Source organism: Ixodes scapularis, unplaced genomic scaffold (genome assembly GCF_016920785.2).
Source record: "Ixodes scapularis isolate PalLabHiFi unplaced genomic scaffold, ASM1692078v2 PGA_scaffold3__209_contigs__length_174095766, whole genome shotgun sequence".
Classification (NCBI taxonomy): domain Eukaryota; kingdom Metazoa; phylum Arthropoda; class Arachnida; order Ixodida; family Ixodidae; genus Ixodes; species Ixodes scapularis.
The window spans coordinates 160,304,748-160,376,836 of NW_024609868.1; positions in this window are offsets into that span (position 1 = coordinate 160,304,748).

A 72,089-nucleotide genomic window follows, 5' to 3' on the forward strand; every position below is an offset into this window, starting at 1 on the left:
CAAACTCCAGTTTCCTCAGTCGAATAAACATTTCTGACGCATTGCCATTACGAATAGTATCTAAGTTAATCAAAGTGTACAGTTTATTTTTTGGGTTTAAAACATGTTACGATTGTATAAATTATATAATATTCCTCCCAAATATCATGAAAAATTTTGTGGAGTTAAAAATGTGTATTAGATCTGTATAAGGCTATATTTCGGAGGCACCTTCATCAAAGTTTTTAGAAGCGGCGAAGTTAAAAGGAGAACAATTTAAAAAGACAACAGAACACAAGATTTGGCATATGTTTACAGTTAACCAGAAGATTCAAACATGTGCTGGATACATTTGGTTTTTTCTCAAAATTATTCTTTGGGTTCTTGAGACCAATATCCTAAATATTGGGAATTCGTCCTTGATCAGACGTTTATGATCGCGTCTAGTATTCTGTCACAGACATCAATAATCTAGCATAAAAATTACTTATATATAAAGATAATCTCAATTTATTTAAAAAATTCACAATAATTTGGCAATTATTAATGTTATGTGATTATAACAACGTGTTCCTTATTGAAAAGAGTGGGAGCACTTCTGTGAGTACCCAATTTAGGAGAGGATGATTTTTCTTGCGACCTGAGTATTCATATGTCAAAAGTAATAGTAAATCCTGTAATAAATGTTTACATTAAATTCATTATCCAAATCGCCCTTCACAAAAACAGCAAAATAAAAACATCTCATTTCTTACATGCTCTGTGAGGAACTTCTGAAACTATACAAAACAAATGAAATTTGTGAAGTTGAGTTTAGTAATAGAAAAAATGATTTCATAATGTCTTTTTTAAAAAAAAAAATTAAAAAAAAAAAACGTTCTACCTTTCCACTCTTGTGAAGAAGGAATACCAGCGGAGCTGTACTCGATACACTGTGTGCTTCTTCTTCGTCGTCATCTGTTTTTTTGCGGTGTTTTCTACGATGAATTCCCACCAACGCGCAAAACTATCCATTCTTCTATTATAGCTGGAAAGGTTGCCGTCATCTACGAGCGACAGCGGAAACCATACTGTTTGTGTGCTTGGCGCCGTCGCATATAGATGGCGGTAGCTGTCCAGGCAGGTTTGTGTCGACATACACGGACACGATCCTGGGGAACCTAGCCCTTAACAGCTCCGCCGTAAACAAAAAAAAAATTCGGGAGAAGAGCGTATTGAAATATCTAGCTTGATATCACATTCCTCGAAGATACCTGAAGCCTAAGATTTTTATATAGCACCGGCTTGTAGTTGGTGGCTTTACATTTTATATTTCGTCGCCCGTTGAGAACTTGGTTGAGATTGAGAGCTTGAGACAGGCAAGGCGTGGTTTCCCAAATTTGAAATGATAAACGAATTCCTAAAAACAGTTAAATCGTGTCCGCTATAAGACAAGTTATCTCAAAGATGTCTCATTTTAGAGGATTTACCATAGAAGCAGCTTATATTCGAGGGCCCTAATGTTTGTATTTTGTAACCAGTTAAGAACTCAGCCGACTCAGAGAGTTCCCGGATGAGGCGCGGATGTCCGAATGTTAAATAATGGCCGAATGCCTGTAAATAGCCGAACCATGTCCATTGCAAGGCAAGTTTACTCAAAGATGACTAATTTTAGGGGATTTGCCATAGCAGCGTCTTATAGTCTAGGGTAATACATTTCGTATTTCATTAGCAGTTAAACTCCCGGTCGCCCTTAAAGTTCCTGAGTGAGGCGCGGGTTTCACAATTTCAATAGATTAATAAATGCGTCAAAAAGGCCAAACCGCCCCACATTGGCACCGATTTTCTCAAAAAGAACTGATTTTAATGTATTGCCAATGTACCAGGACATGATCGAATGCTATATAACTAACGCTCCGTCTTTAGTTGATAAGCGTCGTGTCCTCGAAAAGTTCCCTGGCGAGGCGCGTGTGGCCAAATTTCAAAATATCATCTAATGCGTAAAAACGGCCAAACCATTTCTGCTTTGGCACCTGTTTTCTTAAAAAGGACTTAGTTTTGAAGTATTTTTATAATACCAGGATGGTGTTTGAAGGCTTTAAATTTTATATTCCAACTTTAGTTGGGGACTCGGTTGTCCTTATAAAGTGTCCTGGCGAGGTGCGGTTGACAAAGTTTCAAAAGATGAACTAATGCGTAGAAACGGCCAAACGATCTTGACTTTGAGACGGGCTTTCACAAAAATGGCTAATTTTGATGTATTTGCCATAGTACTAGGATGTGCTCGAGGGCCGTAGATTTTATATTCCGCGTTTAGTTTGGAACTGGGTTGTTCTCAAAAAGTTAACAGACGAAGCGCGGGTGCCCAAATTTCATAAGATGAACGAAACCATAAAAACAGCCATACCATCCCGACTTTAAAATAACGCTGCTCGGTATGCGTTGATTTTTAATGATTTGGCCTGATGGACCTGGATGATGAAATTGTCATCCGCGTTTTTGCACCTAAAGCCTTACGCCTATTGCAAGAGTGCTAACTTTAGCACAGCACCGCGCTTCCCATGTGCTGTGATTCTTTCTTAAAATTGAAGTATTTAGTTGTTTTGGATGCCGCTCAGCAAGTTCCTGATTTGAACAATAGGTGTGTTTTACTGACTAAGATTATTCCACAAAATTATGGTAAATATTCAACTTATCGAGAGGATTATCTTTTTATATATTGTCCCCCTGGCGGTATAACTTACGTGATTCTATCAGTGTAGCCTTAACAAAGTTTAAAAATGATGTCAGAAGCCTACATTATTCATCGTTTATGCACCGTAAATGTAATAAATCTAATTTCGTGGTACGTTCGCACGTAAAGCAAATGCCGCAAAGTGATAGTTTCTATATTTCGTCTTAACTTTAAAGTGTACTCCACTGGTTTTTTGAGCTACCTCAACTAACTATATTTTCTGACTCCCCGGCTTTTGCCCTTTCTGGTATGGAATCCAGTATCGCGAAATTCTAAATAGTTATTGTGAAATCGGCAAGTGAAAATAAAACAAAAAAACAACGTTCAAATATACCCGCACTTTTCAGTGCCGTGACGTCAGTGGTAGGCAGGGCTGCCAGTCGAGAAACCAGTCTAAAAAATAGAGTATGCCAATCATTTGCTCCGTGCTGGAGCGCGGGTACTAATGCGAGCTTCCAAAGCTTTCATCTGACACCATGAAGCTGCTTGGAATCACTTGGGAAAAAATTCTACCGTCGAAAGAATGAACGCCTGCCTTCCAATGACGTCACTTTTTCGTTTTTGTAAGTAGAGACTTTCAATTTGAAAAACATGGTGAGGACCAAAACTGTAAATTAAATAACATCGCGAAAAAAAAACATGTTCACCTGATATTAGGGATACTATTTTAGCGATATTTGTTGTTGAGTTTAGCAAAATTTTTAAGCAAGTCGGACACAACGAAAAACCTGTTGAAAAACCCCTTAAGTGAAGTCGGAGCCGACGCTACGAGTTAATAGGTCTGATCAAGCACCGTCAAAATTGCAAGACACTAGGTTTTTTCTGTTTGTGACTTCTTCAGTGATGATCAAAGACGTACAGAAATGCGACAAGAATTACGACTTGAAATTTGAGCGTGTTGGTGCTTTTTAAACATTTAGAAAGTGGAGACACATAACGGACGACACACACAGGACATTCTTTCAACTTCAACAACATTTAATATTCGCCTTCAAGCCCAAAGCCCACCCGCTCCTTGGGAGTGCGGGAAAGGGAAATCTTGGGGGAAGGAGAGGAGGTGGAGGAAGTGAGGAAGTTGCCAAACGAGGAAGGGAGAGGAGGGAAGGGGTCTCGAAGACTGGATGTGCGGGATAACGGAATGAAAGGAAAGCCCGCTTTTGCCGGTGACCTTGTCGCCTCGTCTAGTCTGTCAGCGATCGGCTTGCATTGTGGGCTTCAGAAAGATCATCTCCTTTTAAGTACAAAACGAGCGTGTTGGTAACGGTAATTAGACATGAGGAAGATACATAGAAAGGGGGACGGACAACGAGTCCCCCTTTCTATGTATCTTCCTCATGTCTAATAATCTCCTTTCTTGAGAGCGAAATGGAAGGGCTGCTTATGGTATTCCGGTTTGTCGCCATCTGATAGGCCTCAATTATTTCTCTCCCGACTCGCTCGCTGTGGCCTCCCATGGCTGTCGTGCCGGCAAAATCAGGAGCGCAGCCGGGACATTTTCTCCCGTGTATGACTATCGGGTGCTGAGAATCCGAGGCAGCTCTTTCGGCGTCCATTTGACGTTCTCAAAGTCGGTCGTTGAGGCATCGCCCCATTTGCCCGATGTACCTGGCCCCGCAGGACAGGGGGATCGCGTGCACTTTCTCTGTCATGCAGGCGGTGAACTTGCTTGCGTGCTTTTTGGTGCAGCTGAGTTGTAGGGGTCCCTCTCTGTTGACGGCCCTACACATGTCGCCGAGTCTCGATTTGCACGTGAAGAGCACTTTTGTGTCATATTTTGAGGCGATAGCTTTTAGGCGGTGAGATGTGTGGATGTTGGGAATGCAGGCTGGTCTTCTGGTGGCGGGTGTGGTCTCGGCGGTTGGCTTGGTCCGGGGGTTTGTAGCCAATTTTTGGGAGGTAGCCAAAATCAAATCTACAGGGTAGCCTGCCCTCCGAAGCCGAGCGCACTGTTGGCTTAGGCTGGCCTCCCGTTGGTGTGCGCAGGACTTTGTGCACGCCGCGGAAAGCAGACACCTGACTATGCCGGATTTTACGTTTTTTGAGTGTGCGCTTGAGAATGGAAGTACCGGTTTGCTTGTACGTTGTTGGAAAGGCCAGCACACTCCTTTTTCGGAAGGTTGGAGGCGAACCTCCAGGAATTGCAGTTTTCCTTCCGTAGGGTTTCCCTCTTGAATGTTAGGTTTCCAGGCGAAGCGCTGAATGGTTCGACGATAGCTTCCGGCTTTGCGTGGTTATGGTAAATGATTAGATAATCATCGACATACCTGAACACTTCGCAGTCCAGGGATTTGGTTTGCAGAGGTCGCTGGATGCCTCGGCCCACCACGGAGAGATAGACCTCGCTGAGACTCGGGGCCAGACACGCAGAGAACTGCCCCACCCTTGTCATGCCGACCCATCTATCTATCTCTCCGTGGTGGAGGGGAGTAGCAGTTGTGCCCCTCCATTAGTCTCTCGCACTAGTACCGTTGGGACTAACTGTTATACCGTGTCAATTGCACCTCGAGGACCAACTGTTAATCCCTTGCACTTGGACTCCTGGGACCAACTGTTACACCGTTTCAATTGAACCCCGAGGACGAACTGTTAGGCCCTTGCACTTGGACCCCAGGGACTAACTGTTACACCGTTTCAAATAAACCCCGAGGACCAACTGTTATGCCCTTGCACTTGGACCCCTGGATTTAAACGTTGCGCCCTTGGATTTAGACCCATGGGACTAAAGGTTTATCCTTTGCATTTCGTCCCGAGCCACAAATCTCCGAAACGAAATTGTGCAGTTCAGGTTAAATGTAGCTTTATTGCCTCGTAGATACATATCGCATTCAAGGATGATTGAAGTCGAAGTTCCTGAGCGGTAGACTCCACGATAAGGCCAAATTCCGAAGAGTGCACTTGCGTCGACGATGGCTTGAACTCTGGGACGGCTGTCCAAACCGGTCGTGGTCCAAGCACCGTTTATTGGGGCACCTGCAACTTCTTGCCTGTTTGCGAGGAATTTGGATTATTAGCAACAGGGGCAGCGTGAAATACCCGATCGCTCTCCAAAAGTATGAGATATAACACACACATATTAAAATAACAAACAGGCTACAAAAGTGCTACAATGTTTCACATCTAACATGCGATCTGCTGACAGCAGACCAGCGCGATATTATATTTTTAGTAGACCGCTCGCTGCGAATTACAGACCCAGCGTGTGCGTGCTCAAATTATGCTTCAAAGTGATGGAACGAGCTCCCACCATCAACGCGAACGACTGTACAATCGAATAAATGTCTACATTAAGGCCGGTTCTCACACGCAGCGAAGCGCTGAAGTAGCGCTGCTCGCGTGTCGTGAGCTGCTTTTCGTCTGCCATGAGAAACAGTTTTTAACGGTGCGATACAAAGCTGGTGAAAGCTCCCGTCAGCACGCGCTTAGCGCTAGGTCAGCGCTATGGTTGTAGCTCTCTGCTGCATGTGTGAACTGGCCTTTATGGTAAAGCGATCCTGCCAGAGTCAGCAAAACACAAAAAAATACGCCATCGGTAGAACTGGCGTTTTGCTCGATACGATTGAATATCAGGTCTCTGTGCTGCGTAACAATATAAGCAACCATGGTGCCAAAAAGAATAGAGCATGGCGCGTGCTTTGGAAGCTAGAGAACGCGCTCAAAATAAAACACTTTCTGAAGCCGCAGTTAATGAATATACCATAAACATAAGTACTTTGACATACCTTAATCGAGTCCCCTTGTCTTGTGACTTCAGAACAGATCAACTGCAGTGTTGCAGCACCGCGAATCCAAACCGGATCCCGCAATGATCGGAGACGACCAGCTTCTAAGTCTTGACGAAGGATATACTAAAAACAGGTTCTTTTCAAAGACCCCTTCCCATTTTCCCGACGGACCCTCTCTGCCCCATCTGCCGTACCCCCCGCATGAGCGAGGAATGCGGGGTAGGGGGTTGGTGGGAGGGGAAAGGGAAAGGGAAATCTCTTTTCTCCGAAAATCTCTTTTCCCCCTTTCACTACACACGACACACGGACACACCAATGCCCGAAGGACAGAAGAAGGTCGAAGGTCGCCATTTTCAACACGCCGGTCAAGTGACGTACAAGCAAACACGTTTTCTTTTTTTTTTTCTCTCTCTCTCTTTTTTTCTTTTCAGATTTATCGGGGGCCTTTTTTTTTAGTTCGCATTTGTTTTGTAATAGCAGGTTCTTGCCATGGATGACGTTCGGGCTAAGGTGCCTTCATGTGCGCTTCGCAAAGCACACATGAAGGCTCCCTAGTCCGGGCGCAGTTCGTTCTTCGTTGTTCATCTGGAATGTTATCTGAAACATCGACGACGATGGCATGAAGGCGTCTGGATACTGCCCTGAATGTGCTTTTTGACTGGAACGTGCTGTGCATCAAGTGTGTCGTTGGGGATTTTGAGTTCGACATTGGACTACCAAGAAAGGTTGGTTACGGGAGACGCCGAGACGAGGCTCGACCTGTTCTCAGTAACTCAGTTTTAGCAATTGAAGTGACCATTTATTCTGACTGCGAGACTCTGGTGTTGAAAGCGCATATTCTACAAACTCTTAAGTTTCATTTAAGAAAAAAAAGTGTTAGTATTTGTATTAATGCAAAAAAAAAGGTGTTGGGTTTGGATTAATGCTCTTTTTTGCGCGAAGGCAAATTACGTGAATGGAACTTGTGAAATGTCAGCAGATCATTCTTGACGAGATAGTTGGGTGAAGTAGAGTCAACACATTCGTTAACTCGCATTTGCACAACGTGCGAAGCTCTACCATGTAATGACTGCACGTTCGTGGCACATTTTAACAAATTCGCCAGTTTCGTCCGAGTTTTGTCAACACTTTCAGCCGTGCTGGGCAGAGTCTCGCCGATCCCAAAGACAAGCGAAATATAATCCGTCCTCCTTGCGAACATTCCGTTTGCCTTTGGAGACTAAATCACGCAGATGCACCCTGTCTGAGGGGTACTAATCGCTGCTTTTGCTCGCGCACGCCTATCGGTTAGTCCCAGTCGAGCGCAGTTAGTCCCCAGCGTTTGCGCACGGTTTATAGCTTGAACCAGATGGTCCATACGGGGAGCAACTGGAAGTTCAGAGGACCAAACGCTGCCGTTATTCCCTTGAGGCCAACTTTTTTTCTTAGAGTGTAGGCCGGTGCCGAAGCGACGGTTCGCCAATACCTGCCGGATATCAGGGTCGCTAAACTCGTCAAGCACAACTTTGTGCCCGAATGTTGCGGAACGCGCTAATTGGACTCTCGTGACGCTGACTTCGCGCCGAGCGAGGTGTCAATCATTCAAACGCTCATTTCCTTGAGAGAGGCAGAATGTAGCAAAGTTCATCGAGGCGCGCGTGCGGCGCGTGAGGGGCGCGAGGAGCCCGCTGATTCAACGGCTTCGCCGATGACGCAGCGCCCCTTTGTCCCTACATCCCTACGCCAAGCTAAAATTAATGCTTTGCAGTTTGTCCCTAGGCGAACTGCTGACGCTCAAAATCCCTCCGAAGTTTGTGTAAAAAAGAGACCTCGTTTGTTGAAGTTGTCGCTGACGTCAAAGTGACGTTTCCGAACTTTGCGAGCGCCATGATTTGAGCTCGAGATCTTCGCTTCGGATCGAGGCGAAGTTAAATTTTGTCAACATGGCGGTGCCGTACGCTGCGGCCGAGCTTATATTACGCCACCGTCGGCGTCGCTACTGAGACCACCGGGGACGCCTTTCAACTCCCCGATGACGACTTTCGGCGACAGTACCGGCTATCGAAAGCCGTTGTGCGTTGACCCTGCGAGGAGCTTCGTTCGGCGCCCGGACTTCGAGGCGGCGGACAATCGCGTCTACCATGACCGTGGAACAGCAAGTTCTCTGCGCGCTCCGGTTCTTCGGAACCGGTAGCATTCAAGGCATGGTGGCGACTGACGAGCACCTGCCAGTCTCCCAGATGACTGTGAGCCGGGCTGTCAAAGGTTTTGCGGCTGCCATCGTTTTATTTATTTTTTTCTGTAATATCCGAAAAGGTACGAATAAGCTGGTATACAATTCAGAATGTTGGGAACCAAACAAGAACCGGGGTAATTCTCGGGTAAGGTCGAGTCTCCCGGCAGCCGGCAGAATTATTTCCCCGAAATTCTACTGGCAGTCGTCACTCATTGGCGGCCAAATCATTTCATCGAACGACGTGTCATCGACAGATCGTTTCATCGGCACGCGATTTAATCACATGAAAGCGATTTTCTTCCGTTAGTGGTATATACACATTAAACATTTTCACACCTTTATACATGTAAGTGGGGTGTCCCATAACTAACACCCTAATAAGTGTAGCGATGGACCTTATAAAAGAAATGTAATCCTCGCACCTTTAAAAATGTGTGATTTTTTTAACACGTTTCTTAAAACGTGTGATAATGCACTACACCTTTTTATAAAGATATGAAACTACAATACCCATGGGAAATCTGATGCGTGTATCGGGCACATCATACGCCAAATTAACCAGATAAATAACATGCTTAGGCGCGTTACGAGACGCAGTCGAGGCCTCAAGGAGCATGAGCTCCGCAAGACCATCGAGGCGCTCGTCTACACACGAGTCATGTATCACCTCACATAAGTTACACTAACTCAGACCCAAACAAAGAAGCTAGAAATCGCACTCTGGAAATGCACGCGACTGGCTCTAGGAGTCCCTCGATTTGCGCCTGCACATCTAATCACAGACACTGGCCTTTTTAACTCACTAGATGGTCGCATCACTATACACGAACATGCACAGCACCAGCGATTAATAACATCACAACAGGGGCGCCAGATCTGCGCCCATCAACAATACGACACATCCAAACTTCCGCCCCTCCCACTTCCTACCTCACCCTGGGACTCGCTACCACGCATAATTGTTCTTCCCATTCCATAGAACATGTCTCCTGGCAACCACCAATTCCGCCGCGAAGCTCATGTCCGCCGGGTACTCTCACGCACCCCTTCAGACACAGACGTGTACTACACTGACGCGAGCCATACACCTACTAGGAGCTGAACGGCAGTGCTCAGACCCCGATCATCTTCATCCCGTAAACACGAAGCAGTCCCCTCCTCGACGGCAGCAGAAATACTCGCCATCGCCGAAGCCATCACAGAACATACCCACTCAACCGATACAATTCTTATCCGCACAAACAACCAGGGAGCGTGTCGCTGCTTTCGAGACAATGACTTACCTTCCCACATACACTCCATACTACAACGACACCTTCACGCACACCCGTACCTACATATCAATATAGAATGAGTACCGGGTCATCAGGGCCTGGGAGAAAATCTACGAGCGCACACGCTCTCCCGAGCGAATTCTAATCCGGGACCTCCCACCCTCTATCCCGAAACCTATGACCCCAAAAAACACCGGAAACAAATGCACAAGGAACGTACAACTTTGCTGCTTGAACACAGACAACACACCACCACTTTACGCACTCCCTCATTCCTATTTAGCCGGTCTTACTCTACCCTTATTAGACGTGCACAAAGACCCTCATGACACCACACTACACTCACTTCATCCAATGATGTCCTGGCCGACCAGTCTGACCTGATTGTACCGGTTATCCATCCATCATACACTACTTCTGGGACTGCCCAAACGCCCACACATCGCGTAATCTACTTCTTTCACCCCTCCCTTCCCACCACCTCCCTCAGAGCTGGACAGAGTGGGCCAACCCGCCCAAGACACTCGAGGCTACAATATGGCTCCTCCTCGTCCGACATGTCAGAACCATGCTTATTGATGAATGGTGAAAAACGGGAGCTTCGGACTCGGAGCGAAAATAAAAGTTTTCTCTGTCTCTTTCTCTTTCCTCACTTCGGACAAGTTCCCTATAGCACAGGCTGTGATTACAATCAAAATTAACTGTGGAGCTAGTGCCTACATATTGTATAAAAATTCAAAAGCGCAAACACCAAGGAAAAGAAGAGGGGACAGGGCAGAGCGCTTACTCCAACTGGAAGTTTAATGCATTCCCCGAGAAAGACATAAAAGAATAATTAGGCATGTGAAGGTAAAAAGAAGAAGAAAACTTATTGTTATAGTTTATAGATGCATTAAAAGATTTAAACTAAATGTGACTTCACCCCTTTACGCTAGCGAAAAAAAGAATGTAACAAAAAAACAGAAGTATAAACAAAATCAGCAGGGCCAAGATAAAGTAAGAAAACATTACAGCGACCCGCTTTAAGAAAAAAGGTTGAGGTATCTCATCTCTTTCTCAGACAGCGCCATTGATGGCGTGCTTTTGCAAGCTCCCCCGAGAGACAATATGGTTTTCGCTTTATAGAGTTCTCTGGAACATTTTTTTGATGGTAATGCTTGAGGATCTTAGTCTGTTGGAATATGGGTGTGCAGTGGCACTCCCGGACATGTATGGCGAGATGTCCCGATGGTGATGATTTCAAAGAAAGGTGACGCTCTCGAAGTCTCACGTTCACACAGCGTCCAGATTGTCCGACGTAGACTTTCCCACATGTCAATGGAATTTCGTACACTACGTTTATGTTGCAGATGATGTACTTTTACGTATGCTTGACGGTGCATTTGTTCTTATTTTCGTTTTGCGAATTAATCTTAGGAAACAATTTTTTTAGTTTGTTTGGAGCTGATACTGGTACTTCATACTTTGAGGCTATCCGTTTGAAGTTTGGGATATGTTGTGGAAGTAAGGTATCACTGCCGGCCGCGTTTTCTTCTCGTGATTTCGTTTTCCTCTTCCCTTGGGAGTTGTCAGACAGTCTGCTACATCAAACAATAATGAATTGGTGTATCCAAAATCGTGCGGCCTTCGCACTTGTGCTTCGAAACTACACTTAGCCGTGTGCACACAGCCCAGACAACACCCGACATCCTCAGGACGTCCTCGAAAGGTACAAACGTCCTTACGGTTTTCAAGACGTCCTCAGGACATCCTGAGAACGTCAGTCGCTGGATCATCCTAGAAACGTCCTTCCGAGGACTTATTGAGGACAAAGGATACAGAGTTAGAGGTAATATATAAGTCCTCAATTTGATTGCGTTTTTAAAAAAATAAATGAATGAAATGGCGGTAGTATACACAGTTCACGTTCACTCCTCAATTAAAGTTCACATACAAATTATTACATGTAGCTGTGTGTGTTTAGAACATGTTTTAACTATAGTTTTGATAAAACAATTCTTTAATGAAACCAGGACGCACTAGAATTATTATTAGTTTTGTATTTGCGCAGCATTTCGGAATTCAGTTCCATTGGCAACATTTAGTCTAGGTGGCGCAAGCTACCGCCCACTACAAGGTGTACCGTTATGGCAATTATCCACCCGTCCAAGAGACTCAAGCAAGCTAAGCCAAGCCAGGACAGAAACAGAAATAGCGTCGAGGTTGATGATGGCTTGATAATGTGGATGTCTGGGCTAGTTGGTAATTCATGCTTGGATGCAACAGCGCGGATACGGTGACACTCACAGGCACAGAAGAAGGAAACAGACTCGCACAGCTGATTAACAACTCAGTGATATATATCTTCTTCCTCAAATAGTCATCTTCTCCTCCTTCGCCGTCAATGAGAACATTTTAAATTTTTAAACACCAGAAACCAAATAGCCAATAAACATAAATAAATAAATTAATTAATGACAACTAGAACGAAATAAAACTTAGGAAATTAAAAGAAATAACTTTGTTTAGTTTAATTTTTTAATTATAATTTATTTTCTAAAAATATATTTGTTAACTTAATTTTTTTATTTCTTTAGTTGTTATTTATTTATTTATGATTTATTTATTAATGTTTATTGGCTATTTGGTTTCTTGTGTTGAAAAATTTAAAATGTTCTCATTAACGGCGAAAGAGAAGATGATAACGATTTCAGGAAGAAGAAATATATCACTGAGTTGTTAGTCAGCGCTGCGAGTCTGTATATCCACGCTGTTCTATCCAAGTTGATGATGCCAGCAATGCAAGGCAGCGCAAAGGTTAGTGTATTTTTGAATGTAGTCCTTCTTTTAAATGGCGGAATTCAATGAGCGGCAATTTCGGCGGGAAAGTGGCAATTTCGGCGGTAAACGAATGCTTCGAGCTTTCCAACTGTGCGAAAGTAGACTCGGTAGGAAGGGTATCTTCCTCGCACGAACATTAATTGTGATGTTTTTCTAGACCATCTTAGCTTTCTGCTGTGACTGTCATCACAAATCAATGTTTGAGGACCAGTGAAATCAAATGTTGAGTGCGCAAACAAAGCTAACGTGGAGTCCATCGTCAAAGTATGGCTGCGCCTCGCTGGAGAGAAACTGAAAAAGCTACAGTCAAAGGTCGGGCGTGTTCGACATGATGGTAAGTTTCTCACATTACCTGTTTTATTATAATTGCTTATGGAATTGATTTTCTTTTTGGACTATTCGGACTAGTGCCGGCCAAGATGCGAAGACAGACCGCACGTCAGGTGCAGACATTGAAAAAAGTCGTGTATAACATTTGCTCTCCAATAAAGTATTTCTTGAACAGTTACCTTTGTTTGCAATAATGAATGGCATAATCATGCTCATAGTTACAGGCTAAGAACATAGCGCAAGGAAATACGCAGAGGAGAAAGCCCACAGGATGCTGGAGGGGAGAGGTTTTCTTCTCTCCTCTTCAGCATTCCGCCGGCTTCCTTCCTCCTTTCCCTTGCCCTATGCTCTTAGCCTCTCACTGACTAGTAATCTAGAATTAGTTTGTGAATTTCCCTTTAAAATAGTGCACAACAATGTATTTTTTTTCTACACGCAGCTCTTGCAGGCATCTTCAGGTTCAAAATCCAGTTGGAGACAACCTAGAAACAATAAAAATGAAAGCATCCTAACAGCTCAGTGAACAGCTGCACCTGCAGTGCATTGTCCTAAAAATGTACTAGAAAAATCCTTGGCTGCCCTCCTGAGGACGTTCTGAGGATATCCTGAGGCCGGACAATAGGACGTTTGTAGGATGTTTGCAGGATCATTTCAGGACATCCCCAGGACATCGTAATGTCCTCAAAAGGTTGTCCTGAGGACATCCTGGGGATGTCCAAGTGTTGTCTAAGAGGACTTGTGCAGGGCCGCTTTGAAGTAACTCTGCACTATTCCTCTTTTGGTGATCTTCGAGTGGGCAGAATCAAAAGGTAGGAGTCTTTTTTTAGACCGTTGTGCATACGTCCAAAATGTGTGTGATTCTTCAAAGGACAATTGTAGATCTAAACATTGAAGCTTGCAATTAGTAGGTAACTCATGTGCGAATTTGAGTCCTTGTGTTTGTGTCGTGAAAGTGTAGCTTATGATCTTAAATGTAGCACAATCATATTGGCCAGGTCCGATGGAAAGTACAACGAAATTGTCATCGACGTATCTAAAGATACGTGTTACAAGGTTTGTGGGAAAGCTCTGGGCTATTCCCCTGTCACATGTGGAAAGAAAAATGTCACATAAGACAGGTGCTACACAGGAGCCAACGCAAATCCCTTTCTTTTGGATGTAAGTATTGCCGCTAAAAGTCACAAAGGTACATGTGAGGTAGAACCTAAGGAGTTCCATGAAAGATTCTGATGGTATACCACCCCGAAGGAAAAATCCATCAATGTCACCTTGTTTGGCAGTCAATGTTTTCTAGTGGACCGCTGACTCTGCCTGACCGTACGTCAAGCATGTCTGATTGGCCAACAAGTTACTCTGACCGACAGTCAAACTCCAGTCAGACTCCACTTGTCGGCTTTCTGATGGTTTCCTGGTGGCAGTCGGCCGCCGCGAAATGCCATCAAGATGTCTTGGTGGCGATTCTGAGTGTACATCGATTGTCTCTGACTGTATGTCAAAAAGCTTTGACGTGCAGACAAACGTACGGTCAAACTACGTAAAGTTCGTTCGGATACCACTATTTCGTCAAATCCATGAATACAAAAAATAATCTATGCACAAGAAAACGATTTCGGGACGTGAGCCCATAAAACCGCTGATGTTAGAGATATGACACGCAGCGGAACGACAACCTTGATCAGAAGCCCGCCGAAACAAACGCCGAACACGCCACTTCGCTTCGCCCATAGAGGCTTCGCGGAGCTTTCATGAACGATCGCTCTCGACTCGTTTTGTTTGCCCGCTTGCTCCAACCTGTCGATCCTGCCCGGGCTCTACAGTGTCTTATGTTTTAGTAGAATTTCTACTCGACAAGACCCAGCCTGTTGTGAGTTCCAACGATGTAAGGGACTTTAGCGGTGTAGTTGAAGGATCGTTCTACGACGCGAAAGTACTCTACATGGCAGGTGACTAGAACTGAAGTACGGCGAGTGATGTACGAGTGCTTTGCATAACATGCTGAAGGCTTAACTGCATTTGCAGCCGAAGCATCTCGTATAAAACGAATGGTCAAATCGAGTTTCTAAAGCGATGGCATAGCATAGGTGTTAATGTGTCCGATTAGTACGCAAGTGGTCGCGGGTTCGATCCGCGGTGGTCCTGCTTTTTTTTTGCTTTTCTCTTTTCGCGAACATTTTGTTTTATCGAGGCATTCGGCGATATTTATGAGTGCGTATAGCTTTACTCTTATATAAATGCTGCCCTTGTTGATAAAATTCCCTTGGCAATGGCAATCAGACGTATCTGATGGACCATCAGATGACGTCTTATGGTCCATCACGTTCCATTAAGGCTGCTGACTGGCAGTCAGTGTCCCAAATTACGTATCTTGATGGAATTTTAATAAGGACATTGATTTTGAAATGACACAGTTGCATTAGCCTCTATGCCATCGCTGACTGCTTCAAACATTCTTGCATGAGGGACCGAGTAGAGCAAGTCCTCCACATCAAGGGAGAGTCTAAACTTTACTGTCGAAGCACTTGATTTAAGGTAGTCTATCAGAGATTCTGAGTTTGGAGTTAGGAAAGGTTCATACAAATTGAGGTTCTTCAGGTGGCGTAAAAGAAATTTGGACATAGCTCCCTGATAAGATTCTCGTTCAGTTGCTATCACACGAAAACGGCAACCCTGTTTGTGAGTTTTGGCGGTGAAAAACATTTCCAATTGATCACTTTTGGCAGTATTTATTTGTTTCCTCAATTGGCTTAGATCTAGCCTGGTGCACATCAGGAGTACTTTTGCCTTCACATTTTTTTGGATTAAACCTCTCCAAGCAATTAAAATTCTTGTCTATGGAGAACTGGGCTTTATCAAGGTAAATCTCTCTGGTCGTCACAACAAAACCTCCTTCCTTGTCCGATATTAGAAGATTTAAATTGCTTTCTCGAAAGTGATTGACTATACCAGTGAAATGTATCTTCCAGTCGCTTTGAGGGCCAGCTTTCAGTAGTATATCCATACAGTCAGAAACGCAACTCTGTCGGTCTGCTTCCGGAGCTTTAGTAGCGATGTCATGGACGTTTGACACCATAGGTATTCCTTGCTGTTGGGGCTCACTACAAAATTTCGGTTCTTTTTCAAGAATACCGAGCATATCATCCAGAAGGGGCTCGCAGCCTAAGAGCGTAACAGACTCGCCTTTCCGCTGCGTCCTAGATGAACGTAGGTATTTTAGATGAGGGATGTAAGAGCCCCAAAGAAATTCAGTCTTCTGGCTGGCTGTAGACAGGAAGAACGTGTATTTTCATACAATGTGATTACGATTTCTGACACTATTACCCCGTTAGTCACCTCCTGGGACAGCCAGCCAGCAACCTTCTTGCAAGACGTCCAGACAGCTGAGGTATGCCAACACTAAACAAGAATACATACTCCTACCGTAAAAAAGAATGTGAAATTCTCTGGGGTATTGCTCTATTAATAACCGCCGTTCAATCGGCCTGTGCTCCGCTCGTCCCCCAAGGAGAGACACACTGCAACGAGAAGACAGCAAATGGGCTGACTATACTTACCGGTTGCCCGTCCTCGAAAGCCAACAGTCCGGGCCCGCCGACCCTGGTTGTCGCCCGTCGTTCACAGCTCGCAGTCGGAGTCCGTGTCCAGGCCTGTGGGTCGTCCTTTCCACGCCATCGCTGCGTAGGCTAGCTGTCCCTGGCTGTCGTAGCCCGAGTCGCGCTGCGGAACCACCCCGGGATCGTCATGGGCCAGGCCGGTATGGCCAGGATTAACCGTTCCCTCCGGTCCTGGTCAGAACCTTGCTGGTGGAACACTCCGGGGATCGCCATGGGCCAGACCAACCAGAACGGCTTTATCGTTCCTGCCCGTCCCCCAGCTTCGAGCAGCACGCACTGTCTTGCGCCAGCTCATGTCTCTTCGGCCGACCGCCTGTCACATGCCCTCAGCCCCGTCGTCTTTCACCCTCGTCTTCCACAGCCTCAAAGGCTAGGCAACGCATTTTGTACAATTTCCACGTTGCTACGCCCTTTCTGACTTTGGTCAAGTCCCCTGGAGCACAGGCTATGATTACAATCATTAACATTATCACCCCGCTAGTCGCGTACTGGGACAACTAGCCAAGCAACCTACTTGCAAGCCATCCAGACAGCTGAGGTATGCCAACAACAAACAAGAATACGTATTCCTATCGTAAAAAAGTCTAATTCCCTCAGTTATTCAGTGGAAAGTGAATGGGCTTCGAGAAACTAAAAAAATATAAGACGTAAGACATTTTTTAAAATTACACACTGTTGGAATATCAGCTGAACAAGAAACTAACTTAAAACAAGGAGCGATTCGACTAGGTCCCTATGCCATATTTAATAGCACCCCTCGGGTAACTCAGTCCTTAACGGACGCTCCGAAGGCGTCCCTGTTTGTACATAGAAAATTGACTCAGGTACAAGTGGATCTCTCAGATCTTTGTGACAACACTGTTGAATACGTGGCTGTGAAAAATAGAAAAGGCAACTCAGACGTTAACATTGTGTTCATTTACGTTCGACCTAATTCTCACTGGAACCCATTTGTCTTACGCACAATACTCTCGCAATGCTCATCAGCTCCGTTGCTCCTCCGAGAGTACAACTTGAACAACGAGACATGGGGAGGTAAGCAATTTTCTTGTCGAGGTAGGTTGCTCGAGGATTTGGCCACAACCATTCGGCTCAAATGTCTGAACAAGCACAGTGACTGTGAGGCCCGGCGTTGAACGGAGTGTTCAAGATCTGAGTTTCGCAACCATTTCTATGTGATCAGTGTGGTCGCCCCAACCAGACGCCAGGGGTAGCGATCACCTCCCCGTTATTATTACTCCCCCGCACATGGTCCGATCAATTAAAAAAAATGCTCAGTGTCTAACTGAAATGCATGCCGGATATACTTTGAGGAGATTATATCTCAAGGCAACTTACGCCAAGCGACTTTCATCTCTCAGGACTCTCCAGAGCTACCCGCGGTGTAACAATCCCAATCTATCGGCCTAACCCTGATCTATCTAACTCAAATTGCGAGCAATGAGCCACAAGGCGCAGCGGTGCTCTCTCAAAACATCAACGCAAGAAGGCATCCAAGATTACCGTAAACTAAACGCAGCATTCGCAAACACACCCCCCGCTTACAACGTAGACTGTGGTGACAGCGATGTGAGCCTCTTCACTCCCCGGAGGTACAAGACGAGCTTGGCATATGGCTTGTGTTGTCGCCGGATTTGCCGTTCCCTGCTCAACTGCTCTTGGACGAGCAGTAATCCACAACCCAACCACAGCACAAGCTGCGGAACATCTAGCAGATGAATTTACCTCCATCCCTGCTCCATCATCAGGCTTTGCCGTAATTAGTACCACCGGCACTGTACCAACAACGGTAACTATCGCGGACTCGAACTTAACAATGGGCGAACTACGCCATGCTCTTTGACGTTCTTCTGGTAAGCGCAGAGCACCAGGTCTGGACGGTATCATGTTTCAAGCTCATCGAAACCTCTCTGCCGCAACCCTTCCTGGCTTCCTAGATAACATTAATGAAATATGGCGCTCGTCAGTCCTTCCTCGTGCCTGGCAACAGTCCGTGCTAGTTTCAATTCATAAGCCAGGAGAACCGATCGGTGCCACTTCTTCCTACAGACCTATCTTCCTCACTATCTGTCTAGGGAAGATTATGGAAAGAACGGTCTTGCGGCATCTCGACAGGCAGCTTGAGGCATCTGGTGCCTTTCCTAATCAACTGCCTGGCTTTTTCCAACTACGGTGCACGATGGGCGCAAATCAGCGACCTTTTATCAAACATGGAAGAATTGAAGGCCACAATGCAAGCTTTTACAGCCATATTCCTTGACATCAAAAAGGCCTTTGGTTCAGTTCTCCACAGTACCATAATTACCCAGCTTATCATACTTAGTGTGCAAGGTCGATCACTTGCATGTATACGTGCTTTCCTGTCTGGTCGCGCAATGGGCGTACGCCTAGAAGGGGCCCACTGTTCGAACTGTGCAGTAGTCCGAGGCGTTCCCCAGGCTAGCGTAATAAGCCCGTTCTGTTTAACGTCGCCATAGCCGCTTCGTCAGAGGCAATACAGCTGATGACCATCGATACACCAGTAATAAACATTGCAATTTACGCTGATGACGTGGCCCTCTGGGCTTCTGCCCCAACAAAGGTGTACAGCAAGATGCAGCAAGTGCTACAGGAAGCTCTAACCATTTTTGTAGACGAAATATGAAAGCTGGTACTTACTCTCCACATGCAAAACAGCTGTCCTTCAGTACTATTCAGCGGCCAGAGCTTCTATTAACAGAATCTACAAAACCAACTTCTACTAGACGACCGCATTCCCTGGCGCCCTGCAGTCAAGCGAACATTCATAAAATGTCGCCGATACCTCAGTGCCATCCATACGATCATGGGCAGCAGATGGGGAACACCTCAGGCAATGATCATGAAACTGAATACGGGCCTGATTCTCTCCAGAAGGATGTTTGCATTGCCAATGGTCCACAACAGCAACGAGCAGTCATTAGCATTTGAAACACTCCAACGAATTGCTTTTCATTTATGTCTAGGACAACCCAGGTACTCGCGTAACATTCCGACGCTAGAAGAAGGAAGGATGAACGTTGTTGAAAAGCACGGCAAAAAACAAATGCCGCATTGCCACGTCGAACGGCAAACGACCTGCAAGTCAACGAGTAGTCTCCCGATCCTCGTTCTCTCGTCTAGGATATCTCGCAAGTCAACGAGTAGTCTCCCGATCCTCGTTCTCTCGTCTAGGATATCTCGCAACAGAGTTCGAAAGGCTTATAGAAGCCCCTGATATGATCTACCCCGCTCCACCACCACACGCCTGAGCGCTGAATATCAATGAGTTCATTGTCATGCTCAGAAACAAACAACTCACGGCACAAGTTGTCGCCCGAAGCTTCGCTCAAGAGCTAATAGAGGAATCTATCTAGGATGGGTGTATCCCTGCATCGGCGGCTCGGTGCTCCACAGCTGTGAATCATCAACTGATCCCATGTGACCAGATAGAGAAAACTCAGTTTTCATATCTCCTCCACAACCACTGTACTAGCCGCTCTTTGGCTTGGCCTTGAAGCACTTCACGACATCTCCAACTGCGAAAAGGCAGTCCTTCTAACGGACTCCAGAGCAGCTCTGGGTTTACTCAGCAATCTAGGCGACACCCTAACTTTGCCCTAACAGCAAGAAACTTGGAAGCGAAAGGCTGCCAATTAGCATTTCAATGGCTGCCCCACACTATCCCACACTGTCCACTGTCCAAATCTAGCGGACGCGAGGATATCACTCCTCGATGGACTCGCAGGGGTTGCCCAGGCGACAATCGAAGACATTTTTTTCCACCCAGGCTCAATAAGAGATGCCACTAGAATATTCGCCTTAGTCCTAACATTCTTAAAAGAAGCTTACCTAATAAACCGCTACTAAGGCATGCTTCCACGCGCTCGAGTCGGCAAAGTGTCAATTCTCACACGTAGCCCAAACTACCTCCACCCCCCCCCCCAACTCTCCTTCCTCTCCTTTCTATTTTCTACTTCCTTCTTTTGGTCCCATATCCCTAACCCGTTCTTACCACGGAACTGACTTGCCCCTAACAGAAGGTGCGGTCAACATGTACCTGGACTTCTTGCTTCCCTCGCACCACTAATAAAAAAAAGGGGACGGTGCCTCAACGATCGACTTCACGAACACCACAATAACACTACTAGAGCGAAGACATCTAGGTCAGCACTGCTGGGATTGTTGGTGTGCGGCACAACTACGTAGTTGCGCCGTGCTGCACCGAAACAGCAACCAACTAGGGAAAGAATTGAAGCTAAGCATATGGCCAGGCTTCACGATAAATGTGTGAGCAACCCACGTCACTTTATTTGCGAAAGAATTATCTTATATCACAATAAAGGAACACTAATGCCCGTGTGCCACTAGATCGACAGACAGAAACAAAAGACAACGACAAGCCTCAAACTAGAGTCTTTCGTGATTTGAGAGGATTTGTAGAATAAAGGAGGCTATGCTCAAACACGAGCGTCATGCACGCGAGGGTGGCTTTGGCAGGCTTGCAATCGCTCGTGCTTACTTCACGAGCACCGAACGACTAAACGCCCGCCAAAGGTACCATCGGGATCATGCTGCATGGGTTTGATGCTTGTAGCTGTCTTTTGTCTCTGTCTGTCGCTCTAGTGGGACACCGGCATTACAGCTCACCAATATTAGTTTTTGTCAGGTGACTTAACTGTGCAATATTGTCATTTTCATCCAACATATTAGCAGCGTTTAGAAGGCACAAACTTTGGTATCATATTTATTTCTATATATTTAATATTGGGTGCGTTCCTTCGATTACACTCGGCTTTGATTATTGTTGGTAGTTGTGTCTGAACCATAGAAAATGGCACGTGACCGCGGGGAAGGAAGTGAGCGCGTCTCAAACTGGTCAATTGTCGAGCGGTGGTTTTCCGGTGGAAAAAAAAACAAATTTCGAGCCGCAAATTGCGTTTTGGGTAGTGGCGCTCTCATGTGCCATGTAGAAATGGAAGCTTTGGCGAGCAGAAATACTCCGTCAGTGTCTCTTTAAGAGAATAATCGCGGACTATTTTGCGAGTGCGCTTTAAAAGACGAAAAAAATTGAGGACAAAACAATTTACAGATTTTGTTTTAACAATGTAGACGAAAACGAAGAAAAATTACAAATAGTTGTGATTTCAGCGTTGTGTGTATATTTTGTGCCTGTAGTCGAGTGAGTGCCTGTTTTTTGTGAGACGCACCTGTGCTGTGAAGTCGTAAGAGTGATTGTGCTGCGCCTGTGTACCCCAAGTCTCCTGGTTGTTTTGTTAATGTCCGTGTGGTTTGCTTTGTTTTTATATACGTAAGGGCATTCACATGAACACACGGTATAACTGCCGTGGTGTCTTGTCACTGCTCGCAGCGATAAAGTCGGTCAAGATGTTTCTTTATGACGACCATTTATGTGCTCGGTGCCACTTCTGCCCTCCGCCCTTCCGTTTGGGCTACGTTGGTTATTCAGATATCTTTTTTAGTGTTCTAAAATGCTTGTGTTCACATTTTCTCATATTGAATACTTTTCAAAATTGAATATCGATTAAAGGCGGTAAATCAATCACGTAAATACGCCTTTATTTTGTCGTGTAGGTGTCGAAGAGGAGGGTCAATGAAGCATGCATTTAGCCGCTGAAACTGTTGCCGCTAGGAGTATTGGGCCGATGGCGATTTCTATGGCGGAATTTCCGCTTAATGTATGATAGTATAATTTTTATTTGCATGCGTAATACAATTTGTTTTTTCACCCAATTGTCTGGTGCAGCTTCCCTAACAAATCCACGCGAACGGCGTCCTCAAAGCCGTGCTTGTTGTATTACCATATGCGCCGTCTAAACAGCGGCTGCAGAAACATATCTGTGCCTAGCGGTAACTGGAATACCCCAAAAAAATAACTCCAATGCGCTACAAAATACTTTAGCGCTGTGGGTTAAAAGCTGCATCGCATGAACGCGTAGCAACATTGACTGGGCGCCTATAGCGCAAGCTTGACCCCACTTTCCCCATTTCTCGGCGACAGCGTCCTGTTCAGACTGGGATGAATTTACATTTCGTTTACAATAATCGGTCAGGGGTTTCAGCGCCCTCATATCAAAACAGTAAATCAACGCTCGCTGTAACGTTATGAATCACTCGTCGCTAGTGCCGGCAGCCATGTCTGTTATCGTTCTAATCCTAACATAAATTTCATATACCGAGTTTTTGTAAGAAATCTAAACCCGGATTTTCTTACCGCAAAAATAAGCTACACACTCCGGGGAGCTTCAAGAAAGATGCCAAAATGTCAACGCTTACCATTGCCGAAATAAAAACTCAGAGGTAAAAAACTGTTTTCGCCTATAAGAAGACGTCGCCCGTGAGAAGCACCAGACGAAATGCCTCTGTTTGCGACCGCAACCCACATTTGGCGTCGCAATCGGCCAAAGAGTTTTGGTTAGTGTCAGTTTTGGTCTGGCGGTTTGCGACACAGCACCGTCACACCGTTTATCATGTGCTCCGCATACCTTGGGTACATTTCTGGGTTGTTAGTGGACTTTTTTTTTAACTCAGAAGGCTCGCTAAGTTGTTTATTTTTATAATGCTCTCGTTTATTGTACATTAATATGGTTTGTTGCTTCGCCAGGTGGCTCTGCATTTCATTGCTGCGACGTGAGCCTTTTATTGATGAAAAAGTGTAACATTGTGTGCGACACCGGACTGTAAAAGATGAAGGTAATAAAGCGAGCGATATCTGAGGAGAGAAGAGGGCACATACTAAGAATCTAATTTGCATGTGCATTCAGAGACAAAGGAGAGCAGGCTCGTCAAGAGTAGCCAGGCTTCCTGACGACAGCATTTGGAAGCCCTAAAAAGGGCCTGCGTCATAGTTTTAAAATAAGTAAACCGCACACTAAACGGGAAGGCGTGAGTTAGTTCTGTAGACTGTTGTCAGGTCTACTCTAGGCAGGGCACTACGGCTCTAATTCGGTTGAAACAAGGGCTTCGACGTGGCCTTCTAGGTGCCAAGTGCAGTGGTCGAGCCTGGTTACGTAGTCTCCGAATGTAGCAGCTCTCATTTCGTCCGTGATAAGAGCGAACGCTGCCTCTAAACCCTTAGAAAAAGGGTATGGATAGTCCTCCCTTAGGTGAGGAACGGTCTTGCAACCTATGTTCCTTTAGAAAAGGAGAAACGTTCGTCCCTAAAGCAGGGGAGCAAAGTTCCTCCGTCGCTTGCATCTCATTATGGCGGCCCCGAATCGAGCAAATCGAGTCCAATAAGGCTTGACGAGGACGCTACGTCTCTTGTACGGGACGAGAGCAGCAGCAAATGAAAGCGTAACACAAGCTTTCCGCAAAATGTGTTTATTTCCGAAGCCAGATTCCCCCCACAGGTACAGAAACTTGCGTTTCGAAAGCAGTTACTCAGTCTTGTCGTCGACAGCACTACGATGTTAGACGGAGACAACCGATACCCAGTTACTTCGCGCACTTTGGGTCTTCCCTTTGGTGTTCCTCGAGTCACAATTCCTTTGTCAACCGCACATCACGGAGAAGGGCACACTCAATCCGCGAAACCAAAAGCCGCTCTCGAAAGAACAACCTCGAAGCCACTGTTTAACGCATAGCGTGAAACGTTAAATCGCTAGCCGCCAGATGGCTGGGTCAAGCAGAGTAATTGCGAGTAGGTAGGCTAGGTGGCGCTAGGTACCGCCCAATTCATGTTCTACAAAAAATAATTTGCACTTCCCAGGCCACTACTGCGCTTGGGGATCCTCTACTATAGACACATTACGCTTATTACAAGCATCAGGTGAACAGACATTGAGCACATACACGGCACACACACATATCACTATAACGGAACACCACACTAGCCCGAACACTACGCCCGTGCTCTGCGTTTCCGTCTTTTATACTGGTCGTTTTGGAAGTACGGAACTTTTCGGTGACTCTCTAAGCAATAAACACTATTCCCAGCATGTTGATTTTTTCCCAGCAATGTCACACCTCTGAGAGTATTTTGAATGGCTCAGGGGATTAATCTCTTATTAAAAAGCAAACACTCGATCATGCCGTAATTATTTGAAAGCCAATAAATCAAGCCGCTCCAAGGCGGTTCGAAGCGATGAGTTTGTTTCCCCACACGGAACGTCGTAGCCTGTATTTCTATATGTTTTTCGACTTGTGCTGTTCGCGCAAAGCTGCAATTTCCGTCTTGAATTAATCTCTATAGAGAGGATATTCACTCAGCTGGAAGTGATGCTTCACGGGCTGAGAAATCGCTTTTCGATCAACTTGAATACAGTCAAAGCCGCGACTTGCGGCAGGTGTTAAGTGTACGGAGCTACGCCGTGGCGAGCTCGAAAACTTCTAGCGGTCATCCCAGCGCGCCACTTGAAGGGCAGTTTCTCCAGGAACCGTAGTATATTTAAACAGCAAAATAAAGGGTAGTTTTTTTTCGATTTTACCTACCATTGTTTTTTAATGCCGAAATTTCGTACTGTAAATATACGTACTTTCCGTCACGATTTCGTACTGTTCAGTCCTTGCCCCAGAGCGCAGTCGCTCTCGGGGACGAGACAATTACCACAGTCACATTGGCCACTGTACGATAGCGATAGGAGCTTCCACAGTTCAGACCAGCGTTTGAACATAACTATCCGTACGTTGATCGATTGCACGTAATCCCTCAAGTGGTATTAAACTTTTTAATGTAAAGCGGAATGTGAACCTGCGACACCCCGCCCCCTCCGATCACGGCCCGACCAACGGCATCAATGCCCGACAGTTTACGATCTCATCTGGTTGTTACACCACTGATACGCGAACACACGGTCACATCGGTGATAATTCCGGTCTTTTGTTCACAACCCACAACACTGCCATCACGATGTTGCAGCTATGTTTCTGACACGCACAAATACAGAGCCACGTTGAACGCCGGTTGCACTCGGCATCGGTAAACAGAACCGAACTCAGGACGGAAGGCACCCAGGCAGCCGGCAGCAAAACGTGCCTGTCTTGGACGCAGTTCCTGCGGTTTCCATAACGTCGAAAACGTCGACACAGTTCCGCGTCGTTTCGCTACTGTAGTGACTGTAGCAACTGTAGTTCCGTGCCGCGGGAGCCCCGCAATCCGGAGACGGCCATCCCCCAGTGTACGTGGCGTTGCTGGCACTGCTCCGGAACTTCGCTGTTTCTAGCGGCTTCGTTTGCTCGTTTGATAAAATTAGTGATAAAAACGTCAATGCAACCGAAATGTTCTGCACGTTTAGACTAGAATACGGAATTACAGGCGGCCTTCGCTGCCGCTGAAGCTCAATCAACTCAACAGCTATTTATTAAACAACGTGCGCAACCTGCTCAAAAAACGTAACCGAAAGAAGATGAGTCGGGAGGACGAAAGCTTTCTCCCGTCTGCCTGGAGAAGGAGAAAAACGTTTCGTTCCTCCACTTTTCTCATGTCCGCTTGGGGGCGCGTCAGTAGAAGGGAGGAAGACGCGCCGTTGCTACTTTTATCCTCCATTTTTTCTTAGAGTGTATGCGCCGCTTTAAGGCGTCGAGTGTGGGGATGCGACACTTGTACACCTGGGACTTCACAAATCCTCAAACGAAAAGTCTCATATCGTGAGGTCTGGCGATCGGGTTGGCCACGGCATGTTTGGTGGTCCTCAGCCGATTCAGCGTCCTGGGAAGGTGTTGTCCAGCAAGTGCCTTACACTCGTTGACAAGTGGGGTGGCGCACCATCCGGCATAAAAATGCATATGTTCCACTGCATGTAGAGTGCTTCAAACTCGGGAAGGAACTCATCTTGCATAATCTTCAGATAGGTGCTTCCAGTTACGTTGTCGTTGAAGAAAGAGGGACCAACAACGTTCTTTTTTCAGATCCCGCTCCAGACTGTTACCTTCGGCAGCTGCAAAGCTTTCTCGAGCGTTTATTACGGATGTGTCGAACTCCAATAGCGGCAGTCCTGTGTGTTGATCGGCCCGTCTAGGTGAAATATCGCCTCATCACCAGGGTGTTGGAACGAAATGTTTTTCGTTCCGTTTTCATTTTCGTTCCGTACAAAAAAGTTCCGTCCCGTTTCCGCTCCGGAACGAATAATAAATGCTCCGTAACGATTCGTAACGGTTTCTTTCTATGAAAAAAAAAATCGCAACAAACATTAAAAGGAACGTAACGTTTATTTTTACACAAAAATAGATAATTCAGGCGCTCTAGAGGAATCCGCGGAAACCACATTGCTTCTGAGATCATGTTCATTGCCTTGAGAATGAGATCATGATCAAGGCACCGAGCATGATCTCAGAAGCAGCAAGTCATCAAGTGTGCTCTGTGAAAGGCAAGACCTCTGGTCCGATAAAATAAATTTCAGCGCCGAGAAGGCCCTGAAGGCCCATAGAGATGAAGTACACTTTTGCAACAGAGTCTAAGACTGCCGTATCCGTAGAAGAACAAAAGATAGACTTCTACAACGCCGGGTCACAAACTTCCCGCGCTTGCCGTGATCTGTTGTCTGTCTGTGTCGTCAGAAGAAAGCATGGAGGAAGAGGGTGCAAGAGCCAAGGAGAGCATTGCGAGCGTGTGGAGGCGTCGCGCCACCGCACTCTCATTGGTGGGAAGCAATGGCGCCTTGCGTCATGTTTTTTTGTTTCTCGTTGTATTTTTTGCCTTTGTATTTGCTATGCTTGTTCGCCCGGAGTTTAGACGCGGGAGCGATGGCTTGCTTGTCTTCTCTTTAATGATTGTACAAACCAACGGCTGTCTCTTCGCTGCGTGAAACGCATTACTGAAATACCTGATATTTTCCCTTCAACCGAAAGCCGATAGGAAAATTTTTCGGTTTCACTCCGGAACAAAATAATAAATAACGTTTCGATTACGTTTCCGTTCCGCCCAAAAAATATCGTTTTTTTTCGTTTTTCGTTTTTGGTTTTCGTTTTGTTCCGATACCCTGCTCATCACTAAATAACAAAAACTACGGATGTGATGGATCTTGCCTAATCCTGAGAAGCTCGTCTCTGAAAAACTCAAGCCGCTTCTCGTAGTCCCCGGGTAACAATTCATGTATCAGGTCAAGCTTGTACAGGCGCATCTCGCCGATATAGCTTTGCGCACGGTGTGCTTAGGTACTCCAAACAAACGCGCGGCTCTTCGCAGAGACAAGTGGGGATCTGCCTCGAAGGCCCCGACGATGGCGAAGCGGAGCTCTTACTTTTGAGGAAAAACATGGAAGAGATGTGTTTTGTTCTTGACGCTACATTCTTCTGCAAAGCGCCTGGCCCACATCCAGATCACCGACTTCCAAGGTGGCCCTAAGCCGTACTACGAAAAAAACCTGCGCTTGATCTTTTTCAAGCTCCTCAGTTAGGTGTATCAAAGTACTACCTGACTTCGATGCTTGCGTGTTAACTGCCACATAAGGAATACCCATTAGTAATAAAATAAACCTGAATATGATCAGTTAATGCAGGTGTGCGTAGGCGATTGTCGGTATTTTAGAAGACAGAAGCAGACGACATCTGCTTTAGTATTTATCGGAACTTTTTTCATGAAACAAATCGAGTGACTACAATTCAAGATATTTTCTATAGTTTCATTTCCTTCTTTTAATAACCGACAAAGTTGAGGGCAAGTATACGATACTTTTGTCTGGTATTTTAACTTTGCCGTCGGTCGTTCGGATTAGACAAGCGGGGGAGTGCGGAAAGCTTCGAGGATAACTGGGGGCATCTGTGAGATGCGGTCGGCAAACAGAGGTATTTCGTCTGCTGCTCCTCACGGACGGAGTCTTCTTAGAGGAGAAAACAATTTTTTACCTTTATCTTTTTATTTCGGTACTGGTAAGTGCTGACATTTTGGCATCTTGCTCGAACGTCTGGGGCTATGTTTCAACAGAGTTAGAACTCCACGCAGTGTGTAGCTAATTTTTGCGGTGTGAAAAGCCGGGTTCGGATTTCTCACAAACACCCTGTGTACTAAATCTAAAGGAAACGGTCCGCCATTTTTCCATGCACTCTGGCAGCCGCAAGCGGCGGAGCATGGAGGTGGACCTCTGGAGCCCCACACATGGTTACCAACTAGCGTTACGTCTTATTCGCAAGATTTCATGGTCTTTCTAAGGACCAATCCACGTACTTACCGGTAGAAAGATATTCGAGTTCCTTTCCAAGCTTTCTTTTTGCATAACGCACAGGTGTACGGCATCGAGTTAAAGAAAAACTAAACCAGATAAGCAGCTTCGAGCTATAGTTTTTATAGACACGCCCCGAGAAAACGAAACCGCGTAACCACCGGATTTCGGAGATTTCGACAGAAGGGAAATTAATTCGGCGTAGTGAGTATATTGCTTTTTGCAAGCTTCAGAAGAGCTTAGAATTTAGATTACAACGTTAAATCATCACTGTTTATTCTGCTGAAAGTTTTCAGTCTGACGATTATCGTTGCGACTGTCGTCCTTCAGCTAGCAACATTGGTTTCTTTCGTTCTTGTTTTGTCGCGTTCATTTCGTAATCTTTCCCTCGGGACTCAAGATGTGGGCGCACATTTGTCACTTCTCCTCACCCTCATTTACCCTCCCCCCTTCCCTTTTCCAAAACCTAAGCGGAAAAGGCAACCTCGTGACATTTAAAGAAAACGATAATGACTATATCTATACAAATAAATACAACATAAAAAACCTCTTTATTTACTTTCTTTGAAAATGATACAATATAAAGCCCACAAAGCCAATGATGGCGTGTGCGTGGGACGCGACAGGAGCCTCCGCTTTTTATTGCGCAGACAACTAAAACACTGTGCCCTTTGTTTCTCAAAACACAACTCTGTGCCAAATAAACGACTATCATGGCATAGAGAAACACTCTTACAACGAATATTTCACGCGTCCATCACTTCTTCAACCAATGAGAGCCGAGAAACACTGCGTAGCTACCTAAGCACATTTCGCTAATGGTAGGGGCCTAGAGCAGGGCTACGTTTACCTACATTCACTGTACATTCACTGTAACGGCCTAAATATTGCGCACATATTTTTTTATGTTATACCATGTCCCATCTTACGCCCTTTATACATTTACTTTTATTACATTATTATACTCCGTTCACCCTTAAAGGCCGACGATCAGTTCGCGCCTTTCCACTTTTCTCTCGCTTCCTCCTCTCCCCTTTCTACCCTGTCCACCATTGCCTGTGTCCTCCTCCCCTATGGAGAGGAGGATCTTCTGCCTTGCAGAATCTCGAGTCTGGTCGTCGGCCTTTAAGCTAAGGCTGGAGCAAAATCTACAAGCACAAGCTAGCCCGCACTACAAGCTTTGACACGTTCCTTTCTAGCGCGAGCGCTTGTTGTGCGGAAAAATGTTTAAATGCCGTGAACTCGTTCTCACGTGCTAGTTGCATTGGAGGCAGTCTCAGCTTCAAGTTCCTGTGGTGTTTTTTCGTGTTCAGCTGACCTGATTGCCAACAGTAGGTACCAACTAGCTCAACTGAAACTCGTAACTGAGCTTAAAGGCTGCTTCACACATTTGAGACGGTTGAGTTCGCATGCAACCGAAACAACCGCAAGGAGCAAAACACCGCAACATAACTAATGGATTTCTTTGCCAAGCTACCCCTTGCATGGTTTGCCATGCTGTGTAAGGCGAAAACTTGTGCAGGTAACTTTGTCGTTCCGGTTCTTTCGGTTGCATGCGAACACAACCAAGGCAGATGTGTGAACCAGGTTTAAGGGTGAACGGAGTATTGGCGACGTGCGTGCCGCAATCTGGTTGCTGTGGTTGGCATTGGCGATGGGCGAAATGCTTACTGTGACGTATTTGTTTTGATTAATTATGCTTTCATCGACGGAAATAAGCACGATGCTTGACTCTCAAACTTGGCGGTGTTTCTTTAGGACTGTGATGACTCCATGCTTCCATCGTATTTTAGACACAATATTGGGATTGTAGTTCGCAAGTGAGGATAAGTAGCCAGGATAAAATCTCGTGACATCACGGCGAAACAAATCTTGGTCGTGATGTCACGAACGAGCAACACGAGAGGGCGCCACAGAAACAAGTCGGCGCTGATAATGGAGGCAACACGTTTGTTGCGGTTCATCTTTGCGCTTGTTGGCATTTTCGTGCAATTCGATGGCGGCTTGCTGGCAGCGGCCGCTCGAGAAAAATGCCCCTCGTGCTTTTGCCGGCCGGTTATGCGGGGATGAACTGGGGGAGAGGATGAAGGAGGCGAGGAGAGCGCGAGGGGACGTCAGAACGCCGAGCTCTGGTTCGAATGATTAGTGGATAGACCCAGAGCCGTGGATAGACCTAAAGCCAGTCTTTTGTCTCCACTGCGCTCGTCGAACGCGTTCGAATGGCAGAGCCAAATGACGGACGCCGACATCCTATATTCGAACGCATTTGACGGGTGCAGTGGAGACGAAAGCAGGCTTTGGTTCCACTGCACTCATCGACGGTGCTCGAATGCGAAAGCCAAACACCGGACGCCGGCGCTCCGTGTTCTGATCTGTTCGATGAGTGCAGTTGAGAAAATGACAGCTAGCTTTAAGCTGTGGTCACATTGCTTATACCTGGTGCAAAAAACTGTTTTGCGTACAAATTCGAACACGCGTCACCACCAGAATTGTTCTGCGAATGCCGTATGGCAGTGCGTTCAAGCAGAAATTTAGAACGCGACGTTCGAGCCACAGGTATTGCGGTGACTCCTTTTTTGAGACTGCATGTTGTGTGGTTTATGAGCAGTGTGACCCCGGATGTGGGTGTACAGAAAACCCTTCTAAGAAGGGCTCGGCGTTTTGACAGCTATTGGTGTCTCCTCTTCTGTTTCCGTTTCCCGGCGCATGTAATTTGCACTGCGGCGCGCTTTGCGCGGCCGATCCGTAACCAACGCAAGAAGGTATGGTCGAAACGGGAGAGCCCTAAATCTCTCGCGGCGCGAGAAAAATAATCAGGATCCTGGCCAACGGTGTACGATAATACACTTCAGGTGAGGAAAGCGCGCTCCTCGCGACGTGCCCGATAAAGTTCGCTCTTCACTCTCTCTTACTATGGTTTCAAGCGGCGCCGGCAGGTGACTCGTCGACCCGTGGGCCCGTACAAGACGGCTCGTGCCGCCTCATGTACCACACGCGCAGAGCTCCAGCGAGGTTGTCGCACGTGCAGAAAGACCACGGTGTACCGGGTGTCATGGCAACGAGATCATTTTTTTTTTCGCTCTCACACAGTTTCGCCGCTTGGCCGCCGACGACACTGTCAGCCGCGGGCACAGTGGTAGCGGAATGATGCAGCCTTTCGGATGCCCGTTGAACGAACACTATCTGATTCCTCGCGTCGCGCGTTTGGCCCCGCCGTGATCCTGGCAAAGGCATGACTATACTCTCTTTCCCCTTATGTTGTACCGGAGGAAAGTCGACAAGCGCGAGCTCCTTGCTCTAGGGCGCATCTCGGCGGCACAAGCTCTCGCGCGTCAACAGCAGCTCCCAACGCTATGAGCTCGTGCTTCTAGCCTTCTCTGCGGTACAACATAAGGTGAAACGGAATATAGCACGGTTCGTGGTAGCAACACTCACTTGGGAAACTCACCGTTGAAACCTGGGGCGCTGGCGTCCGCCGTGACCAAAATCTCCTACATGTTTCAAAAGTAGCGCAACGTGTGTCGAAGCACGAGGTACGTGCAACGTGCAGCCCTTGGAAAGATCATGGCGGTACAGCGCAGCAGTGAGCTGGATTTCAGACGCCATGAATTTCCCAGAATTGGCGCGCGGCACGTGCCTCGAGCATGCCTACAACAATGAATGGCGCCACTTTTCCCAGTATTGAGGGGCGTTACCGAGACCGAGCTAAATTAAAAGCTAAATAGTATAACAGTGCCACCCTTTTGCGACGAATTGAAATATAAAAGTTGACTCATATGGCTACTGCTAGAGTCGCTGAATGTTTCCAGAGTACCGAAACTCCCAGGCTAGAGGTGCCAAGATAGCGGCTCACTAATATTTCTTTACTATATTGACCTTGAGCTTTTAGATAGCATTTTTTGCGTAAAGGCAAACAAAAAAATACTTTTTTCGTCGGAACGTTTATTGGCGTTCAGTACACATTGACACGCGCGTGATGTTTTCTAAAATGTTTAGTTTACAAGGTTTTGCGGCACAATAATGAGGGTTTTTATACAACCATGTCTCACCGGTGATATCAGGTGGTACCTCCAGACTTGGGCGCATCCTAACATCGGTAGCAATTCGCGGCGCGTCCACTTGGGAGGCAGGGGTCGGTATCTCTGAAACCCTTAATGTTTTGGCTCAAAAATGGGCGATTAAAGCCAAAAGAGAACGTACGCAGCGGGCGCTGTCAAATGCGATACTCGCGAACCAATACAAGCAGCCGGGCAGCTGCCCGTTTGGCTCCTGCGGGAGAAATGGCGGCGTTGGGATCGCCATTAGCTCGGTTCTTGAGTACGAATTGGTGACACTTTCTTTAGCAGGCTGTATGGCAGTTTCCCAACTGAGGTATGGTGACCACCTTCCTGCTAGCAAAATGCGGGACACGGGCGGGTTGAGGAAATTTATTAACACACACACCACGAGCCGAGGCTTTGTTAACACATTTAACATCATGTGTTGTTTATACACCTGCTAATTGTATTGCAGCAATTAAGCTCAATTAATTTTTACTAAAATTAATATATATCTTATGGTAAATGTGTTATTAAATGTGTCCAAGTTGAAAACATAAATATCGACTGTAGCTGAAGTCAATGAATCAGATAGAAATAAGAAACATTAAATTTCTTTCGGGTTATTGTTTCCTGCCAACGCTTACTATTATCAACATAGTCAAACACAAAGTTTTAACATTATGTTCTTTTTCGACCCTCCCGAGTTGCATTCTCTGCCTTCTGTGGCTGTGTTCACTAAAACAAAGATCCACAGGAACCCTATGCATTGACAGAGCGATTTGAAAATAATTACAATATTTTATATTGAAACTTTTGGCAAACAATCTTTCTTAGAATAATTTGCCACCAAGAGGAGAGGCACAACGAAGCATGGGCGTCGGTTCTCCTTCAAGAAAGACGGTCGCTTCCCGGAATGCTTGGATAGAAAATGGTGTACCATTGCGATTCACACGATTACCAGCGACCTCCGGGCTTCCCCCTGCCCCATTGTTCGGCAGCGCCATAAGTTGCAGAGTGAATTTTACTACAGTATAAAATGCGGGACATTTTGAAGATTCGGGAATTCACTTGGCGGGACGCGAGACACTGGCCCTCAATGCGGGACAGTCCTGCGAGTCGCTGGACGGGTGGTCACCCTAAACTGAGGTGATTTAGTAACAAGCAAAAAAGCGCCGAAAAAATATACAGGGACACAGACGAAGGGAAACAGGACAAGGCGCACTCTCAACTGATGTTTATTGAAAAATTCACACGTTATATAGCCACACACACAAAAAAAAAAAAAAAATCATTTCTTTTTTATCTACTCAGCCCGCGTTTCAAAAATTCAAACTCATTTGTAGATAAGGATACCGACGTGTCACTTATACAATTCTTGTCTCTGGTCCTAATTGCATACGCCTCGTGTAATTCCCGCGACACTTTATCTTTGTATCTAGCCAAAATCTTGGTGTCATTGAAGGCCGGGGTGCAAGAGCATCTATTGCAATGAATTGCAAGGTGCCCCGAAGGCGTCGTTCTTGTAGAGGCAGCGTGCTCTCGGGTGCGATCATTAACGCACCTGCCCGTCTGGCCCACGTATGTCATCCCACACGTCATGGGGATTTCATAGACGACGCCAGTGGCACATTCAACGTACTTATTTCGATGTTTGGTAGTGCAGGGATCTGAAGATGGCTGTGGTGAATTGATCTGGCGACAAAGTCGCGCCATCTTATTGGGTGCTGAAAAAGCTACCGGCACATTGTAGCGCTGGGCTACCTTTTTCAGATTGTGCGTTATATTGTGCATATATGGAATGACAACAGGCCTCGTGGTCGGTCTATCGCTGTTTGATTTCCGATTACCTTTAATCTTTTTGATTAAGCTTTCTGCCACTTCAACCAAAGCTCTCAACGGAAAACCTTTTTCTTTTTGATTAAGAAAGCTTAATCAAAAAGATTAAAGGTAATCGGAAATCAAACAGCGATAGACCGACCACGAGGCCTGTTGTCATTCCATATATGCACAATATAACGCACAATCTGAAAAAGGTAGCCCAGCGCTACAATGTGCCGGTAGCTTTTTCAGCACCCAATAAGATGGCGCGACTTTGTCGCCAGATCAATTCACCACAGCCATCTTCAGATCCCTGCACTACCAAACATCGAAATAAGTACGTTGAATGTGCCACTGGCGTCGTCTATGAAATCCCCATGACGTGTGGGATGACATACGTGGGCCAGACGGGCAGGTGCGTTAATGATCGCACCCGAGAGCACGCTGCCTCTACAAGAACGACGCCTTCGGGGCACCTTGCAATTCATTGCAATAGATGCTCTTGCACCCCGGCCTTCAATGACACCAAGATTTTGGCTAGATACAAAGATAAAGTGTCGCGGGAATTACACGAGGCGTATGCAATTAGGACCAGAGACAAGAATTGTATAAGTGACACGTCGGTATCCTTATCTACAAATGAGTTTGAATTTTTGAAACGCGGGCTGAGTAAATAAAAAAGAAATGATTTTTTTTTTTTTTGTGTGTGTGTGGCTATATAACGTGTGAATTTTTCAATAAACATCAGTTGAGAGTGCGCCTTGTCCTGTTTCCCTTCGTCTGTGTCCCTGTATATTTTTTCGGCGCTTTTTTGCTTGCAATGAACCAACTGGCCCAAATCTCCACTTTACTGATTTAGTAACGTTGGTGGTATTTGAAGCAAACAGAGCGTCACTCTTGCAGACGCCCAAAATGCGCAAACTGCCCCACACAGCGCGAAAACAACATCTCCGCTTTGAATCAGTTTGTTTGGGGGGGGGGGGGGGGGGGGGGGGGGGGGCATCGACGACACCGGCTATATCGTGGCTTGAGTGGGTATTCCGGAGCGACAAATTCATCCGCAGCAGTCGTTCGAATGACAACGCTTTGGATGTAAGAAAACAGGAAAAGACCGACAATCGACCGTCAGCAATACCTTCTTCGCGCTCCGAATTCACTCCTCCACTCTGAGTTTAGGACTGGCTAGTTTCGCACCGCTGAGCAGCCTCCGCAGGCGGGGATGTCCCGGTCCTTCGGTTCGCGCTTGGTTTCTCCGTGTAGATTAGGGCCTCTGTGTAGTCCGTGTACATTCCGTGTAGAGTAGGGCGAAACCATTGCTGCCCTTCTCATGGGCGTTTTTCGATACGTTACACGCGCTTGTGATCCAAGTCGCTCCGTCGAATAATACGAAAGACATTACCGAAAACTGTCCATAGCCGAAAAAATAAGTTCTGCAGAATTCAGAATATGATGTAAGTGTTCTAATTGCTCCGTTGCTATTAAAACGGTCTACGACGCGTTCGCAGTATGAGAAAAAACGCCAAATCTTCAGTGACGAAAATTCGAGTGCATGTACGCCATCGAGTCAGGTGTGGCATAGCGACATGAGTTCTGTGTTCGCGAACAGTGATGTCTCGCTAATATGGACTCCTCCGTTCCCGTGAATAATCATCCATATTGTGAGTTGTTCATAATAACGAGCCAATAATGCGTGTATTTTCCCAGTTTCTCCCCGAAAGTGGTGTCCGTATAGCGGGGTATCCGTATTAACGGGGTCCATATTAACTAGAAATGACTGCAAAAAGTTTTCATTGTGTGGTTTTTTCTGCGCCGCCTCCTGAGCACCATAATCCGGATCTCCACGACCAACTGCTCCTCCGCTGCTGTCATGGGCTGTTGCATGCTGTGCGGATGTCTCTTAGACGCATCGTACGCTGCCTTCTCTTCCGATTTTGCCTTCGTTTTATCAAGTCCCGTGTCGGCTTAATACCCTTAAAGCACGAGCATCCTCCGACCACAGCACTTATTCTAAACATATTGTGGGTTCGGAAGAAACGTGAATCGTAATTTTCTTACTGTAAAAATAAGGTAAGCGTGGCCGGACGCTCGTTCTCCCGTTGGGAGCAGAGGCAACAGTTTCAAAACTTGTCGTTATATAATCCAAAGTTTATAAGCGATCTTCCTACATTCTTGATGAGGAAATGGCAGCTAACAGAGTCCGCACTATGTCAGTTCACGAATTGTTCTCCTGTCGTTGCACAACAGGAGAACGATTCGTGAACTGACATATCTGTATAAGATTTTATATGGTATAATTGATTCCCCAGAGCTATACAGTCACGTCGACTTCCACGTTCCTCGTAAGTCTTGTAGATTATATACTTTGTTCTTCCCTAACGATTTTTACCATGCTACACATATGACACGCCTACAACTGACTTATAACCATTTAGAACAGATTTGTGGGAATGCTAGTCTTAATATTTTTGATGACGAGCGCAAATTTCGAAAGTGCGTTGAGGCTATTGTTTTTTTCCTAATGTTTCGCTCTTATCCTGTCTAACATTTTACTACTCGTTGACTCATTCATAAGCGCACCATTAAGAAGACGTTAAGCTGTTGGTCGGTCACTGAAAATAAGAATAAATAAATAAATAAATAAATGACTTGAGGTGTCTGCTACCGGGAACGCGTCACAATTATCATAGGTTATAATATAAGAAAATGGCTTTGAACTTGAAAATCAGATTAAAGTGAGTTCATAGACATTGTCATCTGGTTCCAACCGCTAGCACGTAGTCGATTTCGCCGAAATCTTAAAAACTGTTGTCTTTCCATATATCCGTCGCGGGTTTCATACCTGCGTCTGCTCTTCGTCGGATTCGTCATGAGTCTGTAGAATGCTTAAAATGTTGCATTTAGTGTACACCTCAAAAGTTGGCGGTTATGCTGTACAACTTTAATTTACCCCCCTCACCCACAGATGCTCCGCTAGCTGAGTTCATTAGGCTAAGTCCGCCAGACGTTCTTAGGAGACCACAGACTAATAAATTTCGAGGCCACTCTCATTTTGTTTAGAAATCACCTGTTCGACGTGTTTGGGTAGAGAACGCGCGTGCACTAGGCGCAGTTGCTGACATGGGCCTCTAGCTTTAAAGTGTGCCATGGTCTCTCGTCAGTTCATCAAAGGCGAACATCTGTTTTCAGTGCAGAATCTCTAGAACATTGATTAGATAAAATTTAGATTCAACGCAATCCTAGAGGCGTGTATGACTTTATTTGTGTGTGTGTTTTTTTTTTTTATTACCTCCCATCTAGAGTTTGTTCTGGAGACAATTCGGGCCTCAAAACAATTTGTAAGTGAGCAAGTGAACCGAGTGCCATGGAATTTTTAACAAGGGTGTGTTTAGGTGGCACATATAAATGTCAGGGAAAAATAAATAAATGAGGACTTTTTTTTTCCCATGTGCGGTACGAAAATAAATGCAAACCGTCGGACTGACGCTGATACTTGCATATGACACCACATCTGACAAAAAGCTTGAAAGATTCTTAGAGATGAACGCCCTAAACAGATTTAGAAGATACACGGGTTCACCCGACGGTTTGTTTCTGTTTTTCTCCCGAGCATTGGGAAGAAACAGGCTTTTTTTAACATTCCCCTAGCAAACTACGCTCAGAAAAGTTTAGTATAATAAAAGCCCATTCTAAAAGCCCCTCTATGAGAAATGTCACGGAAATTTGTTCGTTGGCTTATTTGTGCGATTTTTTTATGACAGTCTGTAGAACAAAATATAACTAGTTCATGCCCAGGCAGCACCGAGTTCTGAGCCAAAACTTGGCTTGCGTCTGGCAGTTTAGGGCATTAAAAAGCCCGAAGAAGCCAAAGTAGTGCCAAACCTGACCTCCCTTGGCAACAGTCTGGGTATCTTGGCCCTAATTCGCCAAACAAGTGCCAAACTTAGGCTTCGCTGCCGGGTAGTTCGGTTATTATCTGGCATCTTCGGGCCTAAATCGCCTAACAAATGCCAGATTTAGGCTTACTGCCCGTTAGTTCGGCAGATCTTTCGCATTTTTGGGCCAAAATCGCCAAACTAATGCCAAAGTTGGGCTTCACTTTTTGATAGTTCGGCTATCACCTGGCACATTCGGGCCAAAATCGCCACAGATGTGCCAGAGTTAGGCTTATTACCTTGTAGTTCGGCAGAGCTTTGGCATTTTTGGGCCAAAATCGCCAAACTAATGCCAAAGTTTGGCTTCACTTTTTGACAGTTCGGCTGTCACCAGGCACATTCGGGCCAAAATCGCCACAGATGTGCCAGAGTTAGGCTTACTACCTTGTAGTTCGGCAGAGCTTTGGCATTTTCGGGCCAAAATCGCCAAACTAATGCCAAAGTTAGGCTTCACTTTTTGACAGTTCGGCTGTCACCTAGCACATTCGCGCCAAAATCGCCACAAATGTGCCAGAGTTAGGCTTACTACCTCGTAGTTCGGTTGAGATCTGGCATCTTTGGGCCCAAGTCGCCAAGCGAGTGCCCAAGTTAGGCTTCGCTTCCCGATACTTTGGCTGTGATCTGGCAGCGACGGGCCAAAGGTGCCAAACAAGTGCCAGAACTAGGCTTACTGCCTTGGAGTTCGGCTGATGAGGTATTTGATGTACGCGGGTGGTCTTCATCTTAATTAAATAGAAATCAAGTTTTATTCGGCTGGCAACTTTATCTTATTTTGGTTGTCTCTTGATTTCTGCAGTCCAAAGATTGACTGAATGTTTTGACGCGGCTGGAGCAGGCTTTGCAAACGCAAATTGTGCCAGATGTTTTACTCGCGCGTAGGTACACAAGCCGATATCGGGACGCGCCGTGAGACTGGTTCGACATTATGGCGCGTTCACACCGGCGACGCGATCTAGTCGCGCCATAACTTTCATCGCAAAAGCGACCATCGCGGGCAAAAAGTGACGGGTTTTGAGCAGTCGCTTTCTGACCCGACGTTTTGCGATGCACTCTAGTCGCGGAGAGGCCGAGCCAACCAACGGCGTTCGGAGCGAAAGTTTTTGAGACGCGACTCGCCAACGAAGGCATTGGACTCGCTCATTGCGCACGCCACATTAACCAACTAATTACTTTTTTTTTTTTTTTTTTTTTTTGCGATGCGATTTAGTTGGAGCGCGCGACTGCTATCCCCGGTGTGAATCCGCCTTTACAGAAAGTGCTGCCGTTGAGCTAACACTGCGCAAGACGGATGTGCGCACGTCTCAACAAGATATATCATTATTAAGGGGTGTCCAAACAGGACACTACAAAACGCACGACTCCTACAAATCGTGAAAATTGAAGCGGACGCGCCCGCTTCAAGCCCGCTTCAATTTTCACGATTTGTCGGAGTCGTGTCCTGTTTGGACACCCCTTTAGGCGGCGCATTGCAAAAGCGAGCGTGGCTCTGTGCGTGTCTTGCATCGTGATTGAGCACTGTCAAGTCCTAGCGATAACAAAGTGCGGAAACGACCGTGGCTCTATGGCGCGGTTCCCGCATCGCACTTGGGGGATGAAAATGAAATCCCGGAAATTGTACTATTTTAGCGTGTTGATACTTTTTAAACATTAAAAAGTGGAGACACAAAAGGGACGATAAAGACAGGACAATCTTTGAACTTTAAAGGGCGCTGTACAAACGGGACGTTCTGCAGAGAAGAACCTTCTCTCCCGAAGCCGGGGGACGGGGAGGGAAAAGTCAAGCGTTGGATGAAAAGAGGTTTAGAGAATGGGATTAGCCTCGGGGCGAGCCATCCTCTCGAGAGGGAGTGGGGACGGAACAAAGGTGCCGTGGGGTTCCGGCTAAAAGGTGGAAGAAAGTTAAGCTTGTCAAACGGCGACCTCGGATCCGAAGACGGGCACGCCAGAGAATTTGAAAATAGCTGCTTGATTAGCTGGACGACCCAGTGCGGTCTACTGGTTCTAGAAGGTGACTTGGAAGAGGAAAACTCGTTTTGGTCGAAAACTCTAAAAGCATTCTGGACGTGAACTCTTGCCACAAATAAAAATAACACATGCATGAAAAACTGCGAAGGCACCTAAGCTTTCGCCTATGATGTGGGAATGCATGAGCATTACAGGCAGAGTTATGTTGGCGCAACTTGCAATAAAGAAAGAAAAAAAATGTTATGTTGGCGCAACGGATAGCGCGCTAGTTTCACGATCAAGAAGGCCTAGCTTCGAAACCGGGCAGGGGATGGTTTTTTTTCTCGTGTTATTTTTTTTTCGTTTTTTTTTGTTTGTTTGGTCACGTGACAAGAAAAATCACATGAGCAGAATTTTTTTTGGCCAAGTCACCAGAGATTTTTTTTCTAATTTATCCTTTTCTTCAGTCTTTCTTTCTTTCTTTCTTTCTTTCTTTTTTTTTTTCCTTTTTTTCGGTTTCCGCTTTTTATCGCAAAACTCTTTGCACCTATTTCGCGTTACATTGGCGTTAGCCAAATCGTTTTATTTATGGCAGGGAATTCTGCCGTACGTATCTTATGCTACTATTACCAACCCTGGATTTCGTCCGGCAACCAGTTTGGGAATGACGACGCCAAATTTGTGTTATAATTTCTTCGAGGTCTAAGGCCTCGTTATCCGTCGGTCTCTAAGATTGGCTCTTCAAGTATCTTTTGGGAAAGAGTTGACGACAGGCATTTTTAAGGAGCACGTGTGTCGACCAGAGTGAACATTGCTGAAGCGCCTCTAGTGTGATTTTGGCCGTAGATAACTGGAGGCCCCGGGCAAACCAACCCAATGGAGAAAAAAATCCACCTTTCTGGTTTCATAGAGAGCTATGAAAGTCAGAAGGGACGAATCCCAGCCGAGTCAAACTACCGGCTTGCAAACGCAATCGTGTTGATAATAGCGCAATGGAGTTTGTATGACTCTCTCTGGCGGTGCGCAGAGGGTAAAGGCACGGAGGTAATATATGCTTTTGCCCAGTCACCTCGCGAACGGTTGGGTATTGGCGGCAGAGATCCATTTCGCGTTGTTTTATTACGGGATTATATCTTGATTTCTTTGTTCCTAGTTTCACAGACAGAACGAAATCACTTTTCTCGTGTGGTGTCACGGCGGGAAGACAGAAATCAATCAGAGTACCGAAATTCGACGCTTGTGCTCGTTCTATAGCGCTTCTAAAAACCGCGCGATCACGGCTGTGCATCGTCAACATTGCATAAACTGCCGTTACTTGTTCTCGTATTGCATCGTGAGGGAACGACTATGACTGGGTAAACAGAAATAGGGAGAATGGGTGCGTGTGATTTGTTGAAGTTCGAATCAACAAATCGAGCTTCAACGAATGCGATAGTATTGCATTCACTCAACCAGCTATATGAGTTTTCAGATCCTTCCAAGTATGCGATTTGTGTTCTGCCAGTGGTACCTCAGTTAGATTAAAAAGCAAAAGCCACGTTAAAAAAAAAAAAAAAATTACGGTGACTCGAGTTGCTCCCGCGCTGAATCATGTTTCACGTAAGCGTAATTTTTGGTTCGATGCACCGCGAGGGGTCTTCAATTATAAAAAAATATTTTGATTACGATTATTTGCGGCGCTAAAAATTTGAAAGCCAAGCAGTGAAGACGATGGTGTTCTTATAAATATTATATACATTTTATTCAGACATGTGCAAATTACTCAAAAAAGGTAGTTAAGTTAAGTTACTGAGTATTGACGCCAAAAGTATTTGAAGTAGAGTAGAAATTACGCATTTGTAATAGTAATTGAGCAAACTACTAACTACCGTAAAAAAGTAGCGAATTGCTTTGAAGTTACTTTCGAAGTTACTTTTTATGTTTTGTGGCAGCAAAATGAACAGAAGTTTTGATCAGTGAAAAACCCTGCGAGCCGGAAATAAATGCAGCCATTTTATGACTTCCAAAATAGTTTCTTCGCTCGCCGAAGCAATTGTGTTTCAAAGCTGTTATCGGAGAGTTTTTCTCTTTTCCTTCTAATAACGTCCTCGGTCAAGCTAAAAAGACGTTCCACCGTGGCGCTGGATGCAAAGACAGCGTTCAATTTCAGAAGCAGGCTGTGCAGGGTCGGGTAAGTGAGTGTCGGCATCTTTGGTGTCCATGACGAAACATGTGAGGCTTGCGTCGGCCCTTGAGGGTCTTTTATAAAAAACTCTCCTCTTTTTTTTCGTTCTTTCTTCGGAAAGTTGAGTTTGTTATGACTGGCCCCTCTTTATTCTCCCGACGTTCGGAGATTTCGCCGAGCGAGTGCATCTGACCGTCAAGGGATCAAGTCTCGCGCCACGACAATGAGATCATCCGGACGACTGCGCGTCTCGTTACAATGTTATAACTACGCCACTTAAAAAAAAAAAAATTTTTTTTTGCCGTTGACGTTGGGTTGAACAAAAGGATCTCCCAAGGGTGACTCGAAATCCTCGCCGGCGACTACGGGATCCCGACGCGCCTGACAAGTAAAACGTTTTCAACAAAGAGGAAGTCTCCCTGGCGTGGAAGGTCGGAAGGACACGAATGATTACGTAAACAAGCATCGGCGCTCGTACAGTTGCAGCTGGAAGCGGGAACGTGCTCCCATGAACGGATTATCCTTGTCTACGTTTATGCGCGGGGGAGTCAGCTTTGCAAGGGAGGGGCTGACGACGAGGCGACCATGAGAACAGGCACCCAGCTGCGAGGTGATCCCAGTTGCGCCTACCGTGGAACCTACCACCTGAGTCAAAACTCACTAAAAGCACACCATGAAAACAACAACAACCCTCGGACTTTCACTTTCACGTTTGCAGCTTTAAACGCGGCGCTTGCGTGCATTACCGGATTAGGTCAACACCCGACCAAGGCTTGTCAAGCATCTCTGACTGGGTTCGTGCGCGCCGGTGTTATGTATTGGCTGCTCGTCGTCGCCACCTTGGCCCAAGGACGCCTTTGATGCAGTTTCTGGAATGGGAGGGGGCCCCTTGTTGGTGAATACCACTTAATCTGCCAGCGTCTTATTTATTTCTGCACTCAAACTTTTGTGATGAAAAAAATAAGATTAAATTTCGAAAGTAGTTAGTAATTTGAGTAGAAGTTGCCTAAAAAAACGTAGTTAAATTAAACTACTAATTACCCAAATAAAGTTGTAACTGAAAGTTATCAAGTTACTCGGAAAAGTAGTTAAACTACAGTAGTTTGAGTGGAGTAGTTGAACTACGTCCAAGTCTGATTTTATTTTACACTGTTTGAATACGCTGCCGTCGTTATGTCCTTGAATTATTGGCTAGCTTGTGGCGGACAGGGAAGTCTCGCAGGGCCATTATGATAGGACCTACACTAAACCTGCCGCGCTTCGAAAAATGTTAGTCCAATGCATACCAGCTTGTTCAAGGCGGGCGAAGCGTTACGCATCCGGCAAAGCGCGTTAAATCGCTGCCCGCGACGTTTTTTATTTTTTTTTTATTTATTTATTTATTTTTTTTTTTTTTGTGCAGCGAGATAATCTTTAGTCAAGCCAGGACCAACTTAAATAAGGGGGAGACCTGTCTACTGAACGGAGGCTCAGCGCCGGCTCAGTAGTACGCGCATTCCTCACGAACGCTCGTGGTGGCGCTCGGAGCCCCCCTACCTTTCCTCCCGGATCCAGTCCGGGACGCCTTGGGAAACACCGAAGCGAGGTGGCTGCGCCTCTGGAATCTGTGTGTTACGATACGAAAATTTAAGTGTCGACTCGAACTGCGGGTAATTGGTGCACTGTTGCGTGCCGCTGTGTACCTCGCACAACAAAAAGGGCGAATGATTTCTATTTCACAAATTTCCATCACCAAGTATCCGCAGAATGGATTAAAAGAATCTCAAGAGCGGGTAAGTCTCGACTTTTTTTTTCATCTCAGTCATTTGGAAAAATAAAAATAATAGCGTCATATTGTATTAGAAGAAAAAAAAGGCATTCAGGACATGTTTCAATGTTTTTGTTTTTTTTCGTTCTTTTCTTTTAAATGCGAAAAGAACTCCCAATGGCGCCCAAGTGATAGCGGGGGCACTGTCCTTTGCTCTCAAAATTTTACAGCAGATGACGATGAGGAGAATGTAAATTTGAAAAAAAAAAAAAAGAAAAAACCCAGAGCGGTGCCAACGATGTTCCGTGTTCGAGATTTATCCGATCGACAAACAGTGCAATTCAAAGCTGACTTGAAAACACCCGGCGACGCCCGCACCACCATCGCAAAAAAAAAAAAAAAAAAAAAAAAAAAAAAAATGCTATTTTTTTATTTTTTATTTTTTGCGTGCAATTCATTTTTTAGGATAATTGTAACAGTTATACATGGCGACACAAGATTTTTATTTGCTACGGACGGCGAGCCCGGTGAACGAAAGGAATACTGCCTCAGAGGGGCCGAGGTGGAGTCGATGGACCCCTTGATATTTTCGCTTGAAAACAGATTCTTCGAGTGCGTGGACAACTGGAAGAGAACGGCACCGTCGTTCAGCGTATTTCTAACGTCCGAGACGCGCGAGGCCTTAGCAATCAGAACGTTGTCTACTGCATTGTGCACACGCAATCTGTTGGACCAAGGAGTCAAGTACGTTTTAACGTCCAAGTTCTTTTCACACAGAGAAGAGTCTCCCTTCTCTGCGGTGGGGCTGAACGGATGCCTAAGGCGCCCTCTCCTTTCTGCACAAAATTCTTTTCATCATCATTTATTATCCTTGTAGGTTTTTACGGGCATTCCACAAAGGAGCGGCACAGTTCGATATCGGTGCACTGCTGCAAAAGCCAGGACTGCAGCCTGCTGCTCCGCCACGAAATATGAAGAATATTTTGCAACCCTTCTTAAAACAACTTAAAACGTTCCCAGATAAGGAACCATTTTATTGTTTATAACAAATTAAAACTAGTAAAAAACGCAAAACAAAATTTTTGGTAGGTTTTCCAGCTCCAGGACTGCAAACCAGCGCGGAGGCACACATCGGAGGTTTCCTCGTGAGAGCGGCTGAAGACAACATTGCCAGCGACAGGTGCTTGCACCAGCTCAAGTCCCCTCTACACAACAGGACAACCGTTACGATAGCATACAACCTGGACCGTGGGGTACCGCGCAACCCCAGCCCCCGCTTCGTCAACTTTCTGATTACGTTTGAGAGCGCAGCCAATTCTGCCCAGACGTGGTTATTTGCACTGAGGAAGCCACTGCTGACGTTTACTAAAAGGGTTCTGCCGGCAATTGCGAGCAACCTGCTATTTGCCTGTGGAGTCAACGACTGACAAGATCACAGAACCGGCCCTGGCTGCAGTCGTCGTCAGGACGTTTACGAGGCCTTTTCTGACGATCATTGCATCAAACATGATGGAGGAGCACCAGGCAAAGTAGGTCATAAGAGGAAAAACCGACTTCCCGAATTGTGTTGAAGCTGTAGGACTTCTATAAAAAAGCACGCATAAAATTTGTTTTGTAATTAGTGAAAAAAGCTATATATATATTTTTTTTTTAAATTATTACTCTGTGAATTCAATAAAATGACATATTTGCGCACATAAGCTGCACAAAATCACCGGTTTCAGTATCGCACCGTGAATCGCGCAGCCTTTCCAGTTCAAATCGATGGGAGGGCTTTGCGCGCCGCCTCGTAGCCGCAACGCCAACTAGAGCTCCAGTAGCTCTCCCATAGGAGGGGCGCGCGATAGACAGGTCTCCCCCCTATTCAAGTTGGTCCTGAGTCAAGCAGCACGCCTCCTCAACGGCGGGTTATGCCGGATTAACGGAGGCGTCTCCTAATCCATTCTCCGCGTTGGCCCCTCGGGGGAGGGCGGTGAAGGGAGGAAAGGAGGGCAGGAGAGGAGGAAACGCAAAAAAAAGTGGAAAGAGCGAACTTTATTTTCGGCTTCAACCTCGAAACCCGCCCGCTCCGTGGGAGTACCGGAAAGAGAAATCTTGGCGGAAGGAGAGGAAGCGAAGGAAGTGTACGCGATCCCCCTGCCCTGCGGGACCAGGTACATCGGGCAAACGGGGCGATGCCTCAACGACCAACTCCGAGAACATCAAATGGACGCCGAAAGAGCTGCTTCGGAGTCCAAGCACCCGATCGTCATTCACGGGAGAAAATGTCCCGGTTGCGCTCCTAATTTATGTAATAACAAAAACTGCTTGACATAACAAAAATAACAATTTAATTAAACGTTGCGCCTCCAATGCGGGAGGCATCTTCAGTAGAGCACAGAGCGAGTGAGAGTCGCACAAAGAAGTTCGGCTATTTAGGCATAAAGTTTGTGTACACGTCCGGCAGGGGGCCACGGTTCTTGTTTACCAGCGATGAATCACTTCCGCGTTTGTCGTTCTGGATGAACCAAGATTCCAGCAGCTTCCTCGGTTCCCACCTTTTATCCCCCTCCAAGGTCGATGCCTTGTCAATGTCAAATTGGTGTCCTGACGTCCATGCGGGTCGACGAGTTCGGACTTGAAGCCGAACGCTGACAGGCTAGGCAAGGCGACAAGGTCACCGGCAGAAGCGGCCTTTCCTTTTGTGCGTTGTTGATGCCCCTTCGACCTCGCCTTTTGCAAATCCTCCCCACCTGGTTTTGCGTCTTTGTGTGGCTGTCAGCGAGCTGGACAGCCACTTTAAGCAAATCAAAAGGATGAAGCGAAACGCGTGACTCAGCGTGACCTCTCTACATAGGACGCGTAGGACAAAAACGTTTGGACGAAAATTTGTCACGTGACTTTTTCTGTCACGCTGATGGGATCTCTGGGGCTGTCGTTTTCGCCGTTTGCCTAGTTATAGAAATAAGCAGGCCAGGTAGGTCCGGTTTTCGAACTGGGCTCTTCAGTGTTCTGTTGCTTTCGTGCGTTGCAGACGCGGCCGTGTTTTTTCGTCGTAAACGGTCAAAATACGTCCATGCCAATTTTTCGGTAACAGTCATTTTTTGCACCGGAGTTCGTGGAATACTTGTGATGTGTTTGTTGGACACGCTTCGACAAAAACTGCTCTTCGCCGACGACGAGACGTCAGTTGAATGTGCGCAACCTTCTTCCTCGAATGTGTTTGTGGGGTGCCTGAGTTGGATTATGCATCTATCAAGGATTACATGATATCGCTCTTTTATTAGTAAGTGCACTGCAAGCATGATTCTGATAGTCGTCCTGCTTTCCTTTCATTCTCCGCGGTTTTACGTGTGATGAGTTTTGCTTGGCATGAGGACAGTGTTAATTGTATTTTATAATTTGCTTTTCGTTTTACAGAGAAATGTGACCTGTAAATATGTTGAGAATACACTGTGTGTAATGATAGTTGTTTAATAAACTCCTGGGAGCGATCGAAAAAATTTGTTTGTCCGTATAAGTGATTGGATATGCAACAAATGGCATGCAACGTACACATACTTGCACGACGTTCGGCCAATACGAAGCAGACGCATCGTAGAGTTTTCGCACAATATTACGTAAACGCTAGGCCGGGGCGAAACAGCTGTACGGCAATACCTGCCGGGTATTAAACGGTGGTGCAAAGCTGGACAGTTGAGCGATATTGGAACCGACTTTCGGCCGGCACTGGCACGATACTGCAAAGTATTGCCGTGCTGCTTGGGAACGGAGGTGATGACATCTTACTATCGTGATTCCAACGCTTATTTATTTTATTTCTCTTCTGGGACGCGTAAAAGAGCACTTCTGTGACACACCAGAGATATTCGAAACTTGGACTGGCCTCTCGGCTTTCTTTGCCACTTTTGGCACTTACTTGGCATTTCAGTGGGTAGCCAGGAAAGAGCCAAACTTCGGCATGCCCCGAATCGACAAATTAAAATTTACTGCGGCAGTTATGGCTCAAGTCTGGCACTTACTTTGGCACAACTGTGGCGGACCAGAGAAAAGCCACACTCGGCGAGGCTGAAATACCGAAATTAGGCGTTGCTTTGGTGGTTATGGCTCAAGTATGGCACACTTCGGCACTTCTGTGGCGTATCAGAGAAACGCCAAATTTTGGCGTGTCCGAAATACCCAAATTAGGCGTTGCTCTGGCAGTTATGGCTGAATTATTGCATCAACTTTGGCGCTCCTCTGGCGGACCAGAGAAACGACAAACCTTAGCACGTCCCAAATACCGAAATGAGGCGTTGCTCTGGCAGCTATGGCTGAAGTATGGCACCAACTTTGGCGCTCCTCTGGCGGACCAGAGAAACGCCAAACCTTGGCATGCCCCGAATTCCCAGTTTAGGTTTTACTATGGCAGTTATGGCTCAAATCTGGCACCAACTTTAGCGCTCCTCTGGCGGACCAGAGCAACGCCACACTTTGGCATGTCCAAAATACCCAAATTGGGCATCGCTCTGGCAGTTATAGCTCTAGTATTGCACTACTTCGGCAATCCTGTGGCGGACCCGAGAAAAGCCAAACTTTGGCACGTCCCAAATACCGAAATTAGGCGTTGCTCTGGCAGTTATGGCTGAAGTATGGCACCAACTTTGGCGCTCCTCTGGCGGACCAGAGAAACGCCAAACCCTGGCACGTCCCAAATACCGAAATTAGGCGTTGCTCTGGCAGTTATGGCTGAAGTATGGCACCAACTTTGGCGCTCCTCTGGCAGACCAGAAAAATGCCAAACCTTGGCACGCCCCGAATTCCCAGATTAGGATTTACTATGGCAGTTATGGCTCAAGTATGGCTCCAACTTTGGCGCTCCTCTGGCGTACCGGAGAAGAGCCAAACTTTGGCATGCCATAGGATCGCCCAACTAAGGCTATAGTTAGGCACCGTACTTTGGCACTGATGAATGCCATGGTGCAAAAACCTAACTGCGCCAAAGTTGGGCCCTTATGTTTGCCAGACCTTTGCCCAAGTTGGCATTCCTCTGGCGTGCTACCTGGGTGTGCTGGTTTTCTTTAAATTTATTTTAACGGGCGCTTCGATTGTAGTGTCGTTCGTTCGGTGAGTTCGTGTTAAATATTTTGCCGAAAGCGCAACCTTCATAAACAATTCGCGACCGCGCCGGGCGCGTACAAGCCCATTACCACAAGTATTTCTAGCACCCCATGAACATCTGAGTTATGGCGCCATCTATACCCGTTTTCACCCCAAGAACCGTAGTAAAAAAAGTCCGGCGCCACGCGGACCATTACAAATTTCCCCCTTTATGTGGATAATTAAGATATATGTGGGTGAACGTTAGATTATACATATCTTATCCAGACGTTCCAAACGCCAAGAGCATCGCTTTTTTCTCCAATAACCAAATCTCGTAAGAACTATTTCGCGCCGCGTATGAACAATGCGCAAAACTTGTTTTTTTCATGAGGTGAAAACGGGTTTAGTAGGAAGGCGCGAAGTTATATCGGGGGCTCAGGAGCCAGCGTCCCTATAGGCGTGCTCCGGGTGACACGGTCGTAAATATGGAGTTGGTCGTGGTGAGAACAGCCCGGCGCCTCTTTCGAACTTGTGGCCTCCAGCTCGCGCTCGTTGCCTCGCGCTTTGCTCCGGCTGCGCGTACAAGATGGTGGCTCACAAAACGCCCGAGCGTTACCGAGGGTAGAAACAAATGGAATCGATGTGAAGAGAAACTGGGGAGAGGAGGAAACTTGACGCCGAGCTCTGGTTGGAATGATTTGTGGATGGACCGAAAACCAGCGCCTTCGTCTCCACTGCACTCGTCGAGCGCCTTAGAACGCAGAACGCCATCGTCCGGCGTTTGCCTCTCGCATTCGAACGCCTGCGACGAGTGCAGGGGAGACAAAGGATGCTAGATTTTGGTTTGCACACTAAGCATTCCAACCAGAGATCGGCACTCTGATGTCTCTTCGCGCTCTCGTGTTTTCTGACTCTGTTCCTCGGCCCCGCAGGGGGCACCAGTGAAAGCAAGTGTTTGGTGAGTGGCGTCGCCACGGACACCGAGCCGTGCGGGTTCGCCCGCCCACGTCTGGCTGTGCGTGGCTTTCCCGTGTCCGGGGAAAAGGGCATCCTGGTGGTTGAGTCGAACCCGGGGCAGGTTTGGACCCTTCGGGGCCCCCCGGGTGAGGCGCTACACCACTTTGGCCCCCGGTTCCCGTAGGCGGGTGTCCTGGCATGACCCGACCAGGATGATTCAGTCAGCCGCCAGTTCTACTATCCCCTCCCTTCTTTCACTCTTACCTTCTCCTCCTTTTCACTCTTCTCATTTCTTTTTTTACCTTTTTCAACTCCTTTGGCGGCAAGGGCTAACGTTGGGTGGCGACAGACCCCTTGCCCAAAACCACACTTGGTGATAGTACCTGGGCAGTGCAAATTATGTAAAGGTTCCGGCAAAGCCTTTTTTGTTATGGTCCGCTAACTATTCCCTTGTTGGGCTCCGTGGTGGGCGGCACACCACAGGTTCTGAACACTTTCCGCCTCTTATGGCTCCCTGTTTCTCTAAACCCGGTTCCAGGCGGGCATCTAAACGGCCCTGTCCGGAACAAGTCATCGCCAAAGCACCAGAAACACAAGACTTTGTAAAGTGTTTTTGTAGTTCACTCAGAAGACGATCAACGCCCTGCCGTTAAGGTGCCTCCGTTCATTGTTGCCAAAGTTCTTGTGCTCTTGATCGGACACTCCTACCAAGCAAGAAAGTTGCATTCTGGAGACCTTCTTGTTGAAGTCACCACACAAGCGCAAAGTATGGCCATTCAGAAGATGAAAAGCATTGTCGAGACCTCAGTCGCGGTAACGCCGCACAGGACGTTGAACACTGTGCGTGGTGTCATCTCCAAAGAAGACCTCCAAGGTGTAACCGAGGATGAGATCCTTCAAGGTCTACAAAACTCGATTGTCACCACAGTAAAGCGGATTATACTTCGGCGTGAGGGTCAGGAGATCCCCTCAAAACATCTTCTTCTTTCTTTCGAACGGCATAGTCTCCCAGCCACAGTGAAGGCAGCCTATCTGAACTGCCGTGTCCGTCCTTATGTGCCAAACCTCCAAAGGTGTTTCAGGTTCCAACGGTTCGGGCATGGGTCCAGGAGCTGCCGTGGAAGAGAGATCTGCGCCAAGTGTGGCAGCAACGAACATGTTGCAGACATCGGTGAAAACACGGTGTGTTGCTCCAACTGCAAGGGCACCCATGCAGCGTATTCTCGTGTTTGTCCTTTATGGAAGCAGGAAAAGGAGATCCTGAGTTTGAAGGCTAAAGAAAACATTACATACCTTGTGGCCAAGAAACGCTGGTCATTCCTCGCACAAGGTTCGTATGCCGACGTTGCGCGTCGGGGTCCTGCGCCACGTATGAAGTCAAGGGCAACCCAGGTCTTCTTCGAAGACCTTGCTGCTGCCCTCAGGACCCAAAAACCTACCCAGGGGCAGCAGGCTCCCTCTCTTCGCGGAGAGGGCTCGCGGGCTGCTCCCACGTCCCAAGACAGGCCAGCGCCTGCTGCGCCTGTACAGTCTGCACGGTCTCCTACCAGGGAGAAAAAGCGAGGCTCTCGGCCTCACTCCCTGGAGAGACCGCCTGCAACCAAGAAGCTGCATGTGCCTCATGCAGCTTCTGTAACACAGCAGGAGGTGAAGCGGATGGACGGGTTGAATCGCTCCCAAGTACATCTGCCACCCTCCCGTCAGGTTCTGGTCGTGGCCGCAAGTTAGGATCGCGCAGCTCCGACCCTCCCAGGCCAGCAGGCAAGCCTGCTTGCGGAGCTCCGGAGAGTGGTGCTACTGCCCTGTCCACCTCCCATCTACCCCTGGGTCTGACCAGGAGGAGATGGAGTGGCAGAATCCTAAGACTAAACAAACAACTAAAAGACCAATGATCCCACCGAAGTAATGACATTCCTTTCACGTTTCACCTCTGTGCTCATAATTTCATATCTTTATAATAATTTCAGTGCTAATGCAATGGAACTGTCGAGGGCTCCTAAGTAACCTGGATGATGTGGAGCTTTTGCTGGAGGAACACAAGCCACGTGTGCTTTGCTTGCAGGAGACTCATTTAAACACCAGCCATACCAGCTTCCTCAGACTGTACCAGGTATTCCGGAAGGATCGTCCGTGCTCTGTCATTTCTTTTGGAGGAGTTGCGGTGGTTCTCCCGAGAGAAGTGCCCTGTGTACAGGTCCCACTGTCTACCTCACTGGAAGCAGCGGCTGCACGGTTCATGCTTCACAAATCTCTGTCAGTGTGCTTTTTGTACCTACTACCATCTTTACTTTGAAATCTTCAGATTTTAATTCGTTTTTAGACCAGCTTCCTTAACCATTCCTTTTGATAGGCGATTTTAATTGTCAGAATCATCTATGGGGGAGCACCTATCGTGACATCTGAGTGAAAATTATTGAGTCTGTCTTATTCTCGCGAAGACTTTGTCTGTTTAACACAGGCGAGCCTACCTTTTTTAGCTGTCAACACCTTTCTTCATCATGCGCTGACCTCTCTATTGGGACTGCCTCACTTTTTCCAAACTTTTCATGGAATGTGCATCCTAACCCATATGGTAGCGACCATTTCCCCATTATTTTAAAATGCACTGCTCCTTCATCCTCTCTCATGACACGTTCGCCACGCTGGAAAGTAGATCAGGCAAACTGGGTTATGTTTGAAAGTTCATCTTTGATAAACCCTGAAACTTTAGTTGGCTTGGATGTGAATGATGCCTGCAAATGCCGTACTGCCTCTATGGTTGAGGCAGCTCATAAAGCTATTCCGCCGTCTTCTACACGCCTTCCTGTTAAGCGAAAGCTTTGGTGGACTAAGGAGTTTTGTGTGACTCGAAAAACAACAAAATTGTTCACGGGATGTGCTACGCCAGTACCCGACCCCTCCAAATGTATTGGAATGTCAAGAAATGTGTGCAGATGTCAATTACACTGAAGAAGGTGGCTATCTTTTTTTCTTATTCTATTCATTCAAATGCCTAGGAAGTAGTTAATAAATACAAGTTTGACATTTTTGGATAACATAACTGATAATAACGGTGGTTTAAATTTTGATGATTATTTGCAGTATATTGCGAGTCGCGCTACAAGACAGAAGCACGAGAATTTGCTCCTTGAGTTCCGCTGCAGAAAAGATGTTTTTAAAAACTCATTTTTTCCGCGTTCTGTTAGTGAGTGGAATGAGTTGCCACCAAGTGTGACGGCGATTGCTTCTACCGCTTTATTTGCGAGTGCAGTTGATGGATTGTTTTTGTCACCAATGAATAAGCTACTTGTTTATTGTTGTTTGTTCATTCGACTCATTGATGGTTTCTGATGTTTGTCTATCATGCCTTGGCCCCAAAAGTTGGCCGGCAGTATTCTCAAATAAATAAAATGTTTTAGCCTTCAAACAGGCTCGGGCGAAGGCTCGATATGTTCGTCGTCGATCAAAAAAGACGACATGGAAGAAATACACCTCCTCCGTTAATAGTCACACCAGCGTAAAAGTTGTCTGGGAAAAAGTGCATAAGATTAATGGGGATTATCGAGCCTTCTCCATACCGCTTTTTGTTCTGCCAGGTGGTGTACTGCTTAGTCTTGAGCAGCAAATCAATATTCTAAGGGAGCACTTTGCATCTGTATCAGGTTCATCGCATTACTGGGCTGCATTTTTAAAGCAATAAAGTGTTATAGAGAAGGAGAGAATAAATTGCTCTGGAGGACTACAAGAACCGTATAAATAGATTATTTACTTTTCGAGAGTTACAGGCAGCATCAAATAGAAGTAAAAATAAGTCCCCTGGACCAAATCGAATTCACTACTGTATGTTCAAGCATTTGCATTCCAATACCCTGCAGGCGCTTTTAAATTTTTTTAACCAGATCTGGAGAGAAGGTGTCTTCCCGGATTCTTGGAAAAGAGCTGAGGTTATCCCGCTCCTCAAGCAACGAAAAAATCCATCATTACCCTCAAGTTATCGGCCCATAGCCCTCACCAGTTCCTTGGGGAAAACTTTTGAACGGATGGTAAACTCAAGATTGGTTCATTTTCTAGAGGAAAACAACCTCCTCGACAGGTTTCATTCCGGTTTCCGTGCCCACCGATCAACGTGGACCACCTTATCCGACTTGAGAAAACTATTCGTGAGGCTTTTGTTAATAGACAGCATTGTGTTTCTGTCTTTTTTGATATAGAGAAGGCTTACGACACAACATGGAGGTATGGAATCTTGAACGATCTTGTCTCGTATGGAATTCGTGGCCGAATGCTCTCACTCATCAAAAGCTTCTTGGAAGACAGGTACTTCCATGTCAAGCTTGGTACAACTTTCTCTCGTAGTTTTGTTTAAGAGAATGGAGTTCCACAAGGTGGTGTCCTTAGCGTAACACAATTTTTAATACAAATGAATTCTATTGCAAAGTCTATCCCACAATCACTTTCCTTTTCTCTTTACGTTAATGACTTGCAGATCTCTTGCTGTTTGTGTAACATTTCAGTCTGCGAGAGGCAAGTTTAGCTGGGAATTAATAGTCTGATGAGGTGGGCTGATGCCAATGGCTTTAGTTTTTCGCCAGAAAAGTCAGTATGTGTCAATGTTTCATTACGTAGGGGCATGATCCTAGAGCCTCGTCTGAATCTAAGGGGGCAGGCGATTCCTGTTCGTAATGAACATAAGTTTTTAGGAGTGATATTTGATAAAAATTTGAATTTCCTTAGTCATGTACTTTACCTGAAACAGAAATGCTCAAGGTCAATGAACCTCCTAAACATGCTTTCACACAAGTCTCGGGGTATTGATCGGGAATGCCTCTTTCGTCTCTATAGCTGCTTGGTTCGTTCGAAATTAGATTATGAATGCGTAGTGTATGGATCCGCACGTCAATCGACCCTTCAGGTGTTGGACCCAATCCACCACAAGGTCTGAGGCTTTCCACTGGTGCTGTTCAGACGTCCCCTATTCCTAGCCTATATGCTGAGAGTAATGAATATTCACTTGAAAAAAGACGGTTTTATTTAGGCTTCCAGTATGCAATAAGAATTCGCTCCATCCCTTCTCATCCGATCCAGGAAGCAATTCAGGATTCTCTCTATGAAACTACATTCCAGAACAAGCCATCTATCGTATCCCCTTTTATGCAGAGAATTAAAGCATATTCACGGGCTTACAACCTTGACAGTTTCAGCCTAGTTGCCCAACTTCCACTGGAAATGGCTCCTTGGGAGTGCGTAGCACCCATAATCAATTTTACTCTGATCAAATATAATAAACGGCAAACTCCTGTTGCTGCCCTACAGCAGGAGTTTTCCCAGGTTGCTTATACGTACAGCGACTGTAGGAGCTTCTTCACAGATGGTACTAAGAGTGAATCTGTTGTTGCTTGTGCTGTTATAAGCGAGACATGGAAGGTCGTTAGACGTCTTGATGCCAGAGTCTCAATCTTTACTACAGAATTATATGCTTTAATTTTAGCTGTTGAATTCATTATAGAAAACTCTATCCAGTATTCGGTTATCTACTCTGACTCTCTCAGCGCATTAAAGGCGCTTGCTTCTTTGGAAGTACCAAAGAATACTTTGGTTACTAGGCTCCGGAACATTGTGCACGCGGCAGAAAAATCACACCTACACATCAATTTCCGTTGGGTGCCTAGTCATGTCGGTATTCAGGGAAATGAGGATGCTGATAAAGCTGCCAGTACGTGCATTGAGAGGCAAGTGGATATCAAGGACATTCCATACACTGATTACAAACACAGTCTTAACAGAGCAATCCAGAAAAACTCGCAGTTAGTATGGGACACGGAAATACACAAGCTTCATTGCGTGAAACCTACTCTACGGGAATGGGCAAGTTGCCGACACAGGGAGCGCTTTTTTGAGGTTGTGCTCTGTCGTCTGAAATTGGGACACACCCGTCTCACGCATGGGTACCTCCTACGGGCAGAGGCAGCTACGAAATGTGAACACTGTAACGAGTCGTTGAGTGTCTTGCATAATCTTATCGTATGTCCTAAGCACCATCAGAAACGTACCATTTTTTTCTCTACCTTCTTCTGCAATCGCGTCCCGCTCCACCCGGCATTATTATTCGGAGACGAACCTCTTGTGCCGCACCGTCAAGTTTTTAAGTTTTTAGATAGCATTGGCATCCTACATCGGCAATGAATTTTAGTTTGTTTTTATTTCTTTTACGTTTGCCTGAAGATTAGCAGTGGCAGACAGCCGGCTATCTTGTATCGTCGGCACATTCTCCCATACTTCCTAGTGTGAATCAAATTCCTTTAGAGTGCCTCTGGTTAGGGGAGCATCCGTTAAAAATTTCTGCAGGCCTTAATAGGCCTGTATCCCGTAAAGGTTTAAGCATTCATTCCCCATAGTTTTAAAATGGAACTAGCTAATATAAGTCTTTTCAGTATTTCCTTTAGCTTACCCTGTGTTTGGCACACTATGGCCTTAGTTGCCGCTTTGCTAATAAACACCTAATTTTCCTTTCCTTTCTCTCTGTTCCTCGGCGCGTACTGCTTTTATTTTGGGGAAATTTGTTTTGCCCCTGGCTCACTTGGTAGAGCTGACGACTCTAGAGGACGCAATCGCAGGCATCCGTATGTAGTATTTTGCGAATCCGAATTGACGGACGGAAATATTTTTATTAAGTTCAGTGGTGGATGAATGCAATTTTGAGATTGGTGTCGTAGTTTATAACGCCAACGGGTGTTTTTTGACGAACGACCTTAAAACTGGTACCCTAAAGTCGATCGCAACGGCGCACAAGTTTCACGTCGGCAGCGTTGACTTCAGACGGATACGTTTTTGCTTCCAACACGTAACATTTCGTTCCGGGTGAATCAGTATGTCTAGTATTACATCCACCTATATAGCGATTGCTTGGCTTCTTTAGGAATGCGTGCACGCCTTATAATTCTCCGTATAAAGCAGGCCCCAACGCAATCTGATTACAGCGTCTCCGTGGGGTCTGCCAGCAAAATCGACAGGATTGCCAGTAGGGCTGCCCTGGTTAGCGCTTAATTTACGAGTACTTCCACTCCCCCCTATAGTTTTATAATTCAGAGAGATGTAACCAGCGTAGGTTGTGCGAGCACTAAAATTTTGAAAACATCTTGAGAAGCCACCTTTTGTGTTCCGACACACATTATATCCGGGCGACAGTCTCCCATTTTTTTCTCGAAAAAAAAAATACAGCTTCCTCCATCTACCATGGAATAACCGAGGAAGACAATGACGAAGCTCACGCTCGGCCCAGGGCAGCGAGAACACTACATGTCGGCGTAACGGCGTTCTGTGTTCGCATGGAGCTTGTGCCAAACACTCCACCGAAGCATTTCTGAATATCCATGCCGCCGGCAGAGATTCGGCGTGTCTCGGGGCCGTCCGTGTCCACCATAGGAATAGAAAGCACAGGGCTTACTATCGTCAGTCACAACTTTTCGGACGGACTAAAGCCACTAAACGTTTTTGCCTTGATCTTCGATGTAGCGTCAAAGGCGCTAGTATAACAAACTTGGGTATAGTGGGGCGCTTGGAAGCAAATGGCGGCGCAGCACTGGAATGAGCGACCTTTGGAAGCGAAGCGGGCGGAAAATTCGCTCGTGGATCCTCAAGCGAGAGGAGAGTTAACGACAGATACGGCGCTGACTAGCAACTAAAAGTTTATTTGTGCACAAAGCAAAACATAAACAGGAAAAAACATGAACAACCCGTAAAACGGTTTTACGCACACGCCCAGCGACGATCGAAGGAACTTGCCCCAAGTCATGATAAAGTTCACCTTGTCACTCTTCAGAGCTACAGGCGGCGCACTGACGCACACTTTTTCTACTTTCAGAGATATAAAGAAATGCTTAATCAATTTTGTTCACGGTTTTGTTTCTGTGACGGGCTAAAATTGTGATGTCATGGAAACATGTCTCACAGCCACATCGGCTACAATGAGTTGCGAGGTGGCCAGAGGGAGACGAATAGAGGGAAAGGAAATGTTCCCCCGCACTTACATTTATACACCTGCCCGTCTGTCTCATGTGGACTCTGCCGCACGAGAGAGGGATCTGGTAGACAACCCCTGTGGCACACGTGACATAAGGGTTGTGGTCGTTGACGTCACAGGCCGCTCGAGGGGAACCGCGTCTATTTAGAGGTGCACAGTCGGGACCGCTCACGGGGCGCAGAGAAAACAACGACCACATCAAGCTTATTGGCGACGCGCTTAACATAGTGGGACAGGTTGTGGAGATACGGCACAACAACTGGTCTGGACGCTGGTATTTGTCGTACTTCAGAGCCAGCTGGAGCCCTGAACTTTTTTAGCAGGGACTCAGCAATGCCCACAATGACCCCCAAAACGAAGCCCGCTGAGATCAACCTAACCATTTGCACTTGGAGAGTGATCTCGCAGCTGTGGTGACACGACTTGGTTAACGCTGCCCTCATACATGACACCGCTATTGCCCGCTTTACCAGTTTGGAGTGCGCGGAATCAAACGGCAAAAGTCCCTTCCTCGACCGAGGTTCATTGGACCAACATGAGACTTCGCCTGGAGACACGCCATGTATTTTGGTCGCATGCACCTCGGTCGAGGAAGGGATTTTCGCCGTTTGACTCCGCGCACTCCATACTGGTGAAGCGGGCTATAGCGGTGTCATGTATGCGAGCAGCGTTAACCAAGTGGTGTCACCACAGGTGCGAGATAAATCTCCAAGTGCAGGTGGTTACGTTGATCTCAGCAGGCTTCCTTTTGGTTGTCAATTTGGGCATTGCTGAGTCCCTGCTAAAAAGTCCAGGGGTGCAGCTGGCTCTGAAGTGCGACAAACGCCAGCGTCCAGACCAGTTGTTGTGTCGTATCTCTACATCCTGTCCCACAATGTTAAGCGCGTCGCCAATAAGCTTGATGTGCTCGTTGTTGTCTCTGCGCCCCGAAAGCTGTCCCGACATGCAGCTCTGTGAATACACGCGGTTCCCCTCGAGTGGCCTGTGAGGTCAATCACCGGACTCCTTATGTCACGTGTGCCCACAGGGGTTGTCTATCAGATCCCTTTCTCATGCGGCAGAGTTTACATAGGACAGACGGGCAGGTGTATAATTATAAGGGCAAGGAAAGAGTTCTTTTGCCTCCGTGCCTTCACCTCTGGTTACCTCGAAATTCATTGTGGCCGATGCTGCTGTAAGCCATGTTTCCCTGATATCACAATTTTAGCCCGCCACAGAAACAAAAGCGTGAAGGAAATTGATGAAGCATATTTTATATCTGTGAAAGGAGAGGAAGTGTGGGCCAGTGCGCCGTCCTTACCTCTGAAGAGTGACGAGGTGAACTTTATCATGAGTAGTGGAAGTTCGTTTGATCGTAGATAAGCGTGTGCGTAGAACCGTTTTGACGGGCTTTTTGTTTTTTTCTGTTTCTTTCATGTTTTGTGCACAAATAGTCTGTCAGTTGCTAGTCAGCGCCGTGTCTTTCGTTACCTCTTCTTCTCGTCCCTCGTTCGTTTTCGCGCTGTTCCCTTTTCACGATGTCAAACCAACTCGCCCAACTTTATGCGTTGTTGTAATAAAATTGAAGCGTAAATTTTATCAAGGCGCTTTAGACCACACTGACGGGTGTTTCCCTTTAGCGGGGAACTAATGGCTTCTTGAAGATGTTCACCAGGGTGCTGAAGCCGTAAAACAAAACGCGATGCACATATTTGAATATTCACTGCAAAACTGGCGTACATAAAGTAAATGCTACAATTTAACAATTTAAAGTGTTTGGACAGTTTTTGTACGTGTGAATCGTAAAAGAAAAAACAGATATTACTCGTGTTTTTTTTATTTTATAGGTACACATTTTTTGGCTGTCCTTCCACTCCCTAGAATATAGGACACGGCGTATGCCAATTACTAATATCTATCAACATAGGCCCGTAGACGCCTCGAACGTGAGAAGTTGGTCGTATCAAGGCTGCATCCACGTTTATGGTCATCGTAGTCAATTCTGTCTAGTAGAAATGCCATATAGTCCACTTCATACGAGTAGTAAGTCTTGTTTATCTGTATGGAAGAAATGTGATATAACATCACATATTAAATCACTATTTAGAGGCAAATTTTATATCACACAACCACGTCAATACAACCCTAATATTGTGCACAACCAAATTATTTTGAGCGAAGCGTGCCCACACCTGACGGTTCACGCGCAGCGATTGGTCGACGCAGAGTGTCCACTGATGCGCTGCTTATATCCTTACCAAACGCCGGCGCAGCACTCGTATTCAGTCAGCGCAGGCGCCTAGTCAATGGAACATGTCATATGAACACAAAGGCATTATACTTGTATACGTGAAAAGCATTAGCCTCACAAACAGATAATCTGTTTGTGAGGCTAATGCTTTTTACACATAAGTGTAAAACGATTTTTTTTTTTATTTTAAAGGTTGTATATTGATTTGTGGAAAAATATCGGAACAATATGTATTCGAAGTATCCATGAAGTGTGAGCTATTCATGGAGCTGTGACCGAACGGCTAGTAAGCCTCTCCTCAGATTACTATCATCTCACTGCGCGGCATGTGGTTGGCCTTTCCGCTGGTGCCACCGGTTCATCTCAATAGGTTTTGAAGAGCCGCGAGAATGTGAAGGTAAATTAATCGTACTTGATTGAATGAAACAAAGTTTAAGGAGCTTTCAAAACACAAAATCCTTGTCGGAGTCGGGATTCACATTCCGCTTTTCCCAATATCCGGTCGAGTATGCTAACCACTACACCAACCCGCCTTGTATTTCTGGCGCTTTCTATCTGTCTCAATAATGCACCGAAGTTAAATGTATCCAATCAGAGGTGTTCTTGTCGGACACATATCGTTTCGGTGCATTGTTAAGACAGATAGACAACACCAAATAGGCAAGGCTAACTGGGGTAGTGGGGTCTTCCGGCTTTCATCGAGAGCGGACGTGCGATGGCCAGCTACGTTGGCGCGATATCAGCGGCCGTATCTGGCCGTGGTATGACTGTCTCAGTTTCTGTTGAAGACTACAAAGTCACGCTGCCTCCCCTGCCAACAGGACACATCAAAACTAATGCGGTGTTTTTGCACTGCGATGTGAAAGCAAGACCGTATAAAATACAAGACTTCAGAGACGAGCTGCAACGACTGGACGTTTTGAAAGACTTGGCATCGGCCGGTGCATACAAAATGAATCATGTTTGGATGCTTCGACTGCACTTACTCGCTGCGAAACAAAAAACTTGTAGCCGCGAAAGAACTGTCCATAAAAGGCGGGCGTTGTCTCGTGATTGACCCAGCGAACACTGAGGTCCCTACGACATGCAGAATTACCAGGTTCGTAAAGAAGTTAAGCGCTATGGCAAAGTGGCTGATATCACCAGGGAGCTATCCCGTGAAAAAGGGTTCGAGAACATCGAATCTAACATGAGGCTGGTCCCCATGACGCTTAATGAAGGTACAACGGAGGACAAGCTCCCTCATGAACTACGCCTTGAAGGGTGCAAGGTGCTAGTTGTTTCGCCTGGAAGGGCGCCCCTCTGGTTGCAGTGTCGGCGAACAGGACATATCAGACGTGATTGCCCCGTTCCACGCTGTTCAGACTGTCATCGTTTCGGTTGCGAAAGTAAGAACTGACCGAAACCCTTAGCCTCGATTGCCGGAGCACGCCGTACGGATGATGACCGCCGTACGGTTGGGGACTTTAATCTCCCCCATATCGACTGGTTGCGATTATCTAGCCCATGTGATGACGAGATTATTTTTGACATAATGTTCGCATGTGATATTTCCCAGGTTGTTAAGGAATTTACACGTGAGCAGGGCTCGAGCCGATCAATTCTTGACCTTATATTTGTTAGTAGTGCATTCGCTGATTATAGCGTAAGACTTGAGGAAAGCAAGTCTGATCACAAACTTGTACTATTTGATTGCTATCTTAACCGACCTTCGCCAAAAAAAAGTAGTTACTATGGTAAAGGATTTTTCGAAGTCTAATGACGAGAGTGTTTTGGATTATCTCGACTACTGTTTCAGCGACTTCGTTGAAGATGATGTGATTTTGCTATGGGACAAGTTCGTTTCTATATGTAACTATTGCTTGGAGAACTTTATTCCTAGTCCACGTAAATGCACGGGACGAAGAAATCCTTGGATTAACCGAAATATAATTCATCTTACACGCAAGGTATAAAAAGAACAGTTCCAACAAGGAAGCTGTACATCCCCTACAAGCTGAACTGGCTAGTCAAGTCAAAGAAGCAAGAGATAAATATTTTTCGTGCACCTTTTTAAACTTCATAAAACATGATCCTGCAAAGTTTTGGAACTATCTTTCAGAAAAAGCTAAACCGGTCGACCAGCTAAAAGTTAACAATATCACAATCAGTGACAAAAAACAAATCGCCGAAGAATTTAACCTATATTTTCAATCTGTGTTCTGATGTACAGATATGTACACCCCAGTTGCCACCACTGTAGCTACACTGAACGCCGATTTTATCTCATTTCGTGGTGTCTTTGTCATGTTATTAAATCTGAATACAAAATCGAGCAGTGGGCCTGATAAGATACCGAACGCCTTCCTCCGTAGATATGCCGAATCTATTTCACGCTTTTTAACAGTCATTTTTCGTGCTTCTTTTCGTTCAAGTGTGCTTCCGAATGACTGGCGAACAGCGCGTGTAGTGCCAATTCATAAGAAGGATGATCATTCTGTTGTAAGCAATTTTCGTCCTATTTCTATCACTAGCAACTCATGCAAACTTATGGAACATATGGTTAGTAGTTATATCCGAAATTTCTTGGAAGAGAGGAGTTTGCTGACTTCTTTTCCACATGGTTTCCGGAGGGGGTACTCCACAATTACGCAACTAGTTACCACACTCCATGACTTCGCTGCTACCCTAGACAAGTCTGGACAGGTCGATATTATTTTTTTAGATTTTTGTAAAGCATTCGATAAGGTCCCTCATGGTAAACTTATTTTTAAACTAGAGCGTCTTGGGCTACCACCAGAGATAGTTAACTGGATAGGATCCTATTTGTTCAATCGTAGCCAGTTTGTTGAAGTTGGTGGCCATTTTTCCGGTACCCTCGATGTTTCTTCTGGTGTTCCCCAGGGTAGTGTAATAGGTCCCCTGCTATTTCTGGTCTATATAAATGACATTGTATCAACTGTGAGTACTAACGTTAATATCCGCTTATTTGCAGATGATTGTGATTTGTTTAAAACCATATCCTCTGTTGGTGACCAAAAAACGCTTAATTCTTCTCTTTCTCTAGTCGACGATTGGTGTAACGAATTGGAAATGCAACTGAATTCCGCGAAGACTGTTCACTTACGCATGACGAGGAAAATTAAACCTTTGAAATTTACATATCAAGTAAATAATGTTGCAGTAACCGAAGTAAGTGAATAGAAATATCTTGGAGTAACCCTAACAAGCGATCTACGATGGTCAAAGCATATCCAAAACATCAGTTCCTCGGCTTTTCGAAAATTAGGTTTCCTACGACGCAAGTTAAAAAATGCTCCAACCTCCGTTAAACTCCAAGCTTATAACTCCTTGGTAAGGTCAAAAATAGAATATGCTAATATAATCTGGGATCCAAACACGAAAAAAGATGCCTCAAAACTTGAGATGGTCCAAAGGAGAGCAGTTCGTTTTATTTATGGAATGTACAAGAGACTTGACTCCCCATCCTCCTTAATAGCGGCAAACAATATCACGTCCCTGGAACAGCGTAGGAAGATTGCAAGACTGAAGTTCTTGTATTTACTTTATAACAACAAGCTGTGCGTCGACTCAAGTTTATATATAACCTCCTTATCTTCCAGAGCCACTAGGAACCACCATCAGTTTTCTCTTCAACCAATATTTGCTCGAACCAACATTTTTAAGTTTTCATATTTTCCACGCACCATATCAGATTGGAACGCCCTCCCTTACAATATATTCATAGCCCCTAATTTTAATAACGCACTTGATGATCATCCTTTTTAGGTATTGCCATTGTGCTCTTGTGTTGTGAACCTTTTTGAACATATGTTGTACAAACTTTTTTCCCCGTTGATTGTTAGTTATGAGAGTGTTAGTTACTAAACATTATGAAAGCCATGTGTAATGATGGTTTACAAGTCTTTTGTACCCCACACCTGCAAGGGTCTATCAAAAGGTCTGCAGTATGTAATAAATAAATAAATAAATAAATGATGATGGACGCAGCTGAAGCAGAAGAGGCGGCTACAGGCTCAACGCCGGCAGACCAGCAGGACGAGGGAACGCGCAAACGGACCACGCTTGGTGAGAGACACTCGGACTCAGAGCGACGGCAGTGCTACGTGGCGGAACTGGCAAGAACCGGAAAAGAAGGGAATGAAACCACGCGACGTCACCTGAAGACAAGAATACGTCGAGCGGAGGCTCAGGAAAGGCTACGGGGAGTGCCGACGACGACGCGCCAAGGGTTGACAGTGCGGCCAAAGGCGATATCAACATGGACTCGGACGCCAACCTGAAACGCCCAAATGACCAAGACCCACCTCTGGCCTCACCTAAGGGTGAAAACGGCAGTGGGCCTCCATGAATTGTACAGGGTCCCAGAAATAGTCGCACCATGGTCAAGCCACGTGTACCAGAGGGTGACTGCGGGCGTAAAAACTCGCAGTGGGTGCCCGTAGCGAGTGGATTTCATTTCATTTCATTTATTTATCCTTAAGTGCCCGGGTGGGGCATTACATAAGGGGGGGAGTAGACGAGAACTAAAATACTCTTTGACAGTTGGAAACGACAAAAAAAAAGGAAAAGGAGAGAGTCAAAATAACAATAGTAAAAAACACAAAGTACTGATATGGTTTAGTAGGGAATGGTTAGTGGTTGTGTAAAGAGACTTTCTGGCGAAACCTTGTTGGGTCAGTAATGACTACAATGTCGTCGTGAAGGGAGTTCCAGATGGCTATTGCATATGGGAAAAAGAAAGTGTTGAAGGCAAGCGTTTCGCCTGCAATACGCTTGATGCATTGACTGTGATTAAGGCGTGATGATACTCGGTCTGGAGGAGCAAGAGGGGTGGTATGGGAGTATGGATAGTTATAGTAGAACTTATGAAATAAACATAACCGAGAGTTAAATCTTCGACTGGACAGTAAGAGTAGTTCTAGAGTTTCTTTAAGTTGGTTTACGCTGATGTCATGACTATAAGCTGATGCGATGAATCGGGCTGCGCGGGTTTGTATGCGTTCCAGGTTATCAGAGAGGAAAACTTGAGAAGGGTGCCAGATGGATGACGCATATTCAAGCTTTGGTCGAACGAATGTTATGTATGCAAGTTTCTTAAGGTGACTGGGCGCGGACTTTAATTTACGTTTCAGGTATCCAAGTGTGCGTGATGCCTCAGCTATAATATTATCGACATGTAGTACCCAAGAAAGCATTGAGGTTAAATTTACTCCTAAGCACTTATAAGACAATGAAGAATTAATTGGGGTGCCGCCGAGTGAGTATAAATACGTATCTGTGGATTTCCTCCGGGTAAACGAAACTACTTTACACTTGTCCAAGTTGAGAGGCATAAGCCATTGTTCACACCAGGTATTAATTTGTGTTAGGTCGTCCTGCAATATGAGATGATCTGAATCATTTGTGAGTGGGCGATATATCACGCAATCATCGGCGAATAGCCTAATTTTCGAAAGGATGTCATGAGGAAGGTCGTTTATGTATATTAAGAATAGTAGCGAGGAGAGTCCTGCACCCTGGGGAACTCCTGATGCTACTTTACCAAGCGGTGATTCGTGATTATTAGCCAGTGTGAACTGAACTCTTGAGGTGAGAAAATCCTGAATCCAAGCAATGATAGTCGGATCAATACCAGGAACTGAAAGCTTGGTGAGTAGATGACGATGCGGAACACGGTTGAAGGCCTTCTCGAAGTCAAGAAATATTACATCTGTTTGGTAATTATTATTTATATTAACAACTAAGTCATGAGTAAACTCTGCAAGTTGGGTCTCGCACGAGAGACCTTTACGGAAACCGCGCTGGTGTGGGTAGAAAAAATTAATCGAGTTAAGGTGACTATTTAAGTTCGAGCTGATTATATGCTCTAATAATTTAGAAGGAACGCTTGTTAAAGAAATGGGGCGATAATTAGACACAAGTGATCGATCACCACTTTTATGGACGGGGATGATTTTTCCAATTTTCCAGTATTTTTGGCTTTGGCGATCTGAAAGTGATTGGGAGAAAATAAGTGATAGATACTCACTTGAAACAATATTGGTGCTTTTAAGGATTTTGGTGCTGATGTTATCCATGCCATCAGATGATGATAGTTTTAGGTTGTCAATTAAGGCACTTATTTCAGCAGATGAAATGACAATAGGTGGCATGATGGCACTAGACAATGAGCGGGGAGATGCTACTTCGCCAAGACCTCCGTCCGTGAAGACAGAAATGAAAAAGTCGTTTAAGGCTGTCGCGCTTTCGTTCTCAACGATGGGATCTTTATTGCTGCCTGTGAGCGACAGAGATTGGGAGTGATATTTGGGTGACAGGAGTTGCCAGAATCGGGTTGGATGAGAACGAAGAATGGAAGGCATGTCGGAAGATAAAAACTTTTCCTTAGCCCGTTTAATATTTTTTGCATATTCCTTTGAAAGTTGACTGTGTGTGTTCCAGTCTTGAACGTGACCAGTGCGCTTAGCTTTGCGATACATAAGTTTTTTTGTTTTTTTTTTGCTTCGTAGTATTTTTAGTGTCTTACAAAACCCGGGGTGGTTCCCGTCGGATTTAATAAGGACTGTTGGTATAAAAATGTTGATGAGACTGTTTGCTTTATTTCGAAAAAGGTTCCAGTTTTCTTAAACAGATCTTGAATAAAAGTTCCTGCTGAAGTTTCTGTAAAAAGTTTGTAGTTCATTATTGATGGATTCAAAATCTCCTTTATTGTAATCTTCGATGAGTTTTTGAGTTGGCATTTTCCGAATAATAGGTAATGACATAGTCATGCTTAAGAGTTGATGGTCCCTTAATCCTAGTGATTGAATAATGTTTTGAATATACTCGGGGGTAGTGGAAAAGACGAGGTCAAGCGTATTTTCGAGTCTTGTTGGACTACTAACTACTTAAGCGAGGGTGAAGTCGAGCCCGAGATCAAGACATTTTTTTTATTCATTTATGGCACTTTTGTTTGTCACCGTGTGTGAGGACCAGTTGATGCTTGGAAAGTTAAAATCACCGATTAGAAAAAAGACTGCTCTGGGGTGACTGGTTTGAAGCTCGTGAAGAGCATCCAGCATCTTATCAACAAAGTATTATCGCTCTCGGGCATACTCCGATTATGTTTGAGTGAGGGGAGCTGATGCGAACCCAGATTAGCTCCAGATTGTTGTTTCGACTGATACAAAGCGATGAGATGCATTTTATGGCAATGAGGACGCCGCCCCCCCTTCTTCAGCAACGATCATGACGATATACGTTATAGTTCATGTGAGGAGGGAATATTTCAGTATCATGGACGTCATTCGTTAACCAAGTTTCTGTTAGAATGATAATGTCGGCTGTGCTATCATCAATAATCAACAATCAATGACAGGAGTGCGAGGTCTTTACGTTTAGTCCACCTCAACCTATTTGGTTTGCGACCTTAAATGTCCAATGACTAAATGCAAGGAAAAAACAGTATCAGCTGCAAAGGTTACTAAGAGATGAGGACATTGACATACTCGCCCTACAGGAAACTAAGATGGCCAATGACGAGCAAATTGACCGGGCACTGCAACCATTCCTAAACGCTACCAGGTTTGTGTGAGTCGCGCCGTTGGTATGACTGCTGGGTGCTTTTTATTCCTTAAAACAGCATCTGATCCGCGTGATTTACACATCGTGATTGACGAACTAGGTCGCCTCATTGTTTGCGACTTTGCGCCGACGAATCAACATATGCGAGTTATATGTGTGTATACGCCCAACAAAATAAATGAAAAGATAGCTTTTTTTCCCATTTAGAACAGTATATGCAGTTTAACAAAGTAACTGTTCTGATGGGCGATTTTAATTGTGTATGTAGTGCCAAAGACAAGGTGCTCATTAAACCAAATTCTGACCGAAGCGCCGCAGTGTTGAGTGAAATTTTAAACGAATATAATTTGGAAGATGGTGCAAAGTTGGCAGCTCAGAAATTAATTTAAGTTTACTCATTTTCAATTGTTCTCGTATGCACGTTTCGACAGGATATATGTTTCTGCTGAGATGAATGTCAGCATGTCAAGATACGATGTGAAACCACTTTTCTTTAGCGACCACATTGGGAACTGGAGGGAAACAATCGCTTAGGTTCAATTGGGAACTGTATAAAATGAATGTTAGTTTCTTGAAGGATGAAATTTTTATCTCGAGCGTAAAAAGAGCTTTAGATGAATTGTGTGGTAACAATGATATAAGCTGCATGGAAAGGTGGGAAGTTTCCAAAGAAGTTAAGGAACTAGAAATAGAAAGGTTGTCCGTTTTAAAGATTGACGCAAGGAAGGAGGAAAGAGTGATGCAGCAATATTTGCTTGACCTGCTGAAAGCCGAATGCGATAACCCGGGTATAAACGCGACAGAAATCAAAGAGATAAATTCAAAGCTAGACGAGTATCAACACGAATGTTATCGAGGTGCGGTAGTGCGCGCAAAGGCAGACAAGTTTCTTTTGGGTGAACAGCCTACTTTGAGAGCCTTAGCGGATAAAAAGAAATTTGCTTTGTCGAAAGAAATTTCAGCCATTGAGCACGACGGTATTCTTAGCCATGATAGAGATGGTATTGAACGTTATTTCACTGAATACTACGAGAGGTTGTTTAGGGGTGGGGAAATGCCTGAGGATATGCCAGCCATCAGAAATCTAATTCAGATAACACCTGTCCTAACGGAAGACAGTAAGGAAACTATGGAACAACCTTTTACGCTGGCTGAAATAAAACACGTGATTGACGGTTTGGCGCCCCACAAAACTCCTGGTCCAGACGGCGTCTGTGCCGAGTTTTATCAGAAGTTTCAAAAAGAACTTTCCCCCGTTTTTTTTTTATGTTATACGCGAAGCCTACGAGCTTGAAGTGTTGCCACCCTTTTTTCTGCAGTCACTTACAGTACTCAACCCCAAATCGCAAGACGAGGTTAGCCGACAGCGTGTCAGTGGGTACCGACCCATTACCCTGAGCAACGTGGATTATAATAGTTTTGCAAGGCTTTTAGCCAGAAGGCTGCGAAGTGTTATCACCGATTTGGTTGGAGAGCACCAAACATGTGGCAGCAGAGGCAGATCGATTCAAACTAATATCCATATTGCGCGGACTATTTTAGAATGTTCGTCTAATGAGGAGAATCCGGTTAGGATGGTACAGATCGATTTAGAAAAAGCCTTTGATCGGGTATGTTATAGAGTACTTTGGGAGATTCTAATCCGAGCTAATGTTGGAAAGCTTATTGTAGATGGGGCTAAAATGGTATATAAAGGTGGCACAACCCGGTTAGTGAAAACAAATTCGTTGACTCGTAAAATAAGCGTTCTTTCTTCCGTGCAAAAGAAATGCGCATTGTCCCCACTCTTGTTCGCTCTTTATTTAGAGCCCTTGTCTTTGAGCATTATTCGATCTGAGCGGGTACGAAGTTTCTATATCGGCGACGTGGAAATAAAAGCTCTAGCTTACGCGGATGACGTGGCTGTTTTTTGTAGCTACAAGGAAAGTGTCGCAAATGCCTTAAAGTTGTGTAACATTTTTTGCGACGCAATAGGTGCTGTAGTAAATCGAAACAAATGCTCTGCTGTATGACATGGTGAATGGGCCACAACGCCGTCAATATTTGAAGGAATACAATGGAAATCCGCGTCTGGTAAATATCTCGGTGCACCGCTCGAGCACATGCAAAATAGTTATGAATATTAGACCCAGGTGGCAGGCGATTTGAGAGAACGAGCAGAATAGTGCAGCAATCGCGATATGTCAATCTTTAGAAGAGCCACGGTCTGTAATGTGTTTTCGGTAGCAAAGCTGTGGTATGTACTTCAAGTATTACATTGCGCTCGAACCAGTATTAAAAAAATGCACAGGGTCTTCGAAGTGTTCATCTGCAAAAGTGTGCCGAAACTAATGCGTCGAGACAATCTTCGACGAGTCTCACCAGGCGGTCTAGGGCTGGCGCACCTTTTTATTCGACAGATTGTCTTACGCTTCCTTTATTTGAGGGGACTAGAAAAAAACATTTCTTGAGGTCATGTTACAGACAAGACTGGCGGCGCGTTTGCCAACCTTCACTGTCTCTTCACAAATTGGTCCCCCTGCAAAAACGGCTGGCTTTGTTAAAGAAGTTGTGAGTGCTTTTGAATTTTTGACGGTGCGGTACTCGCTTGACTACCTGTCTACAGTAACCCGCAAAAGCTGCCGCGTGATCTCATTGAGAGCCTTTTCCTACACCGCTGTATTCGACAGTGTATGCGAATGGGCAAGGTCAGGATGTCCTAGTCCACGTAAAAAAGAGGGCCGTAAACCCTGCCGCTTAATAGTTTTTTTTTCGTCTGCATAGCGCCACATTACGTGTTAAAGTGTGGATGGGAGAATAGGGTATGACGGTGCCACGGGGTGTTTATTGCCTGCTATGGAAACAACCAGAAACAATTGAGCATGTGTTCATTGATTGCTGGGTTCCGGTCTTTATGTGGGATGTGCTTCAACGCACTTTGAAAAAAGAATTGTGTATAACTGCGCAGTTCATTCGTTTTCTGCCTGTAGACGCGAATGAAGGCGTTCTCTATGATATGATAATGGTTTTGGCCCTGTTCGGCCTTTGGAAATCACAAATTATGGTGCGCCATGTTGAGCCCAAACCGAAAACTGCACTCATCTGTTTAACTGATCTCGTGACTCAAGTGAAGAGTGTATACGATACGAATGGAAATGATGCGCCCGAATGGGCACCTGCATGAGACAAACTGTCTCACATGAAAAATTTTTAATCAACGGCTGCCCAAAGGACCGGGGTAGTTGGTTTTTATGTATGAAATAAAAAAAAAGCCAAACAGACTAGTCGTTTGCATACCAGACCGAATATCGGGAGCCCTAGAGTTGAAATCCCGACTCCGCTAAAGGTTTTGTTTTTCGGCAACTTGGTAGGTTTTGTTTCGTTCGATCAAGTATGGTTAAAACATCTGCATATTTTGGATTATTTCCTTCTTCGAAGTGGAACACGTGGGATGATGAAAGTGCCCTTAATATGTTTTATATACCAATATATCAGTGATACGACGGATAGTGTGTAAAAGGCCGTGTTCCTCACGAGAAGAAACAGCTTAATATAAAGCCTTCGGCAACTAAATGTCTATACGATTGATACAGGTAATTGTTTCTGTGAATAATGCCAATCATTAAATATTTTATGTACTAAAAATCAATCTAAAAAGTGCAATTCAAAATATATTTTGCGGAGTATTTTAACTAAAACACAGCAACATGAGTTCTATACTGTGTCATTGAATGAATAAAAACATCCCCCAACGACACCACATATTTGTTTTTCTTCAAATACTATGGCGTTTATGAATTAAAAATTTAGACTTGAAACACGAAAGAATAAAACGCATAGGCACGGACACGCACAGACAGGACATGAAAGAA